This window comes from Watersipora subatra, chromosome 7 (genome assembly GCF_963576615.1).
Source record: "Watersipora subatra chromosome 7, tzWatSuba1.1, whole genome shotgun sequence".
In the NCBI taxonomy this organism is placed as follows: Eukaryota; Metazoa; Bryozoa; class Gymnolaemata; order Cheilostomatida; family Watersiporidae; genus Watersipora; species Watersipora subatra.
This window is the reverse complement of record NC_088714.1, coordinates 8721381-8773974: the sequence shown is the minus strand read 5'-3', so window position 1 is coordinate 8773974 and position 52594 is coordinate 8721381. Positions and strand designations below refer to the sequence as shown.

At 36.4% G+C, this 52594-nt stretch overlaps 4 protein-coding genes across 4 annotated transcripts in view; 1 reads left to right on the top strand and 3 right to left on the bottom strand.

The window, feature by feature from the left end:
- Positions 1 to 7930, bottom strand: part of LOC137400086 (uncharacterized) — a 23548-nt gene extending 15618 nt beyond the window's left edge. The window contains exons 1-3 of the mRNA XM_068086394.1: positions 7912 to 7930; positions 3327 to 3554; positions 1717 to 1861 (exon numbers count right to left, since the gene is read on the bottom strand). Coding sequence (XP_067942495.1) covers positions 1717 to 1861; positions 3327 to 3546 — 365 coding nt within the window. The 5' untranslated portion in view covers positions 3547 to 3554; positions 7912 to 7930. The remainder of the gene's footprint in view (positions 1 to 1716; positions 1862 to 3326; positions 3555 to 7911) is intronic.
- Positions 7931 to 31817: 23887 nt separating this feature from the next.
- LOC137400395 (uncharacterized) lies at positions 31818 to 32992 on the bottom strand. The gene is made up of 2 exons (XM_068086722.1): positions 31923 to 32992; positions 31818 to 31839 (listed from the first exon to the last, which is right to left on the bottom strand). Exons 1-2 carry the CDS (start codon positions 32990 to 32992, stop codon positions 31818 to 31820), a joined length of 1092 nt encoding a protein of 363 aa, XP_067942823.1.
- Positions 32993 to 36772: 3780 nt separating this feature from the next.
- Positions 36773 to 42440, top strand: LOC137400107 (golgin subfamily A member 6-like protein 2). The gene is made up of 5 exons (XM_068086420.1): positions 36773 to 37457; positions 38188 to 38274; positions 41321 to 41425; positions 41748 to 41852; positions 42051 to 42440. The coding sequence occupies exons 1-5, from the start codon at positions 36878 to 36880 to the stop codon at positions 42146 to 42148; spliced, it is 975 nt and encodes a 324-aa protein (XP_067942521.1). The 5' UTR covers positions 36773 to 36877; the 3' UTR covers positions 42149 to 42440.
- Positions 42441 to 44252: 1812 nt separating this feature from the next.
- Positions 44253 to 48960, bottom strand: LOC137400184 (coiled-coil domain-containing protein 167-like). The gene is made up of 4 exons (XM_068086503.1): positions 48866 to 48960; positions 48581 to 48675; positions 45048 to 45100; positions 44253 to 44796 (listed from the first exon to the last, which is right to left on the bottom strand). Exons 1-4 carry the CDS (start codon positions 48884 to 48886, stop codon positions 44678 to 44680), a joined length of 288 nt encoding a protein of 95 aa, XP_067942604.1. The 5' UTR covers positions 48887 to 48960; the 3' UTR covers positions 44253 to 44677.
- Positions 48961 to 52594: the final 3634 nt, after the last annotated feature.

Genomic DNA, 52594 nt, shown 5'->3' with positions numbered 1-52594 from the left:
CACTTAATTGCATGTGATTGGCCACAACATTGTTTCATTTGAGACAAAATTTTATTGGTCTAGTTAATGTGTAGGCTTTGTAATGAAAAGAAAAGTGAAACACTATTGATAAGCCAATTCATTGGCTTACGGTCTGTACTTTTATTGCCATGATAGCCGATTCATCGACTTCAAAAAAACTCTAAAAGTAAATATTTTGATAAGATGCAAGAAAATGCTGACCAAGATGCGGTGCACACAAGAACTAAAACTAAAAAAGGTGAAGGCCTCTTCAGCGACCCCACCAGCAGAAATATGTAGTACATTTTATTATATATCTACCATTCCAGACTCTTTCTGAGGTTGCTACAACACTCAAAGAGAGCAAAGACCAGTGCAGCACCTGTTGGTTTTCGACAAGGAATAAGCAGATCTGATGCCATGTGATGCAACGTTTACTGTTTTATCTGCCAATGCACATTGCAACACATGGCTCTAGACTAGGGGATTCAGCACCAGGGCATCACTGGAGCAAAGAATGCCCAGAGGCTGACCATGCAGTCTATATAGTAGATCAACTGAAGTGCAGCCATTTCCTGTCAAACAGGGCACATCCCTATAGAAGTGGCTTTTTGTATTCTAAATCTTACGATGAAGAATTCATTGATGGAAAGCCAGCAAAATAGGAGGATCTCAAAGAGAGCACTAAGTCAAAGGAAAGGTTCCCTCTACAGTGGTACCACGAGAAATCTCCTAGAACTGGTCAACTTCTAGAATGTTGGCAGAACTGCTGAGGTGTTCGCTGGCCAGTCAAATGCTGCATTATTTGAAAAGTAGGCGAGTTTGAAAGCTTTGCCAAAATGGAAATGCCTGCACTGATGTCATCCATGACAACAGAAATAGCAGAAGATACTGCCTGACTGAGAGGAAATTAATTCGGCAAGAAGTCGGCCGCCTAGAAGAATGGGCTCAGCAACACTGGATGTAAGAGCAACTAGCTTGACTCGCATGTGATTTTCACAATGAAGAGAGTGTGTGATAGGAGTCATCTGGCTCATGGCCCAATCAGATCAAATAGGCAGTACGGCCAATAATGGAGCTAGCTTAGACACAAACTAAATTTCAACTAATTTGCCCAATTTTATCCTGACTTCTAACCCTTTTTGTTTAGGGTACTGAGAGAAATCAGGGTTATCATGAAAATTATTACTAAAGGATGCTTTTTGAATTTTTTAGCTACGTTTGCTCCATATTTTGTCATAAAAGCACAAAGAACAAGTAAACGTATAACTCAAGTATTCTAAAACGTCGGAAAGTAATTGATTAGAACAAGTGCTGGAGTGTCGATCTTTTAAGCTGATATCAAAAGTTTTTTATCTAAAAAAACTTGATTTATCCTAACCTGCTTTAGACAGCTAGACATACAGTCACCGCTCTTACTACAGTAAATATTATTTTACATGTTAGGCAGAATTTTGATTGGCTCAGGTAGTAGTATCTTAGTCTCTCGAACCATATGTCAGGAGACAAGGACATGAAAAACCAAATTTTCTGAAGCTCTCTAATATGCTTTACCTTATTTAAGCCAGATTACAGGATCATAGTTTTGAAAGTATGCAGATAGATTTTCTAATTATAGTATTTTAAAAAGAAATTTAATAAGAAAAAATATTTCTTTAAAATTGAAAAATAGAAGATTCAAAGTATAATTTGATTTAAGTAACAAAATCTCCTTACTTCAAATTTTGGGTAGAATTTGGAAGAGTATTGTAGATCCATGGTTTTTCTTTTACAATGTTCGTCCATTTAGGGAAAGTGATGACAACGTCTCTGTATCCTGATTGGTCGACCTTGACACCTTCTTGCTTCTCTAGTGGCTGATCTGAAAGCAGACTATAGAGTAACAACAGACTTTATAAGGTGGTAATGAGTGTCAAATAGATCTTGCTCAGGGTTCCATCTACTTAATAACATTGCAGATTGACAAAAACTTTAGACTAAATAAATAATTAAAGTTTTTCTAAATATGGACAAATAGATGCAGACAAATATATCCAAGAATTTCGCAGAAGAGCATCAATTTTTCTCTGTAACAGCTATTTGAAAGTTCATGTGCTTGAGCCTATTCGTGAAAACGAAGACTGAAAAGGAATGCTTGAACTGGCAGAAACGGAGAAAAGGTTACAAATACATGTTTTTAAAGCTGTTTGACATCTTGCAACTATAAAATATTGGACAGATTGGCTAAAACCTTTTAAAAAAATCATAGGTAATATTTGACAGTAAAAATTAATTATATTTGCATTAGTTATGGGGTTAGCTGTAGTGGTTACCCGTGAAGATATATTTGAGGGTTAGCTGGACTTAGTTAAACATTAGAACGGTTTTAGACGGTAAACATAGTTTATCTGAAATCTTATTTTGCACACGGCATGGCATAGTTTGTACACACACTTTTATATCTTTTTTCTAGTTTCTACTAAAGATTTTTCAATCATCGATTTTAGGGATAGTGGTACTGTAATTTGTTTAATTAATTTTAAGTTACTAGTTTGCAGCAAATAAATGAATGCAAATACTCTAAATAGGGTAAGCAGATGATGGCTATAAAAATCGATGTTGAATAGAAAGCACTTCAAACATTGCTCAAGCTTCCAAAATTGCAGTTTTGTAATATTATATTCATCAGCAGCCCTTATTAAAAACTCTACTGACAGCAAACACGTGCAAGAAAACACTGCATATTTGAGACTGAAGTAAGCTAATTTTCTAGTTTTTCTTGAACAGCAACCAACAAGCAGCTTGGTTCGGAGACCCTAGATTAAAAATTGCTATGCTGAAAAAAATTGACTTGACTAAAACAGTTTTGAAGTCTCCTTCTAATAATTTGCCCTATTTATTAATTAAAGCAAAATCGGCCCATTCAAGTATACGTAAAATCGCTCAATTGTGTTCTCTGCTGGAGTGTCTTAAACACAAATTGATTTGGGCAAAACACACTGAAACATTTTCAATACATGTTTTATCTATACAAACAAGGCCAAGTTTTAGACTTTGAGGCTGGGCATTCTTATGAGGTGGTCTGTCCACTTCGTCTACTCCGCTTTACTCATGCTGAACTTAATAACGACAAAGCTAATATTATGCTATTATTGTGCCACTGTTTTGCTAGCTATGATGTGAAGCTACAAGTTTAGAAAAAGATTGATGAGCTTACTTTGCAAAGAGTTTTAGAGCAAATACAATGCATTTCTGAAGCCTAAAATATGTTAGTCTAAGCAAACAGAACTCTGATAACTAAAAGTACTCATGGCATAAGCAGTAACAAGAATAATGAATATACTCACTATATCCATAAACTTGAACCTCTGTAAGTGCAACTCCATGATTATACCCTACTGAAATAGCAAACTGTCTAGTGTAAGGAGTGCTACCATTTCCACATGTAACAGTAAAATTAGCTCCTAGAGGATCATACAAGTTCATACAAGCTTTCCATCCATCTGTGCCGTCTTTTGGTGTTTGACTGGAATTATGGTCGTTGGTGAGATAAGTTACATTTTTCATTCTGTTAGCTAAAATAATAATATTGTAAACACTAAGATATTTGCAGAGACAATGGTCATTATTGATCGTTTTAAAGTAATTGATTGATGGATTTTAGATCATGAGGTTTTAGACTTTAAAAATATCTGAAAACATAGACTGCTATCATGAAGTCAACATAGACTGCTATCATGAAGTCAACATTGACTGCTGTCATGAAGTCAACATAAACTGCTATCATGAAGTCAACATAGACTGCTATCATGAAGTCAACATAGACTGCTATCATGAAGTCAACAGAGACTGCTATCATGAAGTCAACATAAACTGCCATCATGAAGTCAACATAGACTGGTATCATGAAGTCAACATAGACTGCTATCGTGAAGTCAACATAGACTGCTATCGTGAAGTCAACATAAACTGCTATCATGAAGTCAACATAGACTGCTATCATGAAGTCAACATAGATTGCTATCATGAAGTCAACAGAGACTGCTATCATGAAGTCAACATAAACTGCTATCATGAAGTCAACATAGACTGCTATCATGAAGTCAACATAAACTGCTATCATGAAGTCAACATAGACTGCTATCATGAAGTCAACATAGACTGCTATCGTGAAGTCAACATAGACTGCTATCGTGAAGTCAACATAGACTGCTATCGTGAAGTCAACATAAACTGCTATCATGAAGTCAACATAGACTGCTATCATGAAGTCAACATAGATTGCTATCATGAAGTCAACAGAGACTGCTATCATGAAGTCAACATAAACTGCTATCATGAAGTCAACATAGACTGCTATCATGAAGTCAACATAGACTGCTATCATGAAGTCAACATAGACTGCTATCATAAAGTCAACATAGACTGCTATCATGAAGTCAACATAGACTGCCATCATGAAGTCAACATAGACTGCTATCATGAAGTCAACATAGACTGCTATCATGAAGTCAACAGAGAAAATTGTGTTGGATCCTTGAGATTAAATGGAAATAAACATGAGTTTGCTTACAGAAAAGAAACTGATGTTGAATCCCCCATTTAAAAAGGTTGTAATGATGGTGAAAACGTGCTGATACATTGAGAATAGCAATTACTGGTAAGTAAAAGCTACAGTTTGCGCTCAGTTGATGAAGGCCTCTAGTAATGTACATCACACAGCAATGGTGCAATTAGGAGAGTAATTTGGTATTAGGATAAAAATTCTCACAATAAAGCACAAAATGTTATTAGTTATAAATTAAACTTATGTAAGAAATAAAAATTATGCGTTCATTTGATTAGCCAAATTGGTTAGTATTGGAACAAAAAGTCTAAGCTAAAAAAGCATTTACGCTATCTTTATCTCACGCCTTAGCCTAACGCTCATATGGCAAATGTAAAAAATTACTGTTGTATATTCTAGTGCAAGTTGATTCAACTCACCTTTTTGTTGTTCTTGCTTTTATGTAATTTAAACAGTCTTTTATAATATGGTGCTGCCTGCAATGTCCGTATAATTCTATTGGCTAAACATAGAAACAAATCCTGGATATGAGGCTGTATCCTATAATATGGTGCGGTCTATGGTGCACACGGTATATATATATATATATATAAGATCAAGAACTTGCGCAAGAAAGTTAGTAGGCTCAGTGAAAGATCTAACCACAGTTTGGAGCGTCCAAACAGGGAAGCCACAATGGAAGCTCTAGAATCGGCCAAACAGCAGCTAGTAGCACTCTCGGCACGACTGAAGCGGTACACCAAAGAGTGGAATAACAAGAGAATGAACAAACTGTTCATCAATAATCCACCTAAAGTGTATTATCAGTTCAAAGGTGAACTGCGGAGGCCAAGGTCAGATCCTCCCCGACCCAGCACCTCAAAGTTCTGGAAGGACATCTGAGAGAAAGAAACTACTCATAACACCACTGCAAATTGGCTGAAGAGGCTTAAAGAGAGCCATCAACACACTGTGGCTCAGCAAGGACTCACCATCAGCAAAGAGGACATTTAAGTGCAGAGTGCAGCATATGAAGAACTGGGCAGCACCTGGCCATGACATGATTCAAGCCTTCTGGTTAAAGAAATTGATATCACTTCACACTAAAATGGCTAAGCAGATGGAATGCCTAATAGAACAAGGTGACCATCCGGAATGGCTGACCAAAGGACGAACTGTACTTCTGATAAAAGATCCAAAGCAGGGCCGATTCCCAAAAACTATCGATAAATAACGTGCTTGCCCACCACCTAGAAACTGCTCTCAGGAATAGTTGCAGACAAACTGGAAGAGCGCATGAGTCACTATATGACCAGTGCTCAGAAAGGAATTTGGCGCAACACCCGAGGAGCCAAACATCAGTTACTGGTGGATCGGATAGTCTGTCAAGACAGCAGGAGAAGGCAAACCAATCTGGCCATGGCTTGGATTGACCACAAAAAGGCCTATGACTCAATTCTCCATAGTTGGATACTTGAGTGCCTCAGTATGTACAATGTTCACCCTGCTCTTGTGGCATTCATCAAGATTTCAATGACCAAATGGAAGATGGAACTGGAGGCTAAGGGCAAAAAGCTGGCGAGTGTAAAAATTAAGCGAGGCATCTATCAAGGTGACTCCTTATCACCGCTGCTCTTCTGCATATGATTAAACCCTCTAAGCAATATGCTGGAGGAGACTCAATATGGGTACCAGTTTAAGAGTGGCACCAAGATAAACCACCTCTTCTACATGGATGACATCAAGCTGTACGCTAACAAAGAAAGGGACATTGATTCGCTAATACACCTCAGTCAGGTATACAGCAAGGGCATCAGAATGACCTTCGGTATTGAGAAATGTAGAAGGCTAATTCTTAAGAAAGACATCAACCACGAAGCCGAGGTACGTCACAAAGCCATTACCGAATACAAGAAACGGCTTCAGCAGGTCCTACGGAGCCAGCTCAATGCCAAGAACCAAGTCATGGCAATAAATACCTACGCACTGCCAGTAATAAAATATCCAGCAGGCATAATAAAGTGGGCTGAGAAAGCCATCAAAGAAACAGATATAGCAACTCGTAAACTGCTGACCATGCATGGAGCACTCCACCCAAAATCTGATACTACTAGATTGTGTCTCGATAGGAAAGATGGCGGTAGGGACTCAAAAGTGTACAGCAGACAGTGAAAGAGGAGGAGCAAAGCATCAAATCATATGCAGCCTCCATGGCCACTTCAGATAAGTTGCTAGCTGAATTTCAATCGGCTACTCTTACAACCGACCTACGCCCTGATGATGAGGAAATTGACTGGCACACGAAACCTTTTCATGGTGCTTACCACCAACAAATATCTAAGATTGGCGATCTTCACCAGACATATATGTGGCTGAACAAAGGAAACCTAACGGCCAATACAGAGTCGCTAATCATGGCAGCCCGGGAGCAAGTGCTCCAAACAAGACAACTCCAAACGAAAATCTATCACACTAGAGACGATCCTAAATGCAGATTGTGCAAAGATGCACCTGAGACCATCCAACACATCATCAGTGGATGCAAGCGGTTAGCAGGAAACGCATACACTGAGCGGCATTATCATGTCGCAGGTGTTGTGTATAGAAGTCTATGTGATGAGTATGACCTTAATAAACCACAACACTGGTGGGAAGCTCCTGGTAAGGTCAATGAAAATGACGGCGCTAAGATCCTCTGGGACTTCTACATCCAAACTGACAAGCATGTTCTAGCAAACCAACCAGATATAGTGGTGGTAGACAAGGAGAACAAGAGGGCTACTATAATAGATACAGCAGTACCCAATGACTACAATATAGCCAGCAAAGAAAAAGAAAAGGTAGAGAAATATCTCCCTCTTGGAGAAGAAATTGAAAAATGCTGGAATGTAAGAACAACTGTAATCCCAGTAGTCATTGGGGCACTGGGCGCAATAACACCGTCGCATAAAATGTGGCTTGCCCAAATACCAACAACAATCAACTCAGGTGAGTTGCAGAAAAGTGCGCTATTGGGAACAGCTAAGATCTTGAGGCGAGTGCTCAAACTCCCAGGTCTCTGGTAGGAAACCCGAGTTAAAGCAGAATTTACCACCCATACGGGGTATCCGGGGTGAGGAAACAATTTTTTTTATTTATATATATATATATATGTATATATATATACATATATTTATATATATACATGTACATATATATATAATATATATATATATATGTATGTGTGTGTGCGTGTGTATATATGTATATGCGTTTGTGGGTGTGTGCGTGCATGTATATGCACGCGGGTGCGTGCATGTGTGTGTGTGCGTGTGTGTGTGCATGAAGAAGCTTGGTTGTTTTTGTTGAGGAAGCTGGTGATATAACTTACTTATTATGTAGCTTACCACAATCTGGTCCACCGCAAAACTTCCCTTATCTCACATATATTTTCGCATACTGGAAGATGATGTTTTTCCCCAGGTCTACCTTCCACCATTTGTTGGTACCTTCTAGTGTGTGGCTAAACTTTCCAGTTGTTATACCGTCAACAGCAAAACTTGATCCATAGTTCGTCTCATCATGGTATATTGTATCAGCCTGAGCTGTGTCCTTACCCAGAGCATGATTGTGTCCTGAAGTTACATACAGAGTTGGCTCAAAGTATGAGTTTAACTTGGTAAATAGGATTAAACTTAGCACCCATATGTGTGCTTGAAAATTTTAACATATGTATCAGTATCTAAAATATTATTATGTCCAAAATTAGCATATAACAAGATGTTGTAAATTTTTATGTTATTTGGGAGAAGTAATAATTTAACTGGTAGTAAGGAGTTCCTGTTCAGAGTTCCAAATAGCCAAGTTTCGGGCTAAACTAAAATCACCTTACATATAACTTACATATAACTTATATATAACTTACATATAACTTACATATAACTTACATATAACTTACATATAACTTACATATAACTTACATATAACTTACATATAACTTACATATAACTTACATATAACTTACATATAACCTACATATAACTTACATATAACTTACATATGTATTATTTCTGGTAATATCCCTGTTTTGTTGACATGAGAGTTTTTTACTTGGGCATCAACTAGTAAGTACTAGACAGTTACAGACAAAATTATAATTTAACAGATTATTTGAATTGCATAATTTTATGAAAAACATTAAAGTGTTTGTGAGTTTAAATGATTTTTCACACGTAAGTTACTAGCACGACTACTTACTAGGATATCGAAAGACTTGGACTTCCTTCAAGGTTATTAAATTATCCTGTTGATCTGTAGTAACTCCGATGTGTCTGATTTGTTTATTTGGATCAAAATGAAATACAGCTACTGGGTTGTACTTATCGGTGCCAGGAAAAGTTGATAATCTATTCCACTCTTCAGGAATGGTTTTAGGAGTCTGTTCATTTGAACTGAGCAAGTTCATTTTCTGAAACCTCTCAACTACAAAAAAATGGGAATCTTTTCTTTTCATTTTTAGCTTTTGCTAGCAATCTCTAAATATATATCAGTAATGCTATCTAATATAATTATGTAATGTAATAACATAACGTAACATAAAAATGAAGCATTTATTGAGAATTTTATAGAATGTAGTATATTTATTACTCGGATTAGAAAGATCAAAAACTAGAAAATACTCAAAATCTAACGGCTAGTTTAAAAGCCAAAGTTTAACCAGGTCAAAGGTAAAGGTCAAAGGTGAATGCAGTAGGCTTCCAGTTTACGATGGTCACAACTTGTGACCAACTTGTGTTGTTTTTCGACTCACCCTATGAGAAATTTAAAATAACATTAAAACGCGTTTGCGTCTTACACTGTTTGGCGTCATAAGAAATGTTACCTATTGTGAACTAGTTGGTAACATGAAGCGGATAAGTACGCTCTGTGATGGCTTTTAACCGCTTTAAGCAGATGGATTATGCAGAAACCATTTTGCAAACTTAAGCTGATGGTCAACAAAACTCTGTTCTGTATTTAGTTAAGCCATGGCAAACTATTAATATTACTTTCAACACAATGCTGTATAACATAATTGTCACATCCTACTAGTGCAAGAATATTTGCCTTTTTTAACTATGCATATAAGAGGCGCTCTTATGTCAATGTTGACGCAATGTCATTGCCTACTGGTATTAGAAGCGTACAAACTAGCTTAAAGGTTGACTTGCAACAAAATTCACATTACAGTTATTCGATATCAAAAGATTCACCGTGTCTTACTCTGCTGTGTTGTAAGTGCAAAATATGTGGAAATGTGATTACAAGCTATTAAAAGCTCAAAAACGAACAGTTAATCGCAGCCACACGAGATTGCCGTAGCTTGGATTCTCTTTTCAAAACGGCTCAAATGTGACGTAGCTGTGTTAGATGGTTTTTGTTTACACTTTCATGCAACCTTATTCGTCGAAATATTTTCACAAATATACTTCACTCATTCAATAAAACCATGTCTATTGTTCTTATGCGTTTGTTTTATCATCATCATAATGCTGTCACTTTTAGCTGTGATATCTTATAACTTACCATAAAAACTCGTTTAATTTTTAGCCTTAGTTTGAAGGAGTACATATCATTGTCTGATAATCATGACGAGCCTGTTGGTCATCTGTGATAATCGAATAGTTCTGCAGAAATTATTTGCAAAGGATTGGGTCACATGATCAGATTACGACTTGCCGATTAGACCAAACCGATCTAAACACTGTATCTGATGTATCTCTACGATGTCTCACATCATGTATCTCTATGATGGTAAGTAAAGAAGACAGCATCACTTAGTTTCAGTGTTACACAGTTTTGGTTGTGTTTGACCATTTTTTCTCACGTGTTTTATCGTTTTGTAAACTTTTTGCCTTTTTTATGGCTCCGGAACATAAGCAAAATTTGTCTAGTAGTAGTGCATCAAAGAACAAAAAGACCATCACCATCGACAGAAAATTAAAAATTATCAAGCTATTTAAAAATGGTGAAACTGCTTCTAAAATTGGTGAGTTACTTGGCCTTAGTTTTTTACGGTAGCTACTATCTTAAAGATCAAGACCACACTTGTTCTCTTTTTTATAGTATTTACTTCAATTCATGTTGTAACGAGTTGTTTTATTAATACTTTGGTGGGTCATTTGATGCATTTCATTATAGTACTGTGCAATACTTCACGGTACAGGGCATTTGAAGTCATATACTTTATTTATGATGTTCCGACTTACGTTTAACTTCAACTTACAACGCTGAGTAATAACGGATCAACGATGTAAGTCAAAGACCTACTGTATGTTATATTATAAATATTAACTATATATTATTAATTGTTACTTTGCATATGAATTTAGACAAAGTGAAAGCTAATATGTAGAATCACAACTTTTAAAATTGTCTATTGAAATAAATTGAATAAAATCTAATTAATTTAAATCTATGAAATAAATCCGTTATATAGATGGATTGATAGGATAGATGGATTGATGGATAGATGAGAAATACCGGATAAGGAAAATTCTATTGAATGTCCAGCAAAGTTTTATGAATATTTCGACTGACGCGCAAAAACAGTAAATATTGAACCCTCTAACACATAAATGGAGGATGTTACAGAATGGGAAGTTGAAAGTGCATTGAGGAAAATCAAGAACGGGCTACCGGAAAGGAGGATGTTAAGATCGTAGCCATCATGACAGGTAACTACATTACCCTCGAAGAATTTGCAATATTCTGCACAGGCTGTTTTTATCCTCAAAACACACAAGTAACATATAAGAACTATGTTCAAGAAAGAAACAGAATGGTCATTACAAATTATAGACCATTATGCCTGCTTTCAATTTTTTGCAAACTATGCGCAAAAGTTCTAAAATTAATAATAAGTAGAGATTAAAAAAAGTTGAAAGTAGACAGCCGGTATTTAGCTCAGACTAAATTTACACCAGTAGTTATACTCAAGAAACTGCAAAGAATACAATATTCAAATACACGTAGTGTTTGTTGATTATGAGAACCCAATTGACTTGATGGAAACAATTTAGGTAACACTGAAATATCAGAGTACAGATGACAAAATTATTAAGCAAAGTAATAGCAACAATGAACGAAAGTTCTAAAAATAAAAACTGAGAAATGTGTAAGCCAAAGAGACACTATACCATCGCAACATTTCACAGCATTTTTGGAAAACATAATCAAAAAGCTGAACTGGCAAATTAAAGGAATAGAAATAGATTTAGAATGTCTTAGCCATGTGAGATTTTTTGATGAAATTGTAAGAAATGCTAATATTGCTAAAGAATTTAATAGGATGATGCAAGACTTAGCTGATGAGAGCAGAAATGTGAACTGAAACTGAATAGAGCTAAAAGAAAGGTAATTTATTAACCAATGGCAAACACATTTATATTAGTGTATATTCTTTTAATGGTTTTATGCTGGAGTTACCCACTTTCACATGAACTTGGTTGGCTACTATTCTAGGTCCAACAATTACTTTTCTTTTAGCTCTATTCAGTTTCAGTTCACATTTCTACGCTCATCAGTTAAGTCTTGCATCAACCTATCAAGTTCTTCAGCAATCATTGTGTTCCTTACAATTTCATCTGCAAATTTCAAATGGCTAAAACATTCCCAATCTATGTTTATTCCTTGAATGAACATACATGTATATGCCCTTGATAAAACTTCAGTTTACAAGACAGCAACCAACAGTCAAAAAGTAAACAAAATGTAGATGCAAGACTGTGTGATTTTGCATAACACAGCAATATTTTTAAGAGTAACAAAATAATACAGCTAAAAAGAAAATTTTTAATTCATTGGTTTTACCAGCAATGCTATATGAAGCAAGACTGTACATTTTAATAAACAACACCAAAAAGCTTTAAACCACCAGGAGAAGAATAGAAATAGCCATGTAAAACATATCATAGAAAAATTAAAAAAACAAATATATACGTAGGTGCAATCACAAACTAAAGTAAAGGACATACTTTACCGACAACAAAAAAATGAGTGTTGGCTGAACACGTTAACAGAATGACAAACAATAGGATTACAGATTAGACACAAAATATGAAAAGAGAACAAGGAGAAGACCCAACAAAAGGTGAAAGATGAAATGACTCAGTTTAAAAAAAAGAGCCTAGAGTAAAGAAGCAAAAAGCAGGCAAAATTGGAAAGAAAATACTAAGGCTTTCATCCAGCTATAGAAAACTAAGCTGAACGTAAGCATAATGAGAATGAACCTAAAAGAAACTCAAGTTACAGCCTAAAAACTGAATACATTCTTCGGTCGAACTTTACAAGTGTAAAACAATGTAAATAATAGCTATAATTATTTATTCAAAGTATCAGGTCTACTCACAGAGTTCATCAGTTCTGCTATAAAGCTCTACTAGTGCCACTGACTTTTCTCCTCCCAGATCAACCCTCCACCAGCTGCTCTTATTTCCTGTGTGACTGAAGTTATACTGTCCATATAGGATACCATCTACAGCTTTTTCTGCGAAATAATTTTCCAAAGTTATGTTCTGAGAGGCCATGCACTTGTAGGCTAGGTTCCCTGTAACAAAACAAACCAGGACTTTGAAACTCAACATTGAACTTGGTAAAAAAACATGGTATGAAGTTATTTTGTATCGACTTATCAAAAGGTGAGCCTAAGAGTTTCACACTAAGATATTTAGTGGCAAAAAAGGAATTTTTGATGACCCAAACCTTAAAATACCACCGCTATTAGAAGTTGTCACATTTAATCCATTCTAATTATTAGAAAGGATTGAAAAGCCAAAATTAAAAAAAAAGAAAATGACAACCTAATACATCTGGTCATTTAAATTTTGCATATAAAGTGCCCAAAAACATGCCATCCTAGAGACTTTATAAAAAGGGACAATAACCCTGAATTTAACCTTGCATCCCAATAACTTAAAAAAATGTTTTAGTTTGTTTGATGGATAATAGTTTGAGACCTATAATGAAGTAAAAAGAATAGTGAAAGTTTTTTGTAAGAAAAATCCGCTCAGTATGGTTAGTTTGCTGAGAATACAGAAAGCACATTAGATATGATTTATAAGCAGATGCAGTGAGTTAACTTTTGACTGTACAATTTGTACTTACAACCAGTTAGTTTGTTACTTTGTTTAAGACTCTGTATCACAGCTGATACTGTCAAAATTGTTTAATTTTTTGCTGCAGTATAATTTACGATACTGTATCTTTATTGACTATACAGAGCAGCTGCACAGACAAGACCGACTAAAGTGACCTTGTAATAAAGCAAATATTAGTATAGGGTGTAATCAGCAGGCAAACAAGTGCTAGATAATAATGAAAAGTCGTGATGGCTACAGCCACCACTGATTCGCCAATCAAGCACATTTTATGAGCCATGTTATTTCAGCTATTAAGGTACCTCTGTATCTTCAGTTCAATACACTGACACTTGATAAGATATGTTTTAGTCTTATCTTTAAAACTGAAGTTGCTCTGAAGACTAGGACTAAGTTTCTCATGGCTTTTTATTTTGACATATTGGCAACTGAATTCTAACTTCTGTTGGTGCTAGCATTTCAAGTGTAACTAGCTTTTGTTAAAACAAAAGTTCAGCATGTTTAAAAATATTTATATGTCAAGGTCGAATATTACATCTTGAATTTAAACTTTAGTAAGTACAGTACACTCTCCTATAACGTATATTTCATATAACAGTACACTCTCATATAACGTAAATTCTACATAACGTGAAAGATTTATGAGAAGATTTTGCTTCGTACTACGAAAAAGATTTCATATAACGTAGTGTCAAGTTGAACGAGTTTTCAAATTAGATTTTAATGTTAACTTATCTTGTCACATATACCGTATAGCGTAATTTACAACTTTTGCGACATTCTAGTTCGTCGTAATCGATCATTAAATGTGTTGACAAAAAGATGATTAGGAGAGCTGCGCAATTGTTCATAAATACAAAGGCCATTAATTGGCGCAGGTGTTACAGTGTCAGTCTACCAATCTGAATTTCACGAGTTGGAGTCTTGTCAAAAGTTATCTTATATTTTAACCTTGATCCCTGGATACAGATAGATGATCGCCAGGTGCAACTGCTTTTTAAAATAAAAATATTTTGTTGTTTTGCCTTATTGCACACATACAAAATATTTGTTACTAGTCATATTTTGCAGAATAGACTTCACTGTTTAGAAAAAATAATAAAGTCATTTTAAATGAATGTCGGAAATATGCAGTCATCATCAACTTGTTGTAGAATTATCCCAATCATGGTCTATAAAACCAGTGAGATTGGTCATAAAAAGAAAATTTGTCCATGCAAAGTAATAGTGCTACATTTACGATACAGCACACAAATGAAAAGAGTTAAGACAATTTTTTTCTTTTGCATGGACAAAGGGGTGATTTTGGAAAGATCTTGGAACGGATTAGGCAATTTACATGTATTTTATTGTTCTTATAACGTAAATTCCCTATAATGTAATTGGTCTTGGAACAGATTGTTCATGTTGTAGGAGTGCCTGCTGTATTAGAAAAATGGGCTGGAAAGTTCTCTAATGCAGGTTTTTCTCAAGTCACTTAACGTTCTGCTGGAGCTACTACAAAAGCTTAACACAAGAATGTATTCTAATGCACCAACTTCGAATGCAGCCATTGAAACAGTCGGGCAATGTATTTTATATTTTTCCGCGCATCATAAGAATTCAACTTATTATACTAATTAAGGTTTGTTTTAATTAAAACACACTTAATATAAGTAGCTGTGTACTCACGGTAGCTAAAGACCTTAACCTCCGCAAGCGTGACTCCTTCATTGTGAGAACTAAAAACAGCTACATGCCTCACAAAGACTCCCTCTTCTAATATGATGTTACCAATTGCTTCATATGGTGGATGATGGTAGTACCTAACTGTCCATTTATCTGATGCAGGACCAGGATCTGGTGGCATAGACTCATTTGATGTGAGGATGTAGACTTTCTGTAGACGAGATCGTTCTATAAACAAAACATAGACACAAGTCCTTAAGGCTCATCATAAACTTTTAAAGAATTACTTCGTGGGTTCAACAATTTTAAACCTTAAAGACCTTAATAAAAAATACTTTATAACCATCTTACCTCTATTTCTGTTGTAGAGTTCAATATTGGTAACTTCATACTGCCCGCTTAAATCTACCATCCACCATTGATTGACCTTTACTTCAGTGTGAGAGAAAACAGATCCATTTGTGCTTCCATCAACAGCTTGTTGGGCAAAGTAATCACTATCAGGATAATTACTACTTTGTCTAACAGGCTTGTTTAGAGCTAAGTTGCCTGCCAACAGAATAAAAGTATTAAAAAAATGGTGTAACCCTTTAAGCCAGAAAAATCTGAAGTAGCTTTAAAAGAATAGAAAAGAGTTTTTAATACTTTTGTAGTCACTGAACATTTGAGCCAACAAACTGCCAATTTTGTTGAATAGGTCTTGTTTTGCACCCAACTATTTAGTCAAAAAACAATTCTAATTACCACAAAGTGGAACAAGAGACTAAGCATAATTCTTTATAAGAAAGGCTAGTAAACATATGTAGTGTACAATTGTACATGCTGTTAGTGGTATTAGCCTTGGACAAACAGTAACCAGGCCTACCAAATAAAATGGTTACATTATTGTTATTAGGATTACTGGTATATGTTTTCATGATATATCCGCCAAATCTGACTAATAAGTGCTCATGTAGGCTGTAACCTGGCTGATCAAAAGTGAGAAAGGTGCAAATCGAAGTTTTAAAAAATTACCCGCGCGGGAACTTGCTTCAATTTAAACTTTGATTTCAGGTTTTATTCAGCACCAGTGAACACCAAGTACTTACCGTCAGACATAGACTGTGATCCAACAAAGATGAAAAGAATAACTAACAACGTCAATTTTGGTTTATTCATCATTCTACCAACTGCTAATGTTGCTATTTGGCCATAGAATGAGCAATGGTTGAGCAAGGAGTAAAAAGGTGTTTGTTTTTTGATAAGATTTCTAAACACTTAACATTTAGCCAAAACAAACAGTTTAATGGTAGATAACATAAGGGTATGTATAAAGGATATATAAGGGTATAGATAGGAGTAATAAAAGCAATGGTATTAATGGTAGCAGTGGCAACAATGGTTATATATATACATATATATATATATATATATATGTATATACGTATATATATAACATATATATATATACCTGTTATAAGGTATTTTATAGCTTGTACATTATACATTTTAGTCATTCTACCTGAAGATTGCAACACGATTGCATGAAACTAATAGTAGTAATGATTTTAACCTGTAGTTTTTAATAAACTTCATACACAGCTCTAATTGACTCAATTATTGAGCACTTTACTTTACAGTGTAAACCACATATACTATATACCTGTTATATATATATACGTATATATATAACATATATATATATATATATATATACCTGTTATATATGTATATATATATATATAGATAGATATATAACAGTTCTGTAACAGTCGCTGATGGTGAGTCCTGTAACGCAGGACTCACCATCAGCGAAGTGGCCATCAAGTGCAGAGTGCAGCGTATGAGGAACTGGGCAGCACCTGACCATGACATGATTTAAGCCTTCTGGTTGAAGAAACTGACCTCACTTCACACTAGAATGGCTAAGCAGATAAAATGCCTAATAGAAGAAAGCGACCATCCGGAATGGCTGACCAAAGAACGTACTGTACTTCTGATAAAAGATCCAAAGCAGGGACCGATTCCCAAGTACTATCGACCAATAAAGTGCTTGCCCACCACCTGGAAACTGCTCTCAGGAATAGTTGCAGACAAACTGGAAGAGCGCATGAGTCACTATATGACCAGTGCTCAGAAAGGAATTGGGCGCAACACCCGAGGAGCCAAACATCAGTTACTGGTGGATCAGGTGGTCTGTCAAGACAGCAGGAGAAGGCATACCAATCTTGCCATGGCTTGGATCGACTACAAAAAGGCTTATGACTAAATTCCCCATAGTTAGATACTTGAGTGCCTCAGTATGTACAATGTTCACCCCGCTCTTGTAGCATTCATCAAGATGTCAATGACCAAATGAAAGATGGAACTGGAGGCTAATGGCAAAAAGCTAGCGAGTGTGGAAATTAAGCGAGGCATCTATCAAGGTGACTCCTTATCACCGCTGCTTTTCTGCATATGCCTAAACCCTCTAAGCAATATGCTGGAGAAGACTCACTATGGGTACCAGTTTAAGAGTGGCACCAAGATAAACCACCTCTTCTACATGTATGATATCAAGCTGTACGCTAACAAAGAAAGGGACATTGATTCGCTAATACACCTCACCCAGGTATACAGCAAGGACATCGAAATGACCTTTGGTATTGAAAAATGTGGAAGGCTAATTCTTAAGAAAAATCATTCTATGCTCACAGATGGCCTAAGAATGCCAAATGGTACCATCAAAGATATAGAAGAAGGGTACAAGTTTTTTGAGGATTATGCAAAGCAACAACAACCACGAAGCCGAGGTACGTCACAAAGCCATTACTGAATACAAAAAGTGCCTTCGGCAGGTCCTACGGAGCCAGCTCAATGCTAAAAACCAAGTCATGGCAATAAATACCTACGCACTGCCAGTAATAACATATCCAGCAGGCATAATAAAGTGGACTGAGGAAGCCATCAAGGAAACAGATATAGCAACTCGTAAACTGCTGACCATGCATGGAGCACTCCACCCAAAATCTGATACTACTAGATTGTATCTCGTTAGGAAAGATGGCGGTAGGGGACTCAAAAGTGTACAGCAGACAGTGAAAAAGGAAGAGCAAAGCATCAAAGCCTATGCAGCCTCCATGGCCACTTCAGATAAGCTGCTAGCTGAATTTCAATCGGCTGCTCTTACAATGGACCTTCGCCCTGATGATGAGGAAATTGACTAGCACATGAAGCCTCTTCATGGTGCTTACCACTGACAAATATCTAAGGTTGGCGATCTTCACCAGACATATATGTGGCTGAACAAAGGAACCCTAACGGCCAATACAGAGTCGCTAATCATGGCAGCCCGGGAGCAAGTGCTCCAAACCAGACAACTCCAATCAAAAATCTATCACACTAGAGACGATCCTAGATGCAGACTGTGCAAAGATGCACCTGAGACCCTCCAACACATCATCAGTGGATGCAAGCAGCTAGCAAGAAATGCATACACTGAGCGGCATTATCATGTCGCAGGTGTTGTGTATAGAAGTCTATGTGATGAGTATGGTCTTAATAAACCACAACACTAGTGAGAAACTCCTGGTAAGGTGAATGAAAATGACAGCGCTAAGATCCTCTGGGACTTCTACATCCGGATTGACAAGCATGTCCTAGCAAACTAACCAGATATAGTGGTGGTGGACAAGGAGAACAAGAGGGCTACTATAATAGATATAGCAGTACCCAATGACTACAATATAGACAGCAAATAAAAAAAGAAAAGGTAAAGAAATATCTCCCTCTTGGAGAAGAGATTGAAAAATGTTGGGATGTAAGAACAACTGTAATTCCAGTAGTCAGTGGGGCACTGGGCGCACTAACACCGGTGCATAAAATGTGGCTTGCCCAAATACCAACAGCAATCAACTCAGGTGAGTTGCAGAAAAGTGCGCTACTGGGAACAGCTAAGATCTTGAGGCGAGTGCTCAAACTCCCAGGTCTCTGGTAGGAGACCCAAGTTAGAGCAGAAACTACCACCTATGCGTGTTAACCGGGGTGAGGAAACAATTTTATATATATACATGTATATACACAAAAACGAGGATATGAGTGATCTATTGGAGGTGCATAAAAAAGGATATGAGTGATGTAATGGAGGTGCATAAGAGAAGATATGTGTGATCTATTGAAGGTGCACAAAAAAGGATATGTGTGATCTAATGGAGGTGCATAAGAGAGGATATGAGTGGTCTACTGGAGGTGCATAAGAGAGGATTTGTGTGATCTAATGGAGGTGCATAAGGGAGGATATGTGTGACCTAATGGAGGTGCATAAGAGAGGATATGTGTGATCTAATGGAGGTGCATAAGAGAGGATATGTGTGATCTAATGGAGGTGCATAAGAGAGGATATGAGTGGTCTATTGGAGGTGCATAAGAGAGGATATGTGATTTAATGGAGGTGCATAAGATAGGATATGTGTGATCTATTGGAGGTGCATAAAAGAGGATATGTGTGATCTAATGGAGGTGCATAAGAGAGGAAATGAGTGGTCTATTGGAGGTGCATAAGAGAGGATATGTGTGATCTAATGGAGGTGCATAAGGGAAAACAAGCCATTTGTGCTTTTGATTTATATTATAGTTTGTATATGTACATGTATCTACTAATAAATACGTAAATATATGGACTTGTGACAGTGCTCTGATAACTTGAACGCTCTGATAATTTGAACACTTTTGCTCGGTCCCTTGAAGTTCGAGTTATCCATGTTTGACTGTATATATATATATATATATATATATCTATATATATACATACATATATAGTATATGTACTATATTATATATATACATATATATATAGTATATGTACTATATTATATATTATAATATATATATATAGATAGTAATACTAGATGTAATAGCTTTGGTACGTTTTGTGATTATGATCTGCAAGATAATACATGCATTATATTACAATGTACTACGTGGAGAGTTCTTACCTTCAAGGTAAGAAATATATATATTTCTCAAAGTTTGTGTGTGAATTCGTGTATTTGTTTGCCATTGTGATTGTTCAGCTATAGCTATTGTTTTAGCATTGCGCCCACGCGTTATGATCATTTTTTAAAACATTTTCTAGGACATAAGTATACGCAACACGATGCTTTTTCATCTTCTTTTCGTTAGAGCAAATTAGTTCCGCCCAATGATATCAATACTAATTTATCTCAAAGTTGAAATTTGGCAATTTGTGTACTGATTATATGCGTTATTAAAACATACCTTGCTGAACTTGCGATAGCGAGTTATCCGTATCCATTTTCCAGTATATCTGGTATCCGTTATAATAAAAATGATTCGCAAGCGGATAAGTGATAAAATCTTTGTCAAAAGTTTGAAGTTTACTAAAATGCATTCTAAAACTTCCTTCAAGTATGTGTTTAGTAAACTGAACTCATTTAAGTTAGATTCAGCGTTTATGTTACACGTCTGTCTCGAAAATAAGAACTTTCCACGTAATACAATGTATAATGTCACGCATGTATTATCTTGCAGATCATAACCACAAAACATACCAAAGTCATTGTAGGTACCTATAGTTACTAAGGTTAACATAGTATTTTTGTACTAATTTTACTAATGATAACTTTTACCAGGAGGTGATTGCATTAGATAATGACTATGGGTTTCTATACTACTCTATGTACGTCTATAGCCTACAATATTTTTGCATGCCTACACTGAAATGAACTGAAATTACATAATTTTATACTAAATAAATTTTGATTGCAATTGTAGCAAAATAAACTATATTTTACCATTACTCTTTGATGATTGCACATTTACATTTAAACACCTTTACATTTTTATTTCTCTTTCTAATTTATTTCAACGCAACACTTCTTTCGATTTATTAAATTTTGAACTTACAGTTGTTTGAAAACCTTTACAGTTGTTTTAATTATTTTAGGTTAGTGGTCTTGCTCAAAACCTTTTCCTCATAATATGAAGTTTGAATATTACAGTTGTTTAACAAAGTTTGGAAACATTTGCAGTTGTTTTTATTTTCTTTCTTAATTTACTTAAACTACACGAAACACTTCTCTCATGATACGTAGCTTGAAAGTTAGATTGGTAACTGTTGCCATAGGTTAAATAAAAGTAATTTTTCTGTTCAAAGACTTTTATTACCAAGGCAATGCCCGGCATTTAACTACTAGAGGATATGTGTAGTCTAATAGGGGTGCGTAAGAGAGGCTATGTGTGGTCTATGGAAGGCGCATAAGAGAGGATATGTGTGATCTAATGGAGGTGCATAAGGGAGGATATGTGTGGTCTATGGAAGGCGCGTAAGAAAATATATGTGTGGTCTAATGTAGGTGCACAAGAGAGGATTTTCATTAGCATTTAGGCCTAGTGAAACAAGTCCGTGACTAACAGCGAAGCTTCTGAACCCCTAACATACAACAAATGTCTAGCACTTTGAGTATAGATACCACAACTCACTATTTGATAGAGTGGTGTTAGTGTCACAAATTAGTGTAGCTCATTTTTTATCATATATTTTTTTATTTTAATACTTTAAAATTCAAATAAAATTAACAAATTTTATTCCAAAAAGTCTTTAATCTATGTTGCAGCTTTTCCTTGTTTAGATGTTCGTAGTTATCAGAGTTTGCAACTTCATTGAACCCCCATACGTAGTTTCTGCCAGTAAAGTTTAGTACTATTGACACTAAATATTCCGGTTTGCATTTTTAGAGATGAATAGCTGCAATATGTTTGCTTGCACTATGCCTACAGCGGCAACAACTTAATGACAGTCCACAAAGCATGAAGTCGGTGATTAGATCGGGCTGAAGAATAAAAGGGGATGTGGTATATCGTAGATAAACTAAAGGCAAAGATTTTCAACTTACGCCACTCAATACGAGTTTGCCGACTGCTGATTGGGAATGAACAGATCATAGATGCAAAAGTGAGGGGCTAAGAAGCATGCGAATCTTACTTATGACGATGCCATTGAATTTTGACTTGATGAAGAATTGACTTTAAATTACTTTGAATACGTTTAAGGCAATAAGTTCCTTTAGCGATAATCAATATCCATTCATCTTGCTCCAGTAGCCTAACAATGAATGCTAATTTGTACTACATGTAAGATTGATCTATTTTCAAAAATTGTCAAATCTATGCGCCAGGAAATTGGGACATTTCACCAGTTGCAGTTATTTTGAAAGCTTAAACTCAACCTCGACTCATTCTCAGCATTTCTTTAGTAAAAAATCAAATATTATTAGAATTTCTGGCCATTGAATTACAAGCCATGTCTTGATGCTTCAATATTACTGTGCAAATTAGCAGTTATTTCCTCTCACTTAGAATTGCACTAAGGACAAGTCAAGAAATATATAGATGCTTAATAAAATTAGATGTGTAATCTTGTAAGGTGATACACATTTTAATTGAGCTCAGAGGCTATTAAACTCCTGTTCGTGGATTTGGTCACATGACTTTGGAGTCATTGAGTACATATCAAAGTTCAACTCCAACTAGCATACATAACTACTTCTCTAGAGTATGTTGTAATCCAGTACATGTAGCTTAGGAGTTTCCATGCGCGTCGTGGAAACATAGTGATCATAAAGAGCTGCTCAACCTAATCTATGTCTGTTTGTTTCAATAAACATAAAATCAGCAAGCTAGAACTTATATGGACAAATTTAGCTAACTTGTTTATCTAAATATTTAGATATTTTAGAAGTCATGAATTATTTCTTTTTCAATAATAATTTCTTTTTATGCAGCAAAAGCTCCGTCGCAAAAACGGTCAGGTATAATTGCAGTGGCTCAAAACCTGGTCAGTTTCTGGGTCGTTTTGTAGAGGTGGAGCTTAATCCAGAAATGCAAATGTTTTGTCGGCACTAAGCGACGAGGTTTTAAGCAAGTGTTAATATTTAGTCGGTTAGAAATTGAGTCTGTAATCTTTTTATTTTTTGTAACAAAATAAAGCATAAAAATCGTTTTAGACAAATCTTTAATCAAAAATATGAGATCTTTCATCAAACTAGCATAACGTATTCACATAGTTGTTTATCGTAGTTTTGTCGTGTTAAGATGAAATAGTAACATGCTCACGAAACGGAAAAAAATCTTCTCAAAAATACATCATTAATTATTCTGTATTCGTCTATACAGTGTGTATGAAAAATATCTTACATACGTTGTAATATGATTGCACTTACATGTATGTAACGTGGTATTATATAAGTTATTGAATATTTGTGATTATGTTCTAACCAAATAAAATGCACATTGAAACAATTGTCTACTTTGCTACCATTCTGAGAGCTAAAGAAGATTCTATTTCATTTTAGTGTAACTATTTATGTTAGCGTATCGTAAGACAAAGATCGTGAAAAGGCAACAGAAGACATTAGTCTATCTTATCTTTACTACAAACACCGACTTCTCCAACAACTAACTTTGTTTAGATTTTGAACATGACCGCACTCTGTAGGTATTCATTTGTCAATTTGCTTATATATTTATTATTTATGTACAGCATTGTGTGACCAAAAATTTTTTCTTGATTTGCTGGGCAAAAAATATTTTCTTTTTGTTGGCATGATGATGTATTTTCTTGCTCCAATATAAATAATGCATGTGGCAATTGCTGTGCATCATTGTTAGCAGCTTTCCCGTTACCTCCACAAGCACAATGTAGCCAATTCTGGAAAATCAGAGGGCAGCACACACAAAACCTTCAGCATGATGTATGTCTATTGGCATTGCTGACGTTGTACAACATACATTGTTTGAAAAGTCGATGCGCAATGACAAAATGTCTGGTGATGGACCACAGAACAATGATGGGAAGTAGGTTGTTTTAGTTATCGGACGAATTTATCATGATAAATTGTAAAGTTAAATAATTTTACTTTATTTGATATAAAAAGAAAATGTTTCACATAACTTAATTACTACCACATCAGCACCAAAGCCATAAAAGGCCTTTAACAAGCACAAATGAGAACAGAATAACACAGTAGAAAAGGGCTACATATACTACATGTAGATATGTGAAAATAAGTGAATATAAGTCTGGTTTATTTGAAAAAAAATCAGTGTTGAAAATCCTGAATGTTTTATGCATGTAGGTATGTTTTAATTTGATCAATATATTCACTCAAAATTGAGCACAGTACAAGCTGAAACAGTTCGAGTTTTTGCATATAAAAGTATTCCTATCTAGAACAAGTTTGTTCTCTATGGCTGCAGATGAATTGGCAATGAGGTAGAGGGCACGCCAGATGCCGTCTGGCGTGACTTCCCTTCATTGCCAGTTCACCCACAGCTATGAGGAACAAACTTGTTCTATGCCTATATAGATATTGCTTGTATTAGAAAGCCTCAGGAAGCATTTTTGCTCTGTCATTTCTTACTCCCTGCAAACTCCTCTTGGAGATCCTTGATCTAAAATAAAAACAATCATAGCATGTGTATTTACATCTCCTTGAACTTGTAAAGTACTGTGAATGCAGTATTCAAGTGGCATTATTTGCGACATTTTTTGACTTTGACTGGAATATTATTTGTTAATTTAATGAAGTAGATTGGAAAGTTACATTGGACATTGTGATTAGCTAGAAGTTAATTTGGCGATCTCAAAGAACAGGACAAATCTGCTTTTGCTAGTTCCTGACTTTATTACTGTTTTTACAGTAGTTTTATTTCACAATTATTCTCTGGCTTCATATATCTTCTCCGATCCTACATTGCTCAACCGACTTAGCCTATAGAGTTGACTTGTACAAGACAACAGCGAAATTAGTCCAAGTACTCAGTCTATGAATCGGATGGTGTTGTGGCACCTTGTTATCAATTTCTCAAAGAGTTGATAACAACTCCAGAGATGCTCCCAAATCCTGATTAGAGATTTGCACATTACATCAAATCACCAATCATGAGATTGGCATCAAAGCACCATAAAAATGGATTACCCAGTTTGTAAATTAAATCAAATTAAAACCATCAATTACATAGTGGATGATGGTTTTAATTTCATTTTATTTGAAACCTGAGCAGTCACCCTTCTAAGTGATTTGATTTGGAGCAAAACGCATGCCAGCGATTTGATATGCTTTACAAATCTGGAATCAAAGACTTGGGAGCGTCGCTGCACAACTCTCTCCAATTCAGACACTGAGCACTTACACTAAAGTGACACGAAAGCATCATGCAACAAGGTTCTAATTTTAAAACTGAGTTACTGAATATTACCACTCACCGGACTGTTAGGTATGAAAGTAACATCAGGTGTCTGAGTTACATCTATAATGCTGTCGTTTGTGGCGTTTCGTAGATGCTCCCCACATCTATGGAAGCTCGCATAGCCTCTGCTCTTACTCCTACCCGTCCTGAGCAAGCACTGCGTTTCCTCCTTATCTTGAGCTATAAATCAGAATGCTCGAGGCATTGAACGTTTGGCTGGGTGTGAACAGGCAACTTAACAAATATCGCAGTTGGCAGCAAAGAATTTGTTTCTAAAACCTAATCCTGCCTACACAAGGGGTTCTTCTGCATTATCCTACTATAACTTCATGTTTTTCTAGCTACTAATCTAGGGCTATAAATGGCTTGAAGATCCGCCTACCAATGAAATTCCACATTTAACCATAATTAATATTGCACGATTTGCCTAAAATTTTATTGCTGGTTATGTGAGTGAGTACCTCCGTGTTACTATCAGATGTATTGTCTTGAGGATACGGTCTCTTTGTTGGATTCTGTGACTAAAAATATAAACAATACGTAAATTATGTATATCGACACCATGTGACAACATATATGAATTTATGCACATGTATAGCATATTTATATTTGTGGGCACAATCTAACTAAATTCAAATTGGCAAAAGAGTCCAAACAAAGGCCTTGTTGACAGGGCTCCAAAATAAGCATTCATTTTATCTTGCTTTTAATGATTGTTTTTGCAAATTTTAGGTGTGAAATATTCAATGTAAAATAAAATATTATGTCCAAGTTTAACCAAAGGTGTGAACTGCGATATAATACTATCTGGCGCATGTGCGAGGCCTCGGGATGAGAAATTCTCAAGAAAAATGAGACAGATTGCCGTAAACTTCACTGGCTATTGGGTCAAGGATATGGTATCTGAGCATTCCAATCAAGTCCTTGTTTCTTTGCAATTCTACCAAATTTCTATGAGAGTGTAGATGAATTAAAATAAGAGAAAATGTTTTTGAACTTTGATGTACCGTGAGACCGAAAGCAAAGTATCGAATACAGCTTAGACATGTCGCAACCCTCACAGTAGTGTAGACTTAGATTTACTGCATTCTCTGATTTCGGCTTACAAGAACATAAATGTGCACGCATGCTTTTGTTACAAAATAGCTATTTCAGAAATAAGACAAATTAAAATCCATAAAAGTAATAAATATTATTCATCATCTCTATGTAAAATCCATACTATACTATCTGTGCATTTGCAAAGACATGGAAGGATAGCCCTGTCTAAATATATTGGACATACAATGACCGAGTTTTGCTGTCCAAAAATATCCCTTATAATAGGCTGAGTAAAATATGCTTGGTGTACCGGTAACTTACCCTCTGCTGTTCTTTGTACTTTTCCTTCTGGGTTTGCTGTCTTTCAGGGCCGTACATGCAGCCATACTCTTTTTCTTCGCCATACATACATAAATAGCCTTGACTGTCATGAATGACGTTCTTACCTCTCTAAATATCTTCACCTTGCTAAATTAGAGCAGATAACATTTTAAAATTAAGAAACATGGTACAGATTTTTTAGATTCATTGGCTGAAGACGTTGTAGGTTTTTAGCCTTACTTGATTGCTAACACTCAATTGGGAACTAACTGCTGCATGTGTATGATGCTTGATACATTTATTGCTTGCTTGATTGTAGTTATTAATATATACAATGATTTTTAATGTCATTTTAATTGCATGCCAATGCTTGTACACTGAAGCCCATGTATATCTTCTAATCAAGGCTGTACTATAAGCTTGATTGTAATCCACTGCATGTCTGTATATACACGAATATCCACTTCGTCAAATTAAGCTTAAGAGTTGAGTGTCTATAGAGAGTAATCCTTTATTGCTGAGAGGTAGATGGTGTGTATCCAGTGTGAGTTTCTAGTGAACTGATGAAAATTGTGTCAACTCTGCTTCAAGTAGGGCCTGTGACGTCATAGATCACATGGTACAAAAACAAACCAAAAAGGGCTTCATAAAACTGCAGCATAAAAACATAAGCTACTATTGACATGTACTTCTATTGCACAACAACCAAGCATAGGCCTACATTTTACAATCAAGGTTACACTTCACAATCAAGGTTACACTAAAATATCCGAGGTATAAAATGTTCATTTTCAACACAAGATCACAAATTACGCAGTGGAAAAAAAGTGCTTTAAGGATATGAGATTACCTTCAAAAAGTCTTTCATGCTTGTTGAATATGCCGTCCTCATGGTTTGTGTAAAACTTGTTGCCATATTCGATTTCATGGGCTTTGATGGCTTGCTCAGCCTCGTCTAACAATGAGGCAAGAAAGAGCGGCATAATGCTTAAATGCACTGCAATTAAAAAATATATTTGGTAGGCCCTCAGGCTCCTCGTAGAAGTTGACTGTCGTCAGCGATCATGTCATTCAGCTACCGAGGCTTCGATAACCTACCGACATGATTGTCGACTACAGGCACGGGAGGCCTGTAGGTAGGCCTATATAAAAGATGAAATGATGAATACAAAAAGTCAGTTATGAATACATGATGACCCACTGAGGTCTTCTTTTAGGATTGAAGCAATATGAATATGCAGTGCATTTCAATTAATTTTTTAAGACAAATTGCAAGCAGTAAGCGACTCTGACTACTGAGGACTACTGATCACAGGCAGGCTGTCTAGTCCGAAAATATAACTGCCCTGCATTGCAGAAGACTACAAAAACTTGCTTTACCTTGCCTCCTCTCCTACATTTTTTGTGAACCAAACAGATGAGATACAGCCTAGGCCTGGCGGTGCCACTGACAGCGCACCATTGTAGTAACAAGTTCAAATAAAATTTGAAATACACAATTAAATGGTTGTTCCTTAGGTAGCTACATACTGTCGTTGTTTCAAAATGTGCTACAGTTGAGACTTGGTAGTAATATAAAGTTAGTTGTTAAAAAAGTGTGTGCTTGCAGCAAATACAGTAAAGATAAGAAACTGATGTCTTCTGTTGCCTTCATTTTTACAATCAATGCCTAACAAGATGCTAATACTAACATTTACAGTGAAATAAAGTAGAATCATTTTAGGCTCTCAGAATGGTAACAAAGTGGACAACCGTTTTAATGTGCATTTTATTTGTTCAGAACATAATCGTAACTTTTCAATATTTTATGTAATACTGCTTTACAAAAGTGTAGTCATATTAAAAAAATATAAAACTATTTTTCAAATATAAACGAATACAGAATAATTATTGAGTTTAATTATAGTGTATTTTTGAGAAGATTTTTTCCGTTTTGTGTGTTGTGTTTTAGCATACTGATGCGAAGGATGTAACTTGGAAATGAATATTTCGGTGAACATTTATTTAACCGGAAACCGACTGAATCTCGATACGTTTATATAATAGCATTACTAGAATAAGGAAACAATACTACATAAGTATTGATCTCCAAAAGAGTATTACGATTATACAACATCTCCCCTTCTCGGGTTTATAAAATAAAACAGCCAAATAGCAGGCCACAAAACATGAATGGATAAAACTACTACTACAAACTACGTAAAGCAATATATGAATAAAACCATTATTCAATATAGTAATGTTGACAGGATTGTCGAAAGCATGGCGTACTATATGCAATTCACTATAGATCTAAAATTTTACGTGGCTTAATAGTTCGGCCAAAACTAGACTGTTTTGCACTATCATTTACTTTGGGAGAATCGGTTGGTTCTAACGGAACTATGTTAGTGATATTCCGCCTGACTACACTCCCCCTGCTATCCTGCACCACCACTGAACGGGGCGTTGTGGGGGAACAACCAACAACTTCAGCGTCTCGTTTCAAGTCCCGAACATGAACATTACTACCTGGACTAAGGCAAGGCGGGACTACAACACGACGTCTTTCATCAAAGTTAGCTTTACACTGAATTCGACTGAGGGACTCTTTGGTACGGACAGCTTCCAGGTCTGGCTGTTTGGGAGTTAGAACTGAAGGCAGAGAGGGTAGTGTTGTGCGAATTTTGCGACTCATTAGCAGTTCAGACGGGGAGAGACCATTTTCTAGTGGAGAAGACCTGTATGCCATCAGACCTAAATAAGGATCTGGCTCTTTCTTGAGGATTTTCTTCATGGTCTGGACTGCCCGTTCAGCAGCACCATTTCCTTGTGGGTGTTTGGGAGAACTGGTGATATGTGTGAACCCGTACGCCTTAGCAAAAGACCTGAACTCATCTGAGGCGTACTGAGGGCCATTGTCCGAAATTAAAACCTCAGGGACTCCATGGCGGGCAAAAATACTCTTCATGTGTAAGATCACTTTGGAACTAGTGGTCTCTTTTAACAATGCAACTTCGATAAATCGAGAATGATAATCTACTATTAGCAAATACCATTTGCTGTCAAAAAAAAACAAATCACTGCCTAGTTTTTCCCAAGGACGGTTGGGGAATTCCGAACGGAGAAGAGGAGCTTGCTGAACATTAGACTCCTTCTTGCACGATTCACACCTACGCACCATTTCAGCTATCTGTTGGGACATGCTAGGCCACCATACTGATTGGGCAGCTCTAGCTCGGCACTTTACAATACCAAAATGGCCACTGTGAATTTTTTCAAGGACCGAAAGACGCTCAATTTGGGGGATTACGATACGGTCATCAAACACCAGGACACCATCAACTATAGAAAGCCTAGAGCGGCACTCAAAATAGGGACGTAGTAAAATCTCATGAGAAGGAAGGTACGTAGGCCAGCCAGACCTCACATAACTGAGAACGCGGGAGGTGACCTCATCATGCTCTTGTTGAACTTTCAACTCCTCTAAACGAGGTGATGAGGCAGTGCAATAAAGTGCTGACACAGCAAACAACTCAACATCCTCCATTAACATAACATCATCTTCACTGATAGGACCAAGAGAACGTGACAACGCGTCAGCAATAACGTTATTCTTTCCTGAGATGTGTTCAACACGATAGTGAAACCTCATGAGACGCATTCGAAACCTCTGGATACGGGCTGGGTTTTTGTCTAATTCTATGTCATTCAGTAGTGGGACCAAGGGCTTGTGATCGGTTTTTATCACTACTTTCAGGCCTATGATATAATCTCGAAACTTTTCGCATGCCCAGACAACACCTAAAGCTTCCTGCTCAATAGTGGCATACCGTTTCTCGGTTTCACTCAGCGCTCGAGAAGCTGCACTGACTAATCGCAACTCCCCATCATCTTGCACTTGAAACAAGGCAGCACCGATGCCACCTCGAGAGGCGTCTGTGTGTATAACTGTTTCACGTTGTGGGCTATATGGTGCAAGTTCTACTGAACGCTTCAACTCTTCCTTGACACCATTGAACGCTTGTTCCTGAGCTCTATCCCAAATCCACACAGAATTTTTGTGAAGTAACTCTCGCAACGGAGCACTGAGTTCACCAAGCTTGGTGGTGAACTTGCTGAGCTGGTTTGCCATACCTAAGAAACTACGGACATCCTTAACACAGGTTGGCGTGGCAAAACTTTCAATGCCTTGAATAGCCTCAGGGTTAGCGCGAATACCGGAAGCAGATATGACATGACCGAGAAATTTTATGCTGCTGCAGGAGAACTTGCACTTATCAACATTTAGAGTCATACCAGCCTCAATCATCCTACTCAACACAGCACGAACTCTGGCATCATGCTCAGCAGTGGATTTTCCCCATATGCACACGTCATCCATATGGACTATTACGCCTTCGAGGCCATCCAGAACTTGAGACACAATTTTGGAATACAACTCTGGGCTAGATGACAGACCGAAAGGCAACCGATTAAAAGCAAACCTACCAAATGGGGACAAGAACGTGGTTAACATTTTTGCTTTAGGGGAGAGAGGAATTTGGTAAAAACCCGAATTGGCATCAAGGACAGTAAAAACGGTACCATTTCTGAGTTTGGCAAGACTTGACTCAACGTGAGCCATTGGGTGAACCTCTCGACGGACAACTTTGTTTAATTCTGTGTAGTCAACACAAATTCGGACTTTTTTGTTGGCTTTAGGAACAACAACCATAGGGGCGCACCAATCGGTAGGCTCACTGACGGGAGACACGACACCTTTGGTAACCATATCGGCTAGCTCTTGTTTAACATTAGGCAACAACGGATAGGGCACGGACCGTGGGGTGTTGATAGCGAAGGGTCTGCAGTCAGGGCGTAATTCTATGCCTACTTCCTGTTTCATCTTACCTAAGCCTTGAAAAAGTTTAGGAAACTCACTACGAAATACACAAGGTTCAGTAGTATCGTAAACAGAGTCTACATCACATTCACAAGATATCAAACCTAGTTTAACACATGCACTGCGACTAAGTAACGCTTTGGTTTGATTTACAACATACATTGTTTCACTATGATTAACGTTATTGACAGTAAGTACAGCCCTAAATGAACCTAGTACTGGTATCTTAATGTTACCCGGGCCTACAAACTGTTTCTTTGTTTTTTCAAGGGCTACATGTACACAGAGCGTACTAGGTAGTATGGAAACGTCTGCGCCGGTGTCCAACTTGAACTGAACGGGCGCATCGAGCTTGTCAACAGAGATGGTTTTTGTCCACACACCCACACTGGTGTCGGTTATTTCACCAAGGAATATGCGTTCTTCTTCTTCTACTTGGCTGATGTTGGGTTCAGATTTAGATCTACACACTTTAGCATAGTGACCGACCTTTCCACAAGATTTACAGCTAACGTCTTTGGCAGGGCATGTTCCTCTTGTATGCGTCAAATATCCACATCTGCCGCATGGAGTGTTATTACTCAGCTTGCTGACGTTACTACTCGCTAGGTGGTTGCTCCTAGATTTGGGTCTGCTGCTGCTTTGAACTCTTGAGACGGCGTCGACGGTGTCAGATTTGTTTGCCGCAGCTCCACCATGCCCAGCCAAGTCTTTCATGTGTTTGTCCACCTCTTCTGATTGTCGAGCCATGTTAATGGCAACTCCTTCTGTTAGCTGGTCCACATTCATCTTTTGCATTTCACGGCTGCAGTCAGTGTCGACGATGCCAACTACTATACGGTCTCGCATTTGCTCAGACCTGTTTGAAAACTCACACCTGTCTGCAATGTCATTAAGGGCTCGGATATATTGCTCAACTGTCTCTCCTGGCTGTTGATCGCGTCTGAAGAACCTAGCCCTTTCATAAATAATGTATTTACGTGGGGTAAAATATTGCTGAAAAGCTTCAGTGACTTTTTTGTAGCTTTTTGCATCATCAGCGGACAGACTTAGGCCATTAAATATGCCTTCACTTTTACTTCCTAGGCAGTATAAGAAACTGTCTATCTGCAACTGCTCTTCATCTTCACTGAGCTTCGCTACTGCATGATAGCGGTTCCAACGAGCAAACCATTCCGTCCAGTTTGCCGGGTCAAAGTCAAACTCCTTCGGAGGATTAAATGTTGGCATTATATGTTAGAGAACGTATCTAAATATATGCAATAAACGTTTGTGCATCTAGAATTAGCACGTACTGGGCACCATGTTGTGTTTTAGCATACTGATGCGAAGGATGTAACTTGGAAATGAATATTTCGGTGAACATTTATTTAACCGGAAACCGACTGAATCTCGATACGTTTATATAATAGCATTACGAGAATAAGGAAACAATACTACATAAGTATTGATCTCCAAAAGAGTATTACGATTATACAACATTGTGAGCGTGTTACCATTTATTCTTAACAAGAAAAAACTACGATAAACAGCTATGTAAATACTCTATGTTATTTTGCTAAAAGAACTCATATTTGTAATTAAAAATTTGCTTGGAAAAGATGCTTCCGTGATATTTTGTTAAACAAAAAGATAACTACTCGATAGCTCAACAACTAAGCGTTTACAGTGGTTCGACTAACTTTAAAGCATTTGTATTTCCGGATTAAGCTCCACCCCTACAAAACGACCCAGAAACTGACCAGATTTTGAGCCACTGCAATTATACCTGACCCGCAAAAACAGTCGCTATCCCTAGCGCATATAGGCAGTTGCATCGTATGTATCAAGTCATATCGCGGTCATACTTTTATTGTGTGTCGTCATACGTGTCTTGGACTATATCACTTGTCAAAGCTAATAGAATCGTGCTCGCTAAAAATATTGGTTAGCCAATTAAACGCGTTTCGGTAACGAATTCGGTGTGCATGCACAGCTCAGACGAACCTATGATATTCGGCAGAATAGATCTGTGAATTCTGTGAAATTCGTGGATTCGGTCAGATTGAACGAATAATTCGTTACGTGTGGCCGGACCTTTAGTCAATGTTAGATCGTAATATAACTTAGGCCTCTCATGTGTCTAGCCTGTCTAATTGCTCATTCGTACCTGCCATAAATATTTTTGATAATATCTGTCCTAAAAATCCACTTGGACTAGATCAGATGGGCGCTTACTCCAATGCACACATGTGGTCTGGTTCAGAGCTGAGGTGTTGAACAGCAATACAAGTTTAATAAAGATCAACTTGGTCAGCAGCAAATGATTTACTGCTTACTGGCGTACCAATACTTAAAATCATGTGGAAACTTTCAGACGTTTACAGATTAATGCACACCGATATTAAACATGAGCAGACACCCACGATGTAGTTTGCAAACAGAAAGTCATGCGTAAGCTAGTTTAGCCTTGGTCCCACACCCAGGTAAGTTGCAAATCCATGCAAACCAAATAACATAATTTATAAGCAAATTTTCTCAAAGTGGTTTGCTAGAGTTGTTAATAAAAATGAAATAATTGTGTAATTCATTTTAATGCAGCGTTTTCTTTTTTCGAATGATAACAAGTAATGTTTTTTTCAGTTGACATCAGCAGAAGCTACGATTGAAGTTTTCTTTGTCTAATTTCTTACGCTATCTAAACTGTTGAGAGTTGGTACAAGTATATACATATACTAAGTGTGTATACAAGTATATGCCAAGTGTGTAAACAAGTATATACCAAGTGTGTATGCAAGTAGGTACTAAGTGTGTATACAAGTAGGTACTAAGTGTCTATACAAGTAGGGACTAAGTATGTATACAAGTATATACCAAGTGTGTATACAAGTAGGGACTAAGTGTGTAAACAAGTATGTACCAAGTGTGTATACAATTAGGTACCAAGTGTGTAAACAAGTATATACCAAGTGTGTATACAAGTAGGTACTAAGTGTGTAAACAAGCATATACCAAGTGTGTAAACAAGTATATACCAAGTGTGCATACAAGTAGGTACTAAGTGTGTAAACAAGTATATACCAAGTGTGCATACAAGTAGGTACTAAGTGTGCATACAAGTATATACTAAGTGTGTATACAAGTATATACCAAGTGTGTAAACAAGTATATACCAAGTGTGTATACAAGTAGGTACTAAGTGTGTATACAAGTAGGTACTAAGTGTCTATACAAGTAGGGACTAAGTATGTATACAAGTATATACCAAGTGTGTATACAAGTAGGTACTAAGTGTGTATACAAGTAGGTACTAAGTGTCTATACAAGTAGGGACTAAGTATGTATACAAGTATATACCAAGTGTGCATACAAGTAGGTACTAAGTGTGCATACAAGTATATACTAAGTGTGTATACAAGTATATACCAAGTGTGTAAACAAGTATATACCAAGTGTGTATACAAGTAGGTACTAAGTGTGTATACAAGTAGGTACTAAGTGTGTATACAAGTAGGTACTAAGTGTGCATACAAGTAGGTACTAAGTGTGTATACAAGTATATACTAAGTGTGTATACAAGTATATACCAAGTGTGTAAACAAGTATATACCAAGTGTGCATACAAGTAGGTACTAAGTGTGCATACAAGTATATACTAAGTGTGTATACAAGTATATACCAAGTGTGTAAACAAGTATATACCAAGTGTGTATACAAGTAGGTACTAAGTGTGTATACAAGTAGGTACTAAGTGTGTATACAAGTAGGTACTAAGTGTGTATACAAGTAGGTACAAGTGTGTATACAAGTAGGTACTAAGGGTGTATACAAGTAGGGACTAAGTATGTATACAAGTAGGTACTAAGTGTGTATACAAGTAGGTACTAAGTGTGTATACAAGTAGGTACAAGTGTGTATACAAGTAGGTACTAAGTGTGTATACAAGTAGGTACTAAGTGTGTATACAAGTAGGTACAAGTGTGTATACAAGTAGGTACTAAGTGTGTATACAAGTAGGTACTAAGTGTGTATACAAGTAGGTACTAAGTGTGTATACAAGTAGGTACTAAGTGTGTATACAAGTATGTACTAAGTGTGTATACAAGTATATACCAAGTGTGTATACAAGTAGGTACTAAGTGTGTATACAAGTAGGTACTAAGTGTGTATACAAGTAGGTACTAAGTGTGTATACAAGTAGGTACAAGTGTGTATACAAGTAGGTACTAAGTGTGTATACAAGTAGGTACTAAGTGTGTATACAAGTAGGTACTAAGTGTGTATACAAGTAGGTACTAAGTGTGTATACAAGTATGTACTAAGTGTGTATACAAGTATATACCAAGTGTGTATACAAGTAGGTACTAAGTGTGTATACAAGTAGGTACTAAGTGTGTATACAAGTAAGTACAAGTGCTACTGATTGGCTTAAAGATGAACTTGCACAACATTTTTAGTAGATTCTATTAGAAAGTACCGGTATTTTTTATCATTGGCAACTTCTTTTATGTTTGAAATAATCTGATAGCCAAGATGTTTCAAAATTAAAATTGATAAAACTTGATCAGGTAAAAATGTAATAATGACATCTATAATTACAAAGAGACTGACATGGTAAAGACAATTGACACTGCAACTTGAACACAATAGCTGATATCAGCTATAGCAACGATAACAACTAGTGACATCATATTTGCAAGTATTTTCCCTCTGAGCCTTTTAATCACCATCATGTTTTAGAGATTTAATCTTAAAACGTCCTGGCAGTTAGCTTACCTCAAGCATCAAAAATAGCCACAAATGATAGAAAATAACAATACTTCATGATAAAATCTGCAAAAAACTCTGTGTAAGTTTATCTTTAAAACCTTACCACATCTTTCCACGGCCAATAAAGTGACGACATAATGTAAAACAGTATGGAAATTTGCAATGAATGAGTTTAAATCTAGCTAATAGGTTTCTGTGGTTATACTTACTACCACCATTTGCCTTAAGTCGTCATGAAGTCACTCAGGCTTGACCATGAAGGCTTCATTCTGTGTTCGGATTCAACTCTGAGAGTGTGAGCTCCCATGTGAACTGGACAGCATATAGCTGGTTACTAAAATACAGTCTGGAAGCGCAACACTTGAGATGGCATCTGACAGTAAAAGGCTACAGAATCTAATAAAACAGTACATCGATTCGATGAAACCCGCCACTCCGACCTTCAAACAAGCTCTTGCAACAATGGAGACAAAAGCCCGTTTTCAACTGGTTTGGAAAGAGAAAGGTGATATATATCGCAGCGATTCCAGCATCACCGTTGCTGCTTGCATTAGAGATCTAGAAGCATTGCATTACTTGCTACAAGATTTCTCCCCGATACAGAAGTTTGCTGTAGTTAATACACTCAACAGCAGCGGTTTAACTCCATTGCACTTGGCACTCTGCAACAGAGGTACAGAAGAGACCCGCTACAGCTCTATTGACATCATAGACTATCTGCTCAAAGACATTTCGACGGATAACCAGTTTGAGCTTCTGACAAAACAGAACACTTACGGGAACACGATGCTTCATCTGGTGGCAAAGTTTGGCCATCTATCGGCTCTGGAGCACATTCTAACAGCACTTTCGCCAGATAGAAAGGAGCAATTACTGGGAATGAAAAACAACAACAAGCTGTCAGTCGCTGACATGGCTGTACCAGTGCTATTCAGTGCAGTGGGTGGTATGTTTGAATATTCGCATAGTTCATTATAATCACTGTTAAGTAAATAGGCCTTCCTTTTCGATTGGATGAATATCATAGACGGTTTCTTTTCCATATGAAAATACTTAAATAAGCTAAAATGAAAATGTATTACTGACAAATTTCAGCAATTAAAACAGTCTGTAATAAAAGAATAAAAACAAGCACTATTCAAATTACCTAAATAATTTTATCGTTCATTGTCTGATACCATGTATGTTGTTAGCGTTTGGTAAAAAATATACAAAAAATAATTGCAGTCTATATGCAGATACTATCTATTCTAATATGGCGCTCCCGAATTCTCACAGTGTTATGTAGACAGGTTATCAGCTTGTATTACAGTGACAGCTGCTGGACTAATAAAGTATGCTTTAAGCAGCTCTACTTCTCTCAATCAGTCATTCGAATAGTGCGGAACATGATAGTTGTATGTGTAGAACAACTGCAGCTTTTCTGTATCAAACCTATGATAGTCGAGAGCATTCATCGGCAGGAAAATATATGCGGTCTTTCAGATCTGCAATAGTATTCACTGAGAGCGGCTTATCTGCAGAAAAGGAAGTAATTGATTTAAACCATTTGCATAGTTGACTCCGATGTATATTAGCAAGTGCCTGACAAGCTGAGTAATCCATGGGTAATAATGAGGGTGTATAAAGTGATTGATGGCATTTGTGGCACTTGAAGTCTGTGATGCTCACTGCAGAGGGACAGAAAAAAACGGAGGCCCTCGCTAAAGCCCATGATGAACAGATGAAGACGCAGATGGAAGTCAACAACAGGCTCGAAAAAGGTCTGACTAGCAAAATTGTTCCTCCGCGCTTTCTATTCCTTGGTAATATCTGACTTTTACACAACCTATAGCCTCAAAGATTTTTATAGCATAAAATACAAACAGTTGGATAAATCCAAAGATTTGATTATCTATATATGCAAACATAGACTATTTATACAAGGTTTCAATTCAGTAGCAAACAATTGAACAGTGTTCTGGACTTGTACCATCTCTTCACAACATTTATGTTCTTGCTAAGAATATGACCACAGTCTAAAATAATTGTGGCTTATTGTATTATCTCTGAACACTGCATTGTCAACTATTTATTCATGTAACAAGGAAAGATCCTAAATGTGGCAGCGTGCCAACGATAAAGTTGGACTTAGTGATTCAAGGGAACTGGCTGCTTGCCAATACTACTACCTACCAACTTTTAAGGCTTCAAATAACCTGGTTAATATCATTTCTCTTTTGCTAGCATTCATATGAAGTGCTTTTGGACTATACCATGAAATTGATTGGGCTGTTGTCGTCTGCTGCCGCCGCCTCAACGTCAAATACTGCTAGCAAAGTTGTACAGTAATTACTAAAAGCTTGTTCTGAATTGAAGTGGATAGATGAAAGAAAACATAACTTTGACTAACATGACAGAGCAAGTGTACATAAGCTAATTTCATGTAATTTAATTAACATCATTACATGTATATCAAAATTTGTCTAACCTTAATTCTAAAAAATTAAAATATTTTACGAGCTAATAAAATAAATCTTACAATGCTGCCTCACGCATTGCAAGAATGTGTTTGCTAAAATGACTTTGAAAACATTGTTAAGGTCACTGCCCAAGAGCAGGTGTTCATACTGATAATCATTTAGTTAGTGATGAGCACTTACCATGCTACCCAGTGCAAGAAAATGAGGCAGAGGGAAATATATGGTAGTTTAATCTAGTTCTCTGTGTAAAATTTGCATTAAGTATTGCCTACTAGCACTGTTTAATGGCTCCTATTATAGGACTCTTAAGAAGCTCTATGATCGCTAATAACTATGTTTCCTAGAGCTATTACTATGAAGGAGAAAATATATTTGTAAACCTGTTGTAAGTACAATACGTTAGCACAATATGTTAGTACAATATGTTAGTGTAATATGTTAGTACAATATGTTAGTGTAATATGTTAGTACAATATGTTAGTACAATATGTTAGTGTAATATGTTAGTACAATATGTTAGTAAAATATGTTAGTACAATATGTTAGTACAATATGTTAGTACAATATGTTAGTACAATATGTTAGTATAATATGTTAGTACAATATGTTAGTACAATATGTTAGTACAATATGTTAGTACAATATGTTAGTACAATATGTTAGTACAATATGTTAGTACAACGGTGGGTGAATGAAGTCGAGCGGAGATTTATGAAAGTGTTATAAAGCATTAATTACAGTTAATGCTTTATAACACTTTCATATTTGGCTTAATTTGCTCTCTGATCACGAGAGCAAATTAGGCCAAATTAGGAGTGTATTTCATTAAGTTAATATTATTATATAATCTTGATCTTTAAAAATTTAGGCAGACAAAATAATCTAGTTGTCGACTGCATTTACCAAACCGTTATGGGGAATAATGAGCAAAATATTCTTCTGACCAATAAAAAGCTTTGACTAACAAGCGATAATTATTATCGCTTGTTAGTCAAATTATTATATCAGCTGACAATTATTATTAATTTGTCAGCTGATATAATTCCTGTGTTAGCTGTTTTTGATATTCATTGATGTGGTGTGATCCCTCACTGCTACTCTTTTAAATAGTCTAAGTTCCATCACCATTTGGGATGACCAAGGCAACATAACTTTGACACTAGTTCAACTTAATAAAAACGAACATTCGGCCTACGAGCCTCTTAAATAAACTATCAGAATGGTGAAACAACACTGGTGGCTTAGTTTTCATTCATTAATGGCTGCATAGATCAAGGTTATTTGTGATAATTGTTTCAGATGCTAAACCTCGTTGCAGTAGGTCACGTACTATTGAAAAGATAAGCAATTGATAAAGACTAACTTTCATTTTTATGTAACATAGCACACAAAGCGGAATAAATAAAATATAGGCTTCAGTAGTTTTTACCCAAACTGACTTCAAATGGTTACTTACATTAAATTTTAAAACAATCAAATGATGTTGATACGTTTTATCATTTAGTAGCTTGTTTGTTTTTATGGGATCTCACTTCCAGGAAGTTTCAAGATTAAAATCTTGGATTGCGGTTAAAACGCTCAAAAGAGAAACCAAGTCTCTAACAATGGCGCCAGTAGTTGTGTTTCCTGTTTGTCCCTCTCGTTATAACACACCGGCTATTGCATCCAAGTTGTGGTGTAACGGATCTTTGTTGTCATATACTTTATTTTTTATTTGCTCATAATTGTTCTTATAAAACTTCAAGCAAAGTTTCAGGTACATTATTATAGGTTTTGAAAGAATTTAAAGATAACTTGCTCAAAAAAGGTACCATTATTTTTCTTAAAAATTCCTTGTCAACATATAAGTGCCCAATGCCGATGAGACCATATAATTAGAATTTATTTAACGAGCACAACTATTGCCGTCGTTTTGAAAAAAGCCTAGGCACATATTTTTCTTTTGAACGCTTTCATCGCAATCTAATTTTACCGATTTTAATCGTGAAATACCCCAGCAGTCAGATCACTTCAAAACTTAAACAAAATCTAGAATGATAGAAAATAATCGGTACTTTTTAATAAAATATTTTAACATTTGAGGTCAGTGAATCTTTAAATAAGTTTACAAGGGTTGAACTAATTTATTAACAGAATGAAGGGTTGCCCCTGCATTTACTTTGTCACCAACAATCACTGCATATATTGTACATGCCCATCTTCTCAGTGACAATCACACACATGTATATAACAAATATGTAAGATACAAAACTGAATCTTTTTGCAACTATTGAACACTCCTATTATATAAAGATATGGCTAAAATTAACTTTATTTGGTCATTTCCTCATTTAACCTTTTATTACAGAACTGAAAGAATCTAAGGAAAAGCTAAAGAGAAGAAAGATAACGATTGCACAGCAAAAGAAATTTCAAGATGAAATGACCAAAAATTTGTTTGACTTGCAGAAGCGTGAGTGGCAAAAGTTGTAGAAGAATTTAATTTATTATTTTAGATGGTTTTCTGCAACTTTTACTTGTTTTAGAATTGCACGCTTGCAATGCAACCAATGTTGTCATGGCAACGTCCTTTGCAATGCAACCGTTGTTACCATGGCAATAAGAATTTACATAGTTATGTTAATAGTAATGATGCCATACTACCGATGAGAATGTTTAGAATCTTTGTTAATCAATTTGCTCGGATTGCAAAGCCTCTGGTGATAAGCGGTAGTATTATGCAAGTGACTCGGGTGAAGATACTAAATACCCATTTCTCATCGTTCTACTTTCAGAGCTCAAAATGCGTGCAAATCGTGTAGATGAATTAGAGCAGGAGGTCTACAAACAGAAGGCAAGACAGTCGGAAACTGATAAACAATGTACCAGACAGAATAAAAGTAGGTGGTGCTGGAGAGCTAAACATACTAACACGATGTGAATAATCACAAAAAGTTTTCTGTGATGACAAGGAAATTGTGTTTTATCTATGCATTGCTTGAACTTTGCAATCCACTTATCCATGTTTTGTTCCACATGCAATAGCTCTCTTCCCTTATTTGGTTCAAATTCAATCAACACCTTTATGTATTAAACAGTTATCCAGGAGATGGCTGGAAGGCTGGCACAGTTAGAGGTCATACTACTCAGTGCTTCATGCAAGGATGAGAATGGGCTATTGAAGAAACCGTATTGACAAGAAAGTCTCATAACAACGGAGTTATTATTAAAAATATGTTGTATCTATCATCTAGTGTGTACACATCACAATAAAGCGTGGAAAATTAGTTTACACAGTTTCAATAGTTTATCAGCTGCTTCAAATTTTTTACTTTTCCAATTTGGCACATGAAGTTGTTGAAATATTTCTTTTTGCAACATCCTGAGTATGAATGCACATAATTTATATTTGTCAGTTGATTGATTCGATTTGAAATCGATGGAAGAAAGCAAAGGCAACTTCTTTTTTTAATACAAGAGAGCAACCTAGAGTGTGTATAGTCCAGAAACACGGCATCACCAAATAATCTATTCGAGCGATGCCAAATATTGCTATTGATTTGTTATTGATTATTTCTATTGAGTATTGCTGTTGAGTATTTCTATTGAGTATCGCTATTGAGTATTGCTGTTGAGCATCGCTATTGAGTATAGTTGTTGGGTGGAGCAAGCAAAGGGTTATATGACCACTTATTGGAACTACATAGCTATTAGTGTTATGCTAATAGCAATACTAGCTGTAAACTACAGTAGTACCGGGTCACTAGTCCGGTGAGTACTACTACTACTAGGGTGGCTTGTAGATTGAATACTAGTAGTTACCCTAGTGCTAGGGTGACTAGATTGCATTGCTTCTACTTCTAATATGGTGAATTATAGTAGGGCTGACTAGAGGGCTACTAGGGTGATTATTAACAACTAAATTCAATTATTAATCAACTAAATTTGAAAGCGAGAGCTGATTTTTCAATTCTCTATAGGAAATAATGAGCACTTATGGGAGATCTACCGCAAATAGTTTCCATTTTATGATTGCCCAGCAGAGGAGACAATCTAAAGGAAGTAAACTGCAACTTAAACCCGCTGAAAAACTGACATTCACCAAGTAGTAGCGCCAGTTACATTTGGGCATTATGTCTCTAAAGGGTATAACTAGGTTGGCGTCTTATAAATCATAAATCATTCTATATAGGCATTCTTTAGCTGCATTAATTGTGGTTTCTTGTTAACAGCCTATAGGTTTTAAGCAAACTACTGAAGCCGTTTTCGGGCTAACAACACAACTACATAAAACGAATGCACTTGTCATCACTTTGCACTGACTGCCGGTCAATAGTGTTTGTCATGCTGAATGTTAAACCTTTGGTAATTTTGTACTCGAGTCAAACTTTTGTAAATCCCTGAAACCTATGCAATCGGTGAACTTTTGAACAATGAGGAGAGTTTCTCCTTCATCAGACGCGCAACATCTCCTTCGTCAGACGCGCAACATCTCCTTCATCAGACGCGTGACATCTCCTTCGTCAGACGCGCAGCATCTCCTTCGTCAGACGCGCAACATCTCCTTCGTCAGACGCGCAACATCTCCTTCGTCAGACGCGTGACATCTCCTTCGTCAGACGCGCAGCATCTCCTTCGTCAGACGCGCAACATCTCCTTCGTCAGACGCGCAACATCTCCTTCGTCAGACGCGCAACATCTCCTTCGTCAAACGCGCAACATCTCCTTCGTCAGACGCGTAACATCTCCTTCGTCAGACGCGCAACATCTCCTTCGTCAGACGCGTAACATTTCCTTCGTCAGACGCGCGACATCTCCTTCGTCAGACGCGCGACATCTCCTTCGTCAGACGCGCGAAATCTCCTTCGTCAGACGCGCGACATCTCCTTCGTCAGACGCGCAGCATCTCCTTCGTCAGACACGCAGCATCTCCTTCGCCAGACGCGAAACATCTCCTTCGTCGGACGCGCAACATCCCCTTCATCAGACGCGCAACATCTCCTTCGTCAGATGGAAGGAAAAGCTAGAATATACATGTTTTTTCAGATAAACTAACAGATCGCGATTGTACTGCGTGCATAGTGCATTATTATAACAGATGCTCAGCTCTTTATTGTGTCAGTCACACTTCAAATGACATTCTCAGACCTCCGATAACTGGAAGACTATTTTCTTGCCAAGTTGTCAAATTTTCACTGTTGGTGTTTCGATTATAATATTTCTAAAATTTCATATACGCTCATTCATTACTTGCAATCGTCCATTTAACTACATTCTACTGTAAAAACTGGATGCATTCGTTGAGGGAGCAGAGTAGATATAATCAGATTTTTGGTATGGAACCATACATAAGATACATTGAACACTGATAGCTCAGGATTCCTCAAATATATAAAAACCATGCTCTATCCTACTTGATCTCATGCCTTATCAAAGATCATTGAACTTTAGGAACAGTTAGAAAATGTAAAATTAGTCACTTTTAAAAAAAGGAATACATTGCATATTTCACACTTTCAATGACTAGATAGCTGACATTGATATAAGTAAAAATTTAAACAAATAATAAATGACAGAAATACATATTCCGTTAAATCATGTATGATATTAGGTCATAAAGCAAAACTAGGACATTGGAAGAATTGTCAGACAATATGTGAATGTTTTGATAACTATGACAGCTCATGTTAAATGAACTGGGACGACTCTATACTGTATGATAGCCTCAAGATGATGAGAAAAAAGACTGTGATCCAAAGTAGAGTACGACACCGATGGCCATGAGAAGAAGTGAGAAGAGCATTGTCTTGAAATTCTCCTTCCTAAGTTTGCCAACAACTTTTTCTGAAATACAATCAAAGTTTTGACTAAATATCGAATTAAATCCGCAGTTTCCAAGCCACAGGAAGGGTGGTCTTGTTCTGATTCTAAATGCATAAAAATAATTATGAGCTGGATTAATGTGAAAGTAATTGTTACAACTGTTGTCTTGCCCTAACTTAGAGAAGATAGCTTCCTAATACGAAGCGAACTTGTGACAAAGAGACATGTAGCTGGATTTTACACTAGTGGCAAAGAGATGACAAGTCCCTTACCAGTCATGGCTTTCTTCTTCAACAACTGGTTCCTCTCCAGCTCGAGATCACTCCTGTAACAATAAAATATACAGCGGATGACACTGGGCCTTTCTTAACTAAAATCAGTCAGCAATGTTATATGAGCGATGCCATGAAGTATGTGGATAGATGAAGTTGGAACATAGATGAAAGCCACCGATACAGATATTAGGTAGGTGCGTAGAAACTAAAAGGAACAAATAAGAATAATATTTTACTGCAGCCAATACATATAACAAGACGTATACAAAGTGTACAGAATGTTATGCGTGTAGCATAGTATTGGCCGAAGAATGTGGAATATAAATGTATTAGAGTTGCCCCGATTTTGGTATCGGAATCGGTATCGGTGCCGATATGGGTGTCAAGTATCTGAATCGGTATCGGCCGATCTTTTCTTAAAAAATCTGAACCTTCCGATACTTTTTACAGATCAACCATTTAGCAGAAAACTGTATTTTAGCCTGCTATACTAATAAAAAATCATCAGCTGTAAGCTTCTTACTTTTACTTAATGAATTTCAGGTCTGCCACACAATTTATTTCATGTCTATAGCCTGATCAACACAGCAAAGGAAACTTTTTAGCCAGAACGTTAACAAAAATTGTGGTATTTCCCAATTACAGCGATAGGATTTATTGCAGGCAATCACGAACAAGATAACAAAAAGGGGAGACAAGAACACAGTGTAATATTTCTATTTACTAGCATTACGAAAGTAATTTAAACAGTCGACGCATAAAGTTATCTATCACTCTCTTGATCCTGAAGATACAATGGATCGTTTGTATTGTACAAAAAAGGTAACCCCATTGGCGTATCGGTATGTAGCCTGTCCTCCAACATCTGTGGCAAGTGAATCCCCCTTCAGTACGCTTGGCTACATTAATAATGATGGAAGAATGAGACATCTTACTGAGATAATTGAATCACTAACGGTAATTAAAAGAAACATTGATTTGCTCTAACTTGTACAGGCACAGCAGTTCATCCAACAATAGAAGAGGGACTTCGCTATCACAGATAGAACTGTACCACTAACAGTAATTACCTTTATTTACAAATTACAAGAAACATGGACTGTTTTGTTACTACAAGCACGGTATGTCAGTATGTGAATATGTATATATTTTTTTCCATAAATGCAAACAAATAAATACAATAATATTCATGTTTTCTTTGCATTATGTTTATATTTGCATAATAAAATGAACAACTATCTATGAAACACAAAAGATCTGAATCGGATTATTTTTCAATTAGGATCGGTATATCGGATCGGTATCTGAATCGGCTGGTGAATTTAGAATCGGGGCATCTCTAAAATGTATAGATTGTGAGACGAGCCAACTACGACAAAGTTATTGGTAGATCATGAATATCTTATATGGGTGTAGAGATTTACACTAGCCGATGAGGGCACCAAATAAGTGTATGGTAGCCGATGAGCATGTCCAATTAGCCATGAGAAGGAAACCATATAGATGATACAATGATATGAACTTTATTATCACTATTAAGAGCGCTTTAGATCATGAGACAAAAAAGAAGAGTAGAGTACAATTTACTTAATTTGGTATCGGAACAAGTATTGTTGAAACGAACAAGGGATGGGAAGTGGTGGAGAACCATGACCACCCACATCCTCACAAAATGTGGTACTTAGAGAGGAAAAGTGAAATTATAAGTACAGTGGACCCCGCCTGACAAAAATAATTCACTTCAGTTTTGGCATTGTAAGGCGAAAATGTTGTACAGAGAGCTATAGAAACCCATAGTAATTATATAATGCAAACACCATCTGGTAAAAAAAATTAAAATTTTATATACGTACTGTACATACTAAAAATTAGTAACAAAATAGTATGCTAGCTTAGTAACTATAGTTACCTACAGTAACTAAAGTGTATTTAGTGGTTATGATCTGCAATAAAAAGGAGTATATTACAATGTGGGGCCTACTATGTGCAGTGCGTAGAGATCTTACCTTCGAGACAGACGTATAACGTAAACTTCGAAGTTAACTTAAATGAATTTAGCTTACTAAACACATTCTTAAAACTTAGCTTTAGTTTGTATTTTACTAAACTTTAATTTTGTCATCGTCAAAAATTTAATCACCTATCTGTTTCTAGTTTCTTTTTCACCCAACTTATAACGAATAATGCTGAGCTGAGAGAGAAAGTGAACATTGCATCTCTTTCAGGCATCGTGGGAAGGAAATCGGCGAATAGCATATCAGTATCTTTTTTACTCCCACGAATACAGCACACTGACTGCCAAAGTTGAATTTAGAAAAATTTTTATTTGATATCGTACGGTGGAGATGAAAAAGCATTGTGTGTGACATCATATAACGATAAAACATAACAGGTGCTACATAACCCGATGATGCGCTGTATTGGAAAAAACTTTTCGCATAAAACTGTTTTATAATAAAAATTGGCAAGGTGTTGGTGTCTGGTGTAAGGATTAGTGGTTTGTTCTGGGGTAGTAGAAATGTAATGTATGGTCGGTAAAGCCTGGTTTCCCCAGTGATCGTACGCAATGCAATTCTTGGGCTGCGATGCAGTGTTTCCATATCGTGCGTAGGCGCCATGCTTCCATTGGGCAGGGTGGGTAATTTCCTTACTTTTTCGTAGAAGCGACCCATTTATTCGGAAAACAGCCCTCCGTTGCGATATTGCGCTGTCATATGAAAACCATTCTTACTCTTTCGTACGGGAGACAGATTTCTTCGGAAAAACGCCCTCGGTTTGAATTGTGAAATAGATTGAAAAAATCGAGCGGTGTATTGTGGGATACATCATCGCGCGCACTCGTCGCAAGGATCCATTCTGTAGGATCCTTGTGATCAGCGTACACACATCGCGCGATCGTCGTGTGTTGACGTTTCCATATCCCAGACGGCCTACGCACGACATCAAGCGCATTGTTGCGCGCCTTGCACTATCATATGGAAACCAAGCTTAAGATTGCATATGCAATCTGACTATTTTAAACAGCAAACACCTAGAAACACAGTTAGCTCGGCAGCATTGAAGACATTTAAACACTGATCCTAATTGTCCGTATCAAGTAATATAACCCTAAAACATAATTTTTGCAAGATTTCTAACTTTTTATCAGTGTTTGATGAGAAAGGATACCACCTTAGAAGAGTATAACAGAGCGGACAATATAGGAAAACAGTAACAAAATGATAGGCCTTTTTGTTTTACACCCATCTTTCTGAGCTGAACTAGAGCATGAGCTGATGGTTTAGTTTTCGTAATAATAAAGTAGTCATGGCTATATAACTGACTGTACGGAGAGTATTAGTGACCAATCATCATCATACCAGATAACTGGAGGGAAAATATGAATAACCACTCAGGATAGCAGATGACTGTAAGGAGTGGGTGAATAACCAATAAGGATACCTGATGAATATGAGCGACTAATGATGATACTGTAAATAACCGATCAGGCGCTAATCGTGTTTAGCATCCAGGTGTGAAAGACCACATACCGTTGGGTATCATTCAGCTTCTTTAGCCTTAGTTTTTTCTCAATTCCATCAAGTTCGTGGGAATAGCCAGCTAGAACCTTCTCCTCCCTTTCTATCTACATAAAACCCCAAATGTTTTCTAATGCATGCCTGCAATGCATTCTGTCAAAAACATGTCTAAGGTCCATAACACGAACATATACCTGACTGTTATGACTGGCTAGTTTATAGCGGACGAAAGACAATTCCCATTCTACAAAGGAGATGATTATGCATTTCCTGAAAATGAAAGATGTTTAAAATTACCGTCTGGGCGATTGTTGGCATGTCTACCCCTGATCACGGACCCAGAACAGCACAATCGATAGGTCGTCCAATGTGTAGCTCTACAACTAAATATACAATCTAGTTAACAGTTCTGAACTTTATTAGGCCCTGTAAATATAACCTTGGGAAAAGCACAGAAAACTATATTAATACAAGTCCTCTCCAAAATTTGACAGTAATTTGTAGTTATGAAGATCAGATTTTAAAGGATCTACTTTATAGAATTTGATTTTACAAATATTCATCACAAGCCATTCGGGAGCAAAGGAAACGGGATAGCTAGCTTTTCAGACGCGAATGGTGAGAAATCTTACCATCTTGGTAATTTTTTACATGCAAACCTTAGAGCATGGATATGTAAATATTAGCGTAAGTGGGTTGCTAAGGACATTGGGAAGACATCTCAAACGGAACAAATCCTAGTTGGCAGGTAAGGGGATGAGTATGGTTTGTTATGAACTATTTTGGAAAATATAATTTGAATATTTTTGAATAACATTCTATCAATTCCCTGCATAAACTTTGTATGTTCAGTAGTCAGATAAATACTAGAAATAAAATTTGAATTATGAATCAACGACTTTGGTTGAATATCATGTGAAAGCAATCTCTGAAATAAAATAAAAAAAATTTTTAATATTTCTTCAGACAATAAATTGTACAACACTCCATATAATGTTCCTTATTGCACCTTAATTTTTTGATTGTGGAAGGTGAAAATTTTAGACACTAAATAAATTTACGATGAACTACATCATATTAAACACATGGGTATTACAGCAAATGTAGAATGACTAGGAGTGCGACTACAAACCACTTGAGTAATTCAATGCTTATCAAGTCACTTCGGTATTAAAATTTACAAAAATGATATAAGATATAAAGCATAGGTATACTTCCTAAGTTTGGTGGTAGAGCTTGTAAGACAAGCCTATATGAAACATTTTGAAAGAGTTGGTTGCTACAACAACCAACGATGAGTGAGCATAAAAAGACTTACTGTTTGGAGAGCATAAATCCCACAATTGAGTTTTTATATTAACCCATGAGTAACCTGGTGTGGCATTGAAAATATATCGCATGCATGCAAAAACATGTCTGTAATCTGATTTAGTTGGTAAGTGAATCACTTGGAAAAAAATTAAGGATTTTCAATTAATAACGAGCATGACAAAGGGGAAAATCTTTCCCGTATGCCCTTGGTGCGCACCAGCCAGCTGGAGCACCCAAAGTAACTCAACATGGCAAAAAAGTGGTGCTTTCTATTGCTCAACAGATTAAAAGCCTGTGGGCGCAGTTGAAGGATTAGGATTTGGCAATAGTAAAAAATACTAGTAGAATGGAGCTAAACCATTGCAATATAGAACAGGTTAAACCATTTGACCTGCAGTGTCTAAATCTTTTGGCAAAGACACAACTCAGTCTTTAACACAACCAACTAACAAATTTATAGCGACTGGAAGGATGCAATTTTTTTGCAATTAACATAGTTGTTTGTGCTAGTTGTAACATTAGTGAGTGTGGTTTTCCTATTAAGACTTGTTTATTTCGCTAGTTTTTGTTATGCTGTCAACAATGACTTAACTTAATTATCAGGGTGCATAGACAAGCATGCTGTAAAAGTTTGTAGGTTATATGTTTATAGGTATCTATATATATATGAGTGTCGTAATTAATCAATCTATGTTAAGACTTGACAATGCACACTAAATTGATTGTCTAATATACAAAGGTTCAAATTATTGGCTTGCCCTGCTTATTCTTTTGTTAAAAATGTGCTCATTTTGTAATTTTGCTCTCTCGATCTAACTCTCAAATTGAATGCTTTCAGTAGATACATGTTGGAATAAAAACTAAGAATAAGTAGATTTTGTTTTCTAGGAGTGAACCTTCATCAAAGTAGGTCCTTGTAAAATGCAGTATGCTTACATCAGATTTGTTTTATTGATACAGAATGTCTATGTTTCTCCACCTGTGAAGCTGTGGTGCCAGTGCGAAAACTACGATGCATGGGGAATAGAAAGAGATGATTGTATGATGCACAAATCATGATAGTGGCATTCTGATCCTCAGACAGATCTCAAATTTGCTGCAGAAGTGGAGGAGATTGAAGACCTTATAATATGTAAAACCAGGTCCATTGAGAGAGGCCCATTATAACTATCGACACTATCACGGTAAATTTTGTAACTATGTGGATTTGTGTTGCAATGGTTTCCACTAGATGTTATATAAATTCCAGCGACATTCAAAAAGTTATTAAAAGAACCTAAAAGTTTAATATTTTGTTCGCATCCAAGTATCCAGATGCGGAAGTCTAAAATCATTGGAGAGACAGAAAAAAATGAGATGTACAACTTGGTACATAAAGACATAGGAACTTATGCAGATCATTGATATTTTGGATATACCCAAAGGGACTTACAAAAGCAGAGTGGTGTACCAAACTGCGTATACAACATAGTGAGTTTTACATATCCTAGGGCCAAAGATGAGGAGGAATATCCAGATACGACACATACAGAGTTTGAGTTTACTGCAGTAAAGTAATGTTTCTATTACATGAACTAAAACGATGTGAGTGGCAATCACTTAGATGGATGTTTTTAATTAAGACTTTTGGCTGAGATGAAACTTTTTTGGCTGGTAAAAATAATATCATGAAATAATGCTAAAGAAGATGCAAAACATAGTCTTAAAATTATCATGCAAGATATCAGTCGAATAATCATGAATGGGAAATGACTTGCAAAAAATATTGAATATGTCTGAGCACCGTTGCCATCTGTGCGAAAAACTTGTCTGATAGATAAGTTTATGAAGTGTAATCAGAGAAATGTTGGCAGGTACTTTGGCATACCTCAACTCAAAGACAAGTTTTGTCTTCATTATTTTGGCCAACTCAAAAAACCATTTGCTTTGTACTTCATCAACTTATCAAGTTATCGGTAGAAAATGTTCTACAAATTGATACTCACAATGACTAAATACTGTTGACTATGCATGTCTTTTTAAGAATGCAGTTGATTTCAATATATATTTGACCCTTATCTTTTCGAAGATTCTGTTTGCTAATTTATATCTAGTAACTAGTTTCCCGTGCGAGTTGCACTAAGTTTACTCGACGACCTAACTAACGTAGACTAACAGAATAGTAGTCGAGTACTCATCCGTTTGCACAGCATTTAGATGGGTCAAATTTTAATTAGCTTATTTAAGATATTTAAGACACTTATAGCAATAAATATGTAGCAAGATTAAAAATTTTATTCCAACAATCATGAGCATATACAAATTAAAATATATCGGTATACCCATAATCAACATCGATAAAGTTGAATAAGAAATTTAATTTGAAATTTTGGTAATGCATAAATGATGATTTAAAATAAGATACTGGATAAGAGCTCAACAAATTTTTCAAAATGATGCGTATTGTGCAAGGCTAAAGTTTACTTTACCTGAGAAAATTTCTAGCAAGTGTGTCACTGGTGTTACATCAGATAAATGTACTTTTTTAAAGAGTTAGTTGCTTATCCTTAAAACTCTCTGATTTGGTAGGAAGCATATCAATAAAAACTGATTGGTTCAATTTTGAATTATTTATTTTATTATATTTTTTGTTAATTATTTTTTTATTAATTATTTTGAAAATTAGACTTGCAACCTGTCCTTTGCCATGTGAAGTAGCAACAAAATTTCATTCTA

Coding starts and splice junctions, on each gene's coding strand:
- LOC137400395 (XM_068086722.1), bottom strand. CDS start 32,992: ATGCCAACATTTAATCCTCCGAAGGAGTTTGACTTTGACCCGGCAAAC. Junction 31,840..31,922: donor GTTAATCATAGTGAAACAAT/GTATGTTGTAAA, acceptor AATGTGATGTAG/ACTCTGTTTACGATACTACT.
- LOC137400107 (XM_068086420.1), top strand. CDS start 36,878: ATGGCATCTGACAGTAAAAGGCTACAGAATCTAATAAAACAGTACATC. Junction 37,458..38,187: donor GCTATTCAGTGCAGTGGGTG/GTATGTTTGAAT, acceptor TGCTCACTGCAG/AGGGACAGAAAAAAACGGAG. Junction 41,853..42,050: donor ATGTACCAGACAGAATAAAA/GTAGGTGGTGCT, acceptor TGTATTAAACAG/TTATCCAGGAGATGGCTGGA.
- LOC137400184 (XM_068086503.1), bottom strand. CDS start 48,886: ATGCCAACAATCGCCCAGACG. Junction 45,101..48,580: donor AAGCTGAATGATACCCAACG/GTATGTGGTCTT, acceptor TTATTGTTACAG/GAGTGATCTCGAGCTGGAGA. Junction 44,797..45,047: donor GAAGAAGAAAGCCATGACTG/GTAAGGGACTTG, acceptor ATTGTATTTCAG/AAAAAGTTGTTGGCAAACTT.